The sequence below is a fragment of the Arachis hypogaea genome, chromosome 19, assembly GCF_003086295.3.
Source record: "Arachis hypogaea cultivar Tifrunner chromosome 19, arahy.Tifrunner.gnm2.J5K5, whole genome shotgun sequence".
NCBI classification, from domain to species: domain Eukaryota; kingdom Viridiplantae; phylum Streptophyta; class Magnoliopsida; order Fabales; family Fabaceae; genus Arachis; species Arachis hypogaea.
Window position 1 is genome coordinate 153,843,299 of NC_092054.1, and position 72,089 is coordinate 153,915,387.

Below are 72,089 nucleotides of genomic sequence, written 5' to 3' on the forward strand. Positions count from 1 at the left end.
TAATAAAAATAATAAAATAATGCGGAAAATGCAGTTTTCTGTAAAAGCTTTAGAAAGACAACTTTAAGCGCAGAATCTCATAATTACCTTCATAAAACACTTAGGGAGTGGTAAAAACATATTAGTGAGGCAAAGATAAATAAAAGATAAAAAGTTGAAGAAAAGATAAAAATCGAAGAAAAGTCTGTAAAGTTTTAATGACAGAAAAACAGATAGAGACTAGTGAACGAACTAGGGCAACATAGTTAGTCCTGGAATTGCGAATAGGGTTAGGTATTTTATGAAAAGTTAAATACATACGTTAAACAGAGAAATCAGAGTAGAGTAGAAAAACACAGAAAACAGAGTAACCATAGTAAAGTAAAGAGATAAAGAGAAAAAGAGTAATATAGATACAAATGAAAAGAGTAATCAGAGAAGAGAAAAGAGATACAGAGAACAGAATAATTAAAACAGAGTAAAGAGATACAGAGAAAAGAGAAACCAGAACAGAGTAAAGAGATATAAAGAGAAGAGTAATATAATAAAGAGATATTTATATATATAAGTTGCTTGATGCAACCCAGAGCTATATATATATATATATATTAGTTGCTTGATGCAACCCAGAGTTATATTTAATATATATTAGTTGCTTAATGTAACCCAGAGCTTCTGTAGGGAAACTAAGTCACCTACAGCTATTTTTCGCTTCCCCAGAGCAGAGCAGAGTATATATATATTTTCCTGCAGTAAGCAGAGGCTGTCTCAAATGAGCGGCTATTATTATATGCGCATTTATTTAGGAACGGAAAATCGTATTCGGGAAATCGGGATTACTCGTGACCGGATAAATGTCGGGACTGCGGGCAGCCAACCGACACATGAGCTCATGGCCTGTACTAGGGCTAGACATGCATCATTCTTGTCTGCGCATCATTCTCTGTTGCATTCTTTCTTGTGTGTGATCTATTTCTTTATGTTTGTTTGTTCGAGTGCTATGTCTATGCTTTATCTTCTTGTATTCTTCTGCTTGTGTTCTGTTCGTTGTTTTTCTATCTATTTTTAACCTCTGTTTACTACATTACTGTATTCTATTATCCATCTGCTAATCGAAAACGAATAAATGAACGTAACTAACAACCCCGACCCTACTAAGAACTCCCCAGTTCTTACCCCTTCTCTCCCTTCCTCCCCCTCAGATGGAGACGGGCGTGATCTTCTATGAGTTCGAGGACCCTTACGTCTATGAGGATCCGGTACATCACAGTTACTTCATCATGGGATTAGAGCCTCGTATTAGACGATATGCGTTACCTAATCGAGCTTTTCAACATCCTCTGTCTAGCCCGCATTTTGACCCTGATGCTCCTTACGACTTTCCCTTATCCTGGTTACATCCTGACGCACCTGGACATCCTTTTCCTGATGATCCTGAGCACCCTATACCAGCTCAACCTTTGAATGAGGCGGTACCTGAGCCTATCATTCCTGATGAGCCTGAGTTAACTGGTGACTACGTACCTGTGATACCACCAGAGTGGGATTTTCCCCTTGAGCCGATCCCCGACTTGCCACAGCCTGATGAGCCGGCACTACCGGACGGTGGAGTGGCTCCTATAAACACGAATGGACCTGTGCTCGCGAATGGTTTTGTACATAGTGACAACAGTGTTTCTGGTGGATCTGAGGGTATAGCTGTAGTTGCGGACGATGAGGAGGAGGAGGATCCTGAGATAGAGATAGAGCAGGATGAGGAGATGGACGAGCCTCACGGCGATTCTCCGAACGGCGACGTGTAGATATAGTTTGACTGCGGAAGGGGCATTCTTTTGATGACACTCTAGTCTGACATTATCTGATAGTTAGTCTCTCACTTGTGTTAGTACACCCGAGAGCTAGGAGCTATATAGTGGTTAGGCTAGCCTGGGCGCCAGCTTAGTGGCTTTTTGTATGGGCCAGGCCCTGGGAGTGTCGTGTAAATATTAGCTACGTAGGATGACGAGGATGTAAACTGACTTGATCTTGTGTAAACGCTACATGTTTTGTTATAGTGTACATGATGTATATTATCAGCTGTATTTCTATGTTTCTTTATACCGCTTTTCTATTACTCTCAATGTATGCTTGTTTATTTTACCTGACCATCCGCAAACAAAAAAAAAGTTACTCGTAAAATTGGCATCGCTCTAGCAAGGAACAGGCTCATATATTAAATAATAAATAATAATTAGGAAGGATAAGTTAGTAACACTTAGCTTCTTGTATGACCATGGTATACTGGGAGTTGGGTCGTTACAAGTTGGTATCAGAGCAGTTCGTTCCCAATAGAGCCTGGGGAGTGGACTGACTATGCTTCATTGCATACTCTGTTGTGTGTCTCATGCTTATAAGATATCTATGTGATATGTGTTGCATGATTGTCTCTGTGTTTTCATTCTGGGAGTGTTCACACTTGACTTGAAGTGTTAAGACTGATCACCTTAATAATGATTGTTTGGTGTGAACAGGACCACGATGGGTTCACAGAGACGAGGCGTACGGGAAGGAATTCCTAATGTTAACTACGAGAGGGAATAGGAGATGTTTTATGACTACCATGAACGCTATGGCTGAGGTAGTGCGTGAGGCTGCAGTAGCAGCGGCTAGGGCTGTTGATCATCTTGGAGTGAGAAACGAGAATGAGAATGAGCATGGGGAAGATAGTGGAAATGATGAGAATAACTTGGGGCATCTCAAAAGACCTATGACCCTTGCGACTTTTCTGAATGTTAAACCGCCTAAGTTTAAAGGTACACTCGTTGTGACTGATGCTGACAACTGGTTTCGAGCTATCGAACGATCACTGCGAACGCAGCATGTTCCGGAAGGCCAACACGTGAAGTTTGCTACTTATATGCTGGAAGGAGAAGCTGAGCATTGGTGGCAGGGGATACAGCGACTGTTGCAACAAGATGAAGGCGATATTCCTTGGAATACTTTTAAGGATGAATTTTATAAGAAGTATTTTCCGAGGGCAGCTCGTGACGCTAACGAGATGGAACTTATGCAGCTGAAATAGGGTAACACAACTGTTGCAGAATATGCCTGTAAGTTTGATGACTTGTGCCGTTTCTCCAAGATCTGCCAAGGGAATCCTGCTGACTTTGAAGAATGGAAGTGTTTGAAGTTCGAAGGGGGCCTTCGTGAGGATCTGATGAGTTCAGTAGTTCCATTGGAGATACAAAATTTTGCTGAGCTGGTTAATAAGTGTAAGTTAGTGGAAGAATGTGCTAAGAAGGTAAGTGCCTCTAAAGCAAGTCGTCAAGGATTTCCACCAAGGAACTACAATAGCTATAATTGGCAACCACGAAGAACAAACTTCAAGACACCTAGTGTGCCACAGCGAAGAAACCCACAGGCTGATAACATCCCTGCTCGCCCTATGGGTGGAAACGGAGGTAGACCAAGGTAGGATAATGGTAAACGACCTCAACAGGCGCAGGTGAACACTACATGCAAGCGATGTGGTAAGGATCATGGTATTAAGCCGTGTTTGTTTGGAACATTCAATTGTTATAGATGTGGAGGAACTGGACATATTGCTAAGGAATGCCCAAAGATATTCGCTCGGAATCCAGTACGAACCCAGCAACAAGGTCGAGTGTTTGTCATGACTGCTGATGATGCTATGCAATCAGACACCCTGATCCAAGGTCAGTGTATTGTCAAAGATCGATTTCTAACTGTACTGTATGACTCGGGTGCATCGCATTCCTTTGTTTCTTTAACTGTTGCTCGTGAGTTGGGACTAGATTTCTCTGAGTTGAACTTTGATCTGATTGTCCATACACCTGCATCCCAAAATGCTTTGACTAGTTTAGTGTGCCTGCGAGTACCATTCACTATTAGGAACAGAACTTTTATACATGATCTAATCTGTTTGCCTCTATGTGATTTAGAAGTTATTCTAGGGTTAGATTGGTTATCTAAGTATCATGTTTTCCTTGATTGCTATGAAAGAACTGCTGTTATTCCGTCTGATAGTTTAGATATTAAACCATTTCTGTCTCATACTTTATATCTGAATTCTGTAAGAGTTACATTAGACGGGAGTGATTGTGAGGGGTATGTTCTGTTAGCGGCTAGCTCGAGTGACAGTGAACTAAGCTTAGAACAAATCCGAGTGGTGAAGGAATTTTCTGATGTTTTCCCGGACGACATACCTGAGTTTCCTCCTCAGCGAGAGATAGAATTCAGCATTGAACTTGTACCTGGAACCAGACCGATTTCCATAGCACCGTACCGGATGTCACCATTGGAACTTGCAGAGTTGAAGAATCAGTTGGATGAGCTACTTGGAAAAAAATTTATTCATCCCAGTGCATCACCTTGGGGAGCTCCGGTATTGCTAGTAAAGAAGAAGGATGGTGGAATGAGACTTTGTGTAGATTACCGACAGTTAAATAAAGTCACTATCAAGAACAAGTACCCACTTCCACGAATAGATGATTTGATGGATCAGTTAAAAGGTGCAACTGTATTTTAGAAGATTGATTTACGATCGGGCTATCACCAGATTCGAGTGAAAGAGTCAGATATACCGAAGACTGCATTTAGAACTCGATATGGTCACTATGAGTATACGGTTATGTCGTTTGGACTAACTAATGCTCCTGCGATTTTCATGGATTACATGAATCGTATTTTCCGTCCGTACCTTGATCAGTTCGTAGTAGTTTTCATAGACGATATTCTCATCTATTCGAAGACAGAAAGAGAGCATGAAGAGCATCTAAGGACTGTATTGCAGATACTAAAGACTCGGAAGTTATATGCTAAACTATCAAAGTGCGAGTTCTGGACAGAGAAGGTGGCATTTTTGGGACATGTTATATCACAGGGAGGAATTGCAGTGCTTCAAAAATTGAAGCAGTAGTGCAATGGGAACCACCTACGACCGTTACAGAAGTTCGGAGTTTTCTCGGACATGATGGATATTACCGGAGGTTCATCAAAGAATTTTCACAGATAGCCTTACCTTTGACTTACCTTACACGAAAGGAAGTTCCGTTCGTTTGGACGGCTGAGTGTAATAGAAGTTTCAAGATGCTTAAGGAGAAGTTAACAACTGCACCTGTATTAGTACTACCCGGCCCGCAGAAACCTTTTGAAGTATACTGTGACGCTTCTCATAAAGGACTTGGATGTGTGCTAATACAAGACAAAAATGTGGTGGCTTATGCTTCCCGGCAGCTGAGACCACATGAACGAAATTATCCGACGCATGACTTGGAGTTGGCTGCAGTAGTGTTTGCTCTGAAGATCTGGAGACACTATTTGTATGGCGCTCAACTAGAAGTTTTCTCTGACCACAAAAGTTTAAAGTATATTTTTTACCAGAAGGATCTTAATATGCGACAGCGAAGGTGGATGGAGTTCCTGAAGGACTATGATTTTAAGTTAAGTTATCACCCAGGAAAAGTGAACGTGGTGGCAGACGCTTTGAGCAGGAAGAATTTGAATATCTCTTGGATGATGATAAAGGAAGAAAAGTTACTTGCGGAATTTGAGGACCTTAAGTTGGCTATGACTGAGACGTCAAGTGTAGTCCGTTTGGCTCAATTGCATATAACACCAGATTTTAAGATTAGGATTCAGCAAGCACAAGTACAGGATTCAGAAATGATGACGATGCTGAGACGGATGAAAGTAGAGGAACCAGAAGCTGTAAGACTAGATCGTAGCAGCCTCTGGAGATAGAAGAACAGAATTTGTGTGCCTAGCTCTGGAGATTTGCGGCAAAGTATTATTGCAGAAGCTCATCAAAGTAGATTTTCTATGCATCCTGGAGTAACAAAGATGTATTAGGATTTGAAACAAATGTTCTGGTGGCCGGCCTTGAAGAAAGAGGTAGCTGATTATGTCTCAAAATGTTTAACCTGCCAGAAGGTGAAGGTGGAACACCAGAAACTGTCAGGAACCCTGCAACCCTTAGAAATACCACAATGGAAATGGGAGCAGATCACTATGGATTTTGTCACGGGATTGCCAAGGACCTCAACAGGACACGATGCCATTTGGGTAATTGTGGACAGGTTGACAAAATTAGCGCACTTCCTTCCGATTCGAGTTGACTATACATTAGAAAGGCTGGCACGGATATATATTCAAGAAATCGTACGATTGCACGGAATACCTTCGTCAATTGTTTCAGATCGAGATCCGAGGTTTACTTCCAGATTCTGGGGAGCTTTCCAGAAAGCATTGGGAACAGAATTGCATATGAGTACAGCATACCATCCTCAGACAGACGGACAATCAGAGCGGACAATACAGACATTGGAAGACATGCTAAGATCTTGTGTGATGGATAACCAAGGCAGTTGGGATAGGTATTTGCCATTGGTCGAGTTCGTCTACAACAACAGTTACCAACAAAGTATCGGGATGGCACCATATGAAGCTCTCTACGGAAGGAGATGTCAGACACCATTGTGTTGGAATGACGACGGAGAAGCTAGTGTCTTAGGTCCAGACTTAGAGCAAGAAACTACTGAGGAGATAAAGGGGATCCGCCAGAAGATCCAGACAGCACAGAGCCGTCAAAAGAGCTATGCCGATAATAGATGTAGACCCTTAGAGTTTAGTGAGGGAGACCATATTTTTCTTAAAGTAACCCCGACTACTGGAATAGGTAGAGCCATTAAGACTAAAAAGCTTAACCCTCAATACATAGGACCTTTCCAAATACTTAAAAGAGTCGGTCTAGTAGCTTATCAAGTAGCCCTTCCTCCATATCTGTCAAACCTTCATGATGTTTTTCATGTCTCGCAACTTAAGAAATATATTCCTGACGCGAGTCACATTTTACAACCAGAGACAGTACAGTTACGAAACGATTTGACATATCAAGCATCACCAGTTCAGATCGTAGAAAGAAGTGATAAGTAGCTGAGAGGCAAGACTGTTCGCTTAGTCAAAGTAGCTTGGGGACAAAGAGGAGAAGAAGAGCACACTTTGGAACTGGAAGATAAGATGAAATCTGATTACCCGCATCTATTCTCAGGTAACTGAAATTTTGAGGGCAAAATTTTCTGTTAGGAGGGTAGAATGTAACAACCCCGATTTTCGAGTACGCGAGATCTTTTTTGAAAGTATGAATTTCTCCGGAAGATCAGTAAGGGGAAAACCTTTGATATATCATCGAGTATCTCAATCCTCATTGTCATTATGTCATCTTTAAGTTAGAACCTTTTCCGAGACAAGCTCGATAACGTGGTCGCGAAGAACCTAGTTTTTGAACCGTATCGGTTAGGAGTTTTGATTCGATTTTTCGTAAATAGTCTTAGTTTGACAAACCGGACCCGTTTTATGAGAGAAGAGAGATAATAGGATGATATTATCATTATATTAGTATTAGAAGCTTCTCGAATGATATTATAAGGTTACCTGATCAGTTTTAGTTAAAAACAGAAAACCGGTTTAACCGGGTTCACAATTTACTGGTGCAGCTTAGCACCAGCACTCTCTGATGACTTTAGCAATGCTAAGGCCTCATTATTCATGTTTTATTCTCATAATAAATATGTTACTAGTGTCATTTATGCTAGTAGCTCAGAAAATAATTTTTAGAGATGTTTTTGCAAGTGTTCCGATACATCTAGTTTTAGTAGTTATACACCTGAGATATTTTAATATTATTTTAATCCACCTCCAAGCCAACCAATCACAACTCACCCTACACCCCCAAAACCCCCCAAGGCTGGCTCATTTTCACTTTGTGGCCGAAAATAGGTAGAGAGAAAAAGAGAGAAAAGTTCTTAGTTCCAAATCTTCAAAGCTTGATTTCTGCTGAACTAAAACTCAAATCAAAATTCCAATCCGACCAAAATGATCCTCTCTTCTTTCTCTACATGATCATATGACTTATCAAGGCTGGAATCAAGGTGAGTTGGCTGCACCATCTCTCTTTTGATTCGGTTTCAAGGAAATATGGTTAAATATGTGTTTTCTTGATGTGATTTAGGAGGAAAAAGTGCTTAAGGACCACCTGAAAGTTTGATTGAATTAGGAGCAGCAAAACCAGGTAGGGTGTCACGAAATTAATCTTGATTATTTGTGTTTGAGTTGTGTGAATGTTGTATAAATTGGCTGTGCTGAAAATTGGTTGCATATATGATTGATTATTGGTGAAAATTTGGTGAAATTTTGATGAAATTTGATGAAATTCAAGCTTTAAAGTTCATGTTCTTGGGCAGCTGAAAAAACGAAACCCTAAGCTTAAATTGAGGTTCAATTTGTGTTAAAATCATGTAGAAAAGATGGGGTATTAGTGGCTGCTAATTTATTATGAATTATAGTAAAAATCGGTTGCCGAAAAGACTGAAAAACGGGTAAAAACAGAGAAAGAATTTGAAGAATTTATGAAGAACATGAAGAACACTTTGAGTGTGATGAAGAACAATGAAGAACAGGCCTTAGATCTTAAAAAGAGCAAGGAAGTAAAATTTTTGGTGTTTAAGGGGTTGTTTGGTAATTTCTGAAAGTTAGGGTGGTAAAAGTAGAAATATTAAAAGTTACGGGTGGTAAAAAGTGAATTTTAAAGGTTAAAAGTCAAAGTAAGTTAATTTTCGAAAATTTAATGATAAAATAATAAAAAATAATAAAATATTAAATAATAATATTTAATTAAAAATAATATTTTAATAAAAATAATAAAATAATACGGAAAATGCAGTTTTCTGTAAAAGCTTTAGAAAGACAACTTTAAGCGCAGAATCTCATAATTACCTTCATAAAACACTTAGGGAGTGGTAAAAACATATTAGTGAGGCAAAGATAAATAAAAGATAAAAAGTTGAAGAAAAGATAAAAATCGAAGAAAAGTCTGTAAAGTTTTAATGACAGAAAAACAGACAGAGACTAGTGAACGAACTAGGGCAACATAGTTAGTCCTGGAATTGCGAATAGGGTTAGGTATTATATGAAAAGTTAAACTGTTTCAGTATAGACTTAATGAACCTATACTTGGGATAGGCTAACTGCTCATACCGAAATTTACATAAGCTTTAAATACATACGTTAAACAGAGAAATCAGAGCAGAGTAGAGAAACACAGAAAACAGAGTAACCAGAGTAAAGTAAAGAGATAAAGAGAAAAAGAGTAATATAGATACAGATGAAAAGAGTAATCAGAGAAGAGAAAAGAGATACAGAGAACAGAGTAATTAAAACAGAGTAAAGAGATACAGAGAAAAGAGAAACCAGAACAGAGTAAAGAGATATAAAGAGAAGAGTAATATAATAAAGAGATATTTATATATATAAGTTGCTTGATGCAACCCAGAGCTATATATATATATATATATATATATATATATATATATATATATATATATATATATATATATATATATATATATATATTAGTTGCTTGATGCAACCCAGAGTTATATTTAATATATATTAGTTGCTTAATGCAACCCAGAGCTTCTATAGGGAAACTAAGTCACCTACAGCTATTTTCTGCCTCCCCAGAGCAGAGCAGAGTATATATATATATATATATATATATATATATATATATTTTCCTGCAGTATGCAGAGGCTGTCTCAAATGAGCGGCTATTATTATATGCGCATTTATTTAAGAACGAAAAATCGTATTCGGGAAATCGGGATTACTCGTGACCGGATAAATGTCGGGACTGCGGGCAGCCAACCGACACATGAATTCATGGCCTGTACTAGGGCTAGACATGCATCATTCTTGTCTGCGCATCATTCTCTGTTGCATTCTTTCTTGTGTGTGATCTATTTCTTTATGTTTGTTTGTTCGAGTGCTATGTCTATGCTTTATCTTCTTGTATTCTTCTTTTTGTGTTCTGTTCGTTGTTTTTCTATCTATTTTTAACCTATGTTTACTACATTACTGTATTCTATTATCCATCTGCTAATCGAAAACGAATAAATGAACGTAACTAACAACCCCGACCCTACTAAGAACTCCCCAGTTCTTACCCCTTCTCTCCTTTCCTCCCCCTCAGATGGAGACGGGCGTGATCTTCTATGAGTTTGAGGACCCTTACATCTACGAGGATCCGGTACATCACAGTTACTTCATCATGGGATTGGAGCCTCGTATTAGACGATATGCGTTACCTAATCGAGCTTTTCAACATCCTCTGTCTAGCCCGCATTTTGACCCTGATGCTCCTTACGACTTTCCCTTATCCTGGTTACATCCTGACGCACCTGGACATCCTTTTCCTGATGATCCTGAGCACCCTATACCAGCTCAACCTTTGAATGAGGCGGTACTTGAGCCTATCATTCCTGATGAGCCTGAGTTAACTGGTGACTACGTACCTGTGATACCACCAGAGTGGGATTTTCCCCCTGAGCCGATCCCCGACTTGCCACAGCCTGATGAGCCGGCACTACCGGACGGTGGAGTGGCTCCTATAAACGCAAACGGACCTGTGCTCGCGAATGGTTTTGTACATAGTGACAGCAGTGTTTCTGGTGGATCTGAGGGTATAGCTGTAGTTGCGGACGATGAGGAGGAGGAGGATCCTGAGATAGAGATAGAGCAGGATGAGGAGATGGACGAGCCTCACGGCGATTCTCCGAACGGCCACGTGTAGATATAGTTTGACTGTGGAAGGGGCATTCTTTTGATGACACTCTAGTCTGACATTATCTGATAGTTAGTCTCTCACTTGTGTTAGTACACTCGAGAGCTAGGAGCTATATAGTGGTTAGGCTAGCCTGGGCTCCAGCTTAGTGGATTTTTGTATGGGCCAGGCCCTGGGAGTGTCGTGTAAATATTAGCTACGTAGGATGACGAGGATGTAAACTGACTTGATCTTGTGTAAACGCTACATGTTTTGTTATAGTGTACATGATGTATATTATCAGCTGTATTTCTATGTTTCTTTATACCGCTTTTCTATTACTCTCAATGTATGCTTGTTTATTTTACCTGACCATCCGCAAACAAAAAAAAAAGTTACTCGTAAAATTGGCATCGCTCTAATAAGGAACAGGCTCATATATTAAATAATAAGTAATAATTAGGAAGGATACGTTAGTAACACTTAGCTTCTTGTATGACCATGGCATACTGGGAGTTGGATCGTTACATGTTACATCGTGCACATGTTATATTTATTGAGATTTATGTCTACGGGGGTTGACAAATCCATCTCCCATAAATTGGTTGGGTGAGAACAAATTCGAGCTACTTTAATGCAACAGTTAAGAGAAACTCATAGGTGTCGTGACATCCTACGCATGGGCCCTGATGCATTCTTCAATTGTGTGAGAAATTAAGAGCAACACGTCAAGTGAGGGATACAAAACATGTTACAGTAGAGGAGCAAGTTGCTAGGTTCTTGTATATAATAGCTCATAATGTGAAAACTAGAACCGTTTTTTTTTTACCACCGGTCTAGAGAAACTGTTAACCGCCACTTTCATGCTGTGTTATGGGCAATTATTTTACTAGAAGATGAATTTCTTCGACAACCATCTGCATCCATTATTTCTCCGACGATCCTTCACAATCATAGATTTTATCCTTATTTCAAGGTATGGACATGTACAATTACATGAATAAATAATTTTGATTGATATATACAATTTCATGTTACTTTATTAAATAATTGACTATTATTTAGGACTGTATTGGAGCTATAGATGGAACACATTTTCGTGTCAAAGTACCCATAGCGGATCAACCTAAATTTCGAGGGAGAAAAGACTGGCCGACACAGAATGTATTAGCTGCATGTGATTTTGATATGAAGTTCACTTATGTATTAACAGGTTGGGAAGGAACAACATCTGACTCAAAAGTTCTTAAGAATGCATTATCGAGGGATGATAATCTTAAACTTCCACGATGTTAGCATGTACATAAAACTATATTGTCTTATTAGTAGGTAAAGATTAGTAGTTTGTGTGTTTATACTAAATTAATCATTTTTAATTATGGATTCTGTAGGAAAATTTTACCTTGGGGATGCTGGATTTATGCTGAAGCATGGATTAATTACCCCATATCGAAGTGTAAGGTATCACTTAAAAGAGTATGCAAGATAGTTTACAAATAGTTTGATTTAAGATTATGGATGTTATTTCTATCCACTTGTTTTGTAGATTGAGAAGTGTTAATGGCAAAGAGAGCATCATGCCAAGGTGAGGCCACTAGTCGGGATACCCTAAGATGGACCGACGAAATGGATACAACCTTCATTGATGCTTTGATTGAAGAATGTCGCAAAGGTAATAGAGTGGATGACACATTTACTACAATGGCATATGACAACATACTTTTACTTTTGAGATCTATCTATGGTAACCACATCCGCAAAGAGAATCTTAAGAATAGACTCAAGACTTTAAAGGATCATTTTGGAGTTTGTTATGATAATTTTCATGGGCTTAGTGGATTTTCCTGGAATCTAATTACAAAGATGTTTGAAGCTGAAGCTGAAGTTTGGGAAGAATTGATTAAGGTATACTTTATGCATTTACTCTCTTTTTTGGTATTAAATGTCACTAGTAATTATTGAAGAAGTATCTCAATAATATATATTTACATATAGGCACAGTCATAATAAATATTCTTCTATTTGATCTAGGCAAAACCAAAAGTGAAAAAATGGATGCGTACTCCAATCAAACACTATGATAAACTATTTGAGATATATGGTACACACAGGGCAACAGGAAAATATGCTGAAAGTGCCAAAGAAAAAGTGAAAAGGTGGGAGAAGAATAAAGAAATAATTAACATGAATGATGATGATAGTTTCTTAAATATGGAAGAGGAGTGGAATGAGGATCCAATTACTCCTCATGCTACTAGTTTTACAATGGGTCATAGTCCTGAAATTGGTTTATCTAACCAATCAACTGGCTCTCAAGGAACATTATCAAGAGGTACTAAACGCAAAACAACCATGAGTGATAAATTAGAATCAGAAATGGAAACAATGAGTAAAGGCATTCAAGCATTGACTGACATGATGAAAGATGGGAATCATTTTTATGAGAGATCAATTAATATTACTGAAAAGCAAGTGTTAACAGCTGAAGAACAAGTGCAGGTAGTTAAGGAGCAAGTTCAAATTGCTAAACAACAAGTGCGAATAGCTGAAATTCTTGAGCAAAGTAGGCCTCGCATTTACTCTGAAAATAACGTGTGGACTGAGTTAGAGAATTTAGGGGTGATGCTAGAATTGCGCATGAGGTGTTACCGCTTTTTATGCAGAGAAGATAGAGCTAAGAGGAAATTTTTTGGTGTTTCAGTTGACGTACGTCTTGCCACATTATATGAATTGATGAAAGAAGCAGGTGCACTCTAGGAACAATAGTCCTAGTAATGTGGCTAATATTTTGAGACTGGCACAAATATAACTTTAAGATCAAGATAGGTACAAGTATCTTCATATTTTGTGGGTAACATATCTATGACTTAATTAAGGCTTATAATGATAATACCTCATGTCTTTGTATTTTGTGACTTTCATAACTATAACTATTGTTAACTATGCTATTAATAATGAGTTAGTCAAAAAAGTCTATGCTATTAGTAATGACTTGATCAAAGAGGTCCCTGTATTAAGTTTGTTAGTTTCATATGTAATGACTTGATCATGTAAGACTTTTTTTATGAGTTTATGTATTGAGAGAGTAGTAAACAAAAATAAAATTTATATTTTATCTAATTAGATCACGCTAACTTATTATTATTATTATTATTATTATTATTATTATTATTATTATTATTATTATTATTATTATTATTATATAAAATTTATATTCCTAACTTGTTATATTATAAATATAATTAAATTTTGTTGTTATTATTTAATCACATTTATGAATATTTATATAATTGTATACATAATAACGTGATTATATAATATGGAGGATAATATTGTCATTATATAACTTAATTCATTTTTCTCTCCATTTTCCTTTCCAAACAAACAACATAAATTATTTATCTTTCAATATCTTTCTATTATATTTTTCTTCCATCCAAACACACCCATAGAAATTAAATTTCACTTCAATTTCTTTCCTTTCTATTTCTTTTCACTCAATTTCTCTCCTTCCTATTTCTTTCCACCCCCAAACAAAGTGTTAGTCTCTTCTCTCTTCCTTTTTCTTTTTACCATGGTTCTTCTTATTTAAATGGATCATCTCAAAATTTTTTCAATTATTTAATAAAGTATGATCTTTTATTATTTAATAACTTCTCTCACATATTTTTTTTAGTCTCACTTAAAAAATATAAAATGAAATATCACACTTTACCAAAACAATTGAAAAAAAAAAAAAAGGATCCATTCTCCTCTTCTCTCCATCATTGCTCCCTCTTTCATCGCCACTACCACCACCGTCGTTGCGCCATCTTCCTTTCGTCCTTAACCACTCGTCCAGATTTGTCACCTCTACTCCACCGTCGTTTAATATGCCACAATGTCGCCTCTGCTCTTCCATCTAGATTCATCATGTCTACTTTTTTTTATCTCTCATAAGGTATAGCTTTTTCTACCTTATACCACTGTCGGCTTTAGACTTTGACGGCATTGCCCTTCGTCTTCTCTCTAGTGGCGTCGTTCGACGTCTCCAAGGAGAATGTCCCATTTTGATTTGTCTTATCCTTCCTCTTGTGCATCTGTTGTTCTCTCTCTACAACGATTCTCTATGACAACGAGAAAGCAAATCTCTACGCATTGCGTCATTAGCGTCTCCTCCTTTTCCTTAACCTATTGTAGGCAGTTTCTTTCCATCTTTGTTATTCGATGTCATCTCTTTTAAAAATCTCTAATTATAGATTCAATTTGCATGTGTTTAAATTTTTATTAAATAATTGAATATGTGGATATTATTTTACTCGTGATACATGGAATTGAACAAATTTTGATATTTTATACGTATTAAATTTAATTTGAATTTGGGTATTATTATTTTTGTGTTTGGTTGAAGATGGTGGTGCTATTGATGGCTGAAGATATGTGACTGTAAAAGAGGGAGAAGGACAAAAATGATGGTGGTGGGAGATTGGTAAGTGTGAAATTGACAATTTAGTGAAATTTTGAGTTTTGTATTCTATTGTGTCTGAGTTATCAAACAAGATGAGAAATTGAGTGTTTTGTATTTATATACTTTTGTGTATTTATATATATATCTTTATTATTTTGAGACATCAACTAAACAAAACTTAATCTAATTTTTTATCCATTTATATGAAAGATAAGCGATCCTTAAAGAAGAACAACATTATCCCGTTCTTATTATTTCGAGACAATGCAAACTTTCTATTGAAAAGTCCATTAAATATTAATTTAAATTGATTTTGTGGCAACTTTTATTTGTAATGTGTGAAAGTTTTAAACTTTCACATACTATAAATCCTAATACTTTTTAGAAAATTTATTCACCAATGGTAAGTTCATTTGGTAGAGAATTGTCATTACTGAAAATGGCGCTGCAAAAAGTAAAAACACAATATAAAAACCTTTAAAAAAGAAAAAAAATAGTAACATAAGACGAAAAATGTAACATCCTAACTTTTAGCACCTTATTATCGCACTAAAAGTTTAAGCACTACTTACCTCTATTCCTTTAATTATATACTGTGTTTATTTAATATTGAGTCTTCACGAATACAAACCGAAAATTTAATTAAAAAACAGAAAGTTTTTACTTTTAATCACTTAATCACAAAGATATATATATTTACATAGCATTATATACATAGACTTATTTCAATATTCTAAAATACAAGTCCTATCCCCTCTAAAAACCAAAAGAATAAATGACGAGGGAAAAGTAAATTCTAACAACTCAACTCGTGAGCATAGTCTTCTATGCTCCTGTAGCTCCGCATAAAATCTTCGCACCTATAGTTGAAAGGGGTGGAAATAGGGGGTAAGAATTGGGAAGTTCTTAGTAGGGTCTGGGTAGTTAGTTAAGTCGGGATTATCACAGCTCAATTTAATTCACAACCCAACACAAGGACCCAGAACAATCACTAGTCATAGAAGTTCAAATTAACAAGCAATGAAAATCACAAACACACTCAAGCAATCACAAACAATTCACAACACCGAACCAAATGCAAAATATGCAAACAAGGATGATGCATGCCTACTTCTATCGCAGGTAATGAGCTCATTTGTCGGTTTCGACCCGCACCGACGCAATCCGACTCGCAAGTCAGATAAGGCATTCCAGTGACGTAACCTTTGCAAGGTTCCAACCTCTTGCAAGGCGCTGATTCTCCAGCTGAAGTATGCCGAACATTATCTCTGCAAGTATTTGCAGACGCTGATTCTCCAGCTGAAGCATGTGACCCATGTTCCTGGAAGCCATTCCACATTTACGGGAATCCCCGCACAGTCATACAGATACAAAATCCACGGCTTATTAACATTTATTCTTCGGTACCTTAACCATACTATCGTCACCCTCTTGTGACCATCCCATAAACACACATGCCGATTTATCTTCTCTTTTTCTTTTAAAACCAAAACCACCTCTTTATGACATTCTCCAAAACCTTTAAAACAATTTCACTTAAACCAATTCTTCTTTCAAAAGACAAAAGGAAACCATTTATTAGTTAAACCCCTCAGCAAAGTCTCTAGACTTTAAGGGAGCAACAACCAATCTCATTCTCTTAATTTCATTAGAAATCTTTAATAATCATTGTTTTCTTAAATTGAAATAATCAAATAAAGTTTCTAAATCAAATTGAAACCAAATCATACAAATCAGAAGTTTCGAACTCATGCCAAAACCAAAACCAATCCTAGTTTTATCCTTAAAATTAATTCTTGTAAAAATAAATCGAACTCAAAACATATACTTTTCTTAAATGAATTAAACTCGAAATATAACTATTTTCTTAATAAATCAAAATTAAATAATACAACTTCTCAAATCCAATCTTTTTCTAAATAACATTTCAAACAAAGTATTAAATTTTATAACAAAATTTCTGCAGCAGCCGCCTAAAACTCGGACTTTGCCACCCTTCTCGAGTCCTATCCAAACCATTTCTCAAACTCTTTCAAATCATTTTCAATAAATCAAAACCATTTCTAATATCAAAATATTTATAAAATCAATCCAATTAGAAATCCAACCGCTTTCAAAATAAAACAATTTTCATATTTCAAATCATGTCATTAATTCATCAATTCATTTCTTATTAAATCTCAATGTCTTCATCAAATCTCACCAATTCCACTTGATCACCAACAACATTCCAGCCTCAAATTCATCAAAATAATTCGGTTCTTGGCTATACTTAAACCGACCAAACCCCAAACCAATCACAAATATCAATATATCACAAAAATTTAACATAAATTCAGTTAAATTCAATCAATAATCAATCAAACATACAATTCACTTATCAAATTCACATTCAATTATTATAAAATTACTAAACTCTACCTCCGTATGAAATCAAAACAACGGAAGCTCCGGAGAAGCCTTTTGATCGAGCTGCTGAAGAAGAAAATGTTAGAAATCGTTAGTGCCTCATAGAACTCCAATTGGCCGAACTCAAGGGGAAGGAGAGCTACGTCACCGTCAATTTCTACCGAACAAAAATAATACCAATGTGTAGAGGAGGAGGATACGAACACTTTTACCGGATTATATTTTTTATTAGAGTTACGGATCAAAAGAAATCAAGCTCGAAAGCTCGAAGGTGTCATGGTTTCTCTCATTCTCTCTCACGGCCTTCTTCCTTTTTTTTTCATAATGAATACAGTGAGGATGATGATGGTTAATGGAGAATTAGAGTGATTAAGTGGTTAGATTACACGTCGGGGGGTACGTGTCACGGTTTGGAGCTACTGAGTCAGCGATTCAAGTTATAAATATCTTAAATGGATAATTATGAAAACTGTATATATTAAAACACAAGTAATAATATATATAAGTTACTAATATAAATGACATTAGCAACATAGCGATAAAAGATATACGGTGAAGTATTAGCAAAGCTACGTTCATCGAGAAGTACCGATATTTACTCATATCGGTGGATTTCGAACTCGATAATAATATTATTAACTAAACTTTATTTTTAAAGTAAAAATATCAATTACTCAAATTAAAACATATGATTTTTATTATTACTAAAATTATAATTTTAATTATGTATAATATTTCATATATATATATATATATAAGAATCTGAATTTGATTGAGCTCAAATAGTTATAAAATTAATCTAATGACTTTCAATAAACTAATTTCTAAAAATAAGGAACTCCAATTTATAAAATAAATTATAATTTATTTATATTTAAATTTTCAAAAATGTGGGTGGTTACAAAAAATAGAACAAGATCATGGTAATGTCGATGTTGTTAGTGGTTGTTGTAACATCTTTACTACCAGAATGTCACGCTTTTGACTAAACCACCCTGATAGCAAGGATATTACGACAGCTTCTATATATAATTATAATAAATAGAAGCCTTTACCTGCAATCTTTTTTTACCTTTCTTTGGAAAACCTGAAATATTTGTTTCTTTTATACGTATATACATACATACAAATCATCACAACACTTTTACATTTACAAGAATAATATATACAAGTAATATACAAACATATAATATAAAATCACAACTCCTATCCCTCTTTAAAAATATGTAAATAACGATAACAAATGCGAGAAAAAATATCTAAAATAATACAACAAAGCACGACCAAAAGCTCATTAAACTCTTCATAGGCTTTCTCATTCATTTCCTAAAAAATATAGGGTCGTAGGAGGTGAGAACCTAACCCAAAAATCTCACTAGAGGGGTTTCATAATTGTCATATATATAAAAGAAAGTTTGTTTTACAGTAGTGATCATTGCTTGCCTAATAAATCTTATTCTCTAACCATTTCCTTTTTCATAAATAACCAACTTAAATTTACTATCATTTATTTTTCTTAATTTCTATCATAGGGCACATTACTCGCTTCCTACTTTCTTCAATATTTATCATTTAGTCAATCACATAGTCAATCTCTTACAAGTCACAACAATTCACAATAAATCTGAACCAATAAATCACAATCACAAATAACCAAACAGTTAAGCAAGCAATCACACATACAAAACAATTATGATAAGTAGTATAATTAGCAATTAACAGAATATCAATTAAGCAAACTAAGTAATTATGCACAGATAAGTAATCGCAAACAAATACACATAATGCATGCATGTCTTACTGACCGTGAGCTCACGTGTCGGTTATACTGTCAGACTCGTCACATCTGTTAGCTAACCCAGATACATTATCGGTCATGTGTCTCCAGGAGGAACATGTCATACATATATATGGTCATGAAATCCTCAACCTAACTCGTTCATACCACAATCAAAAATTGAATCGAAGGGAATCATCAACCTTTTATCCAATCTCCCGACGTAACAAGAGAGGGAATCCCAAACCCCACTTGTCTATCCGTGAGCAGGACAAAGCCACTGTCTTCACCGTGTGCGGGACAAAATCGTCATCCCCACATCCACACCGCAGCACTGAGCAAGCGGGATAAAGCCACCATCCTTGTCAGGTGCAGATACCTCATCAATACCGCAATCGGGATAAAACTCACGTCCTTGCCAAACAATAACCACCATCAACCAAAACCATCGTTATTAACATCAAATTCATCATTAACATAATTATAATTATCACTAATCATATCATAACCTCTTGCACATATCTCAATTTAATCATTTCAATCCGCGAGCGGAACTATGCCACCTTCCTTGCTGTGGGAGGGACGAACCATCATCCCCACAATATCAATCATAATCTCATTTCAATCAATATCAAATCCGTCCAATTCAAGTCTAAGTCATACTCATTTGTTCACCATTATCTCCATCTAATTCTTCACTTAATAACTTACCCAATTCCAATCTTCTCTTATGTTTATGCAATATTTTCAACCTTTGAGTTGATAATTAATTAGCCTATTAAATCTTTAATTCATTAAATCTCTTTTCAAATTAACTCTAATTATCTTATTTACTATTTTCAGTGTTAATCAAGCCAAACAAGTTAACTTATCCATCAACTTAATAAATTAACATAACCATACAACTCTTTGACCAACTAAACTCTCAAATTAACTTCAACTCTATTTTAAGTTTAAGATTCTTCCAAGACATAATTCTTTAATTAGAAAATTAAATTAATCCCCAAGACAATGTCTCTAGTCTTTATAAAAACACATCAATCCTCATTATCTTTACTATTCAATTGCATTCAGAGTCTTATAAAATTTTGGTAGAACCTCCCCTAAAACTCGGATATTTACACCCTTCAAGTGTTCCCTCTAAACTAAACAACTCTGAAACTCTTATCAATCATTTCCAATACCAAATAGTTTCTCAACATATACCAATCAAATATAACCAATATCATAATCCTTTATAATAACATTTATCATAAAAAGCAATCCAATTAATTCATAAGACTCACATAATCACTGAAAATATATTTTTTCACATCGATATTGATTTATAACAATTCCTTGAAATAAAAATAAGTTTTAAGAAAAGCACTTACTTCAATCATGACTCAACTTCGCGACTGAACCAACAGCAATACTAGCAGTTCTGATAACTCTCCGCAACAGCGAGCCACAAACGAAGCATGCAATTACTGTAACTTAACCCTAAGACATCAATACCTCAAAATCTTTAATGAACTAATAACAGAACACTAACTGCGAGGATACCGAACCAAGAATACTTACTGCAATCTAAGAGGAACAAAGGAATGGAGCAATGGTAGCTCCGATGACCCTCACCAGCAAGAACAGAACCTAAAAGAAATAAAACAGAAGCTAGGACGAGAAAGAACAGCGGCAGTGGCTACTTCAGTCAGCACCTACGGTGGTGCAACGGCTCGGAGATGGTGCTGTAACTCAGCGGCGATCTCCAATGGTGACGACAGTGATGCTTCCCTATCTCTTTTTCTCATTTCATTCATACATTCATATATAACTTACTCAATGAGGGATATCCATTCCCGAGAATTTATACGTGCCCGGTCACCCTTACGATGTAGGGTCAACAAAGTATCGAGTCTCAACCTGGAACTCGTGGTGGCAAGCCACAGCTCTGTGCCCAGGAAAACTCGTATCTCAGATAACATTAACTTCATAAGCTGCATCATATTCATAACCATTCATATTCATTACATAATCATTCATCATAGCCATGGCATCATATAGCCGTCATACATACACATCTTCCTCATACAACTCATCACTTTTAACCTTTACTTCATCCCCAAGTTACCTCTATTTCCTAGCTTCAACTAACTACTAGACTTATTATTATATTTTATAACTAAAAGAATGAAAATAGAGGTTTAGAAGTTTGAAATTTCGTTTAAAAACAAAAAATCCACTTTTGTAGAAAACAGAGGCCACGCGCACGCGTCGGCCACGCGTACACGAGGGCGTGCAAGTTTGGCCCATGACGCGTACGCATTGGCTCATTCGCGTATGCATGCATGGGAGGCAGTAGCCACCACATGTGAATGAAGGTTCCGCGTACACAAAAGTCTCATGTCACGCGTAGAATCCTGCAGATTTACCATTTTTTTTTATGATACAAATTTACCATTTTAAATCCCAAACTTCTGATGCGCATAACTTTTTCGTCTTAAAATATTTTTTATCTGTTCTTCGAACGACATAAACTTCACAGACCCAATTTTCATATAAAATAAGTTTAAAATCATTTGGAGGTTCGGAAACCAAGTTATGGCTCGCCGAAGTTTGGCCAAAAACTAATTTTCACAAAAACTTCAAAACCTCATTTTCATTAAAACCAAACTCAAACCTAATATACCATACACCAAATCAACACAACATAACCTTGCCATCACCACAATGTTCCTTCCAAGCCTATCATATCACAATTTTTATCAAACCAAACTCAAGTCATACTTTCATTACATATAATTAACACAACCACATATCATTTATTTTGCAAGATCATCCACAACCTACTTCAAACAGTTTTACATCAATTTATACATGATCACATACCTAAATCTTTCGACTTTAATCACAACATTCACCAACATACCACCACAAGCTCATGTTCATTCTTTTTCTCACTTTGCAAGCGTCAATAATTCATCATTCAACAGTCCAACATTTAAACTCCAATGCCAACAATTAAGCCAAATCTCAACACTTATCATTAAGCACTACTCAATTTATATATATTCATTCTTATCTTAAAGTCAACTAGTCTAAGTCTTCACAGAACGTTATATATTATATACGTGAAACCTAAATCATACATTGGCCGATTTCTACATATTTTCCCAAAGGCAACCCACAAGGCAAAATTGTAAGCCTCAAACACCAAAATCCAACAACTAGATCTCACTCCAAGCTTCCAACTGAGCTCCCAACATATCCAATTGCCTCATATCACATATTTACATGCACCTAATATAATTATCACAAACATATTCCCAAAATTCAATACCCAAAACACAAAATCAATTAATTAGCTAGAGTTCTAGGATTCTCACCTTACACAAGCACCAAGAAGCAAGATTGAACGTTCTCCTCAAGCTAATTTGAGCCTAAACACCGAAATTGAACAATTTTTAACATCATGGCTCATGAATTTCGAAACTGAGAATGAGAAAATTGAGGAAGAAAACGTGGCTTCCTTACCTCACAAGATTTCGGGCTTTGTAGAGCTCGACGACGCGAACGCGTGACCGCAAACAGTGCGACAATCGGAACTCCAGATCAAAAGTTACATGAATTTGAATGAAATCAAGGGTTTTTGTGAATTTGATTACCTTCTTCTCCCTTGTGTTGAGCTTCAGCGTTCTTTGCATGCAGAGGAGGGATAAGTGAGCTTCAGCTCACTTAAATGAGTGGATTGGTTGGGTCCATTGGTCCGGTTCGGTCTGTTCGGTCTAATATTGGGCCAAATTCTTTAAAATTAGTGTCAAAATTCTCGTTTTAATGAGTTCTATTCTATTTTAGTATAAGATTTACAATTCTAATTTTTCTTATTAAAACTTAATTTATTGACTAATTATTTACTAATTTAGTGGAGTTTACATAGGTAAATAGGGATAAGAGTAGTTTAGTAATTTTTAATAAAATTAGGTGATAGAAAAGTAATTAAAAATTAAATATAATTATTTTTGAGACTACTATTTATTTATTAACTTATAAGTTATTTTTAAATAGGTACTCTGATTTAAAATTAAAGATAAATTAATTAATTTTCTGTTAGTTTTTAAAATTGAACTAAATTCTAAGTATTCAAATTAAATTATAAAAAATTCTCATAAAAAATTAATTTAAATACTTTTAATAAAATAATTTTTATAATAAAAGTTTAATTTAATAGAAATTAAATTTTTTGAAAATATGAGGTGCTATAATTGTAGGTGAAATAATAATACCGGTAAAATATGATTACACATTAAAAATATTAAATGTAAAAGTTATAATAAAAAAGATGCTAGAGGAAGTGACAATAGTGTGGTAGTTGGTCTTTTCACTCCATAGAACTTTGGACAGATTTAAAATTTCATATATTAATTTAAAACCGTCACAAAATTAATCGATTAATATTTGATCAGATTTTCAACAAAGGATTCACCATGTCTAAAAAAAATATGGACTTTGTTAAGTAGACAATAATTTTTGTGAATAATTAACTTTAAAATTGGCCTAATAAAGTAAAAATACACTACATCCTTAAATTATCTATCTAAATTTTAATATTAGATAATTATCCACACACCTAATGAATTGAACATCCGATATATTCATTGTTTATATTATTTAGTATTTTCATTATCTACTTGTACTTTTCCAAAAAATATTAAGAGATTGTATTGTCCAACTTTTCTTGTTAAGAGTCACACTATCTTTCGTATAAATGAACAATTCAATTGGACATTCACTATTGATTTTTTGCAAAATTTGCTCAAGAATTAATAACTAATAAATAGTTTAATTTAATTAGAGAATTATTTTTTTTAATATAAGCCAAAATTTTAATTTACTCTTTTATTTTAAATATTAAATTTTAATTTTTAAATTCTAAAATATAAATTCTAAATTTTAATCCTAAATTATTCGTAGAGTTAAAAACATAATTTCATAATAAAAGTATCAATATTAGTTAATTAAAGATTATTCTCTTTACTATTCATTAACAAACACTACTTAAAAATAATGAAAAATATATCTTTTCTTATTTTTAATGTATTTATTATATTATAAATAAATTAAAATATAAAAAGTTGACTTTTTAATAAAAATCTATACTAAAATCTATCTTAGTTCTTGTATACAGAAAATGCAAAAAAGACTAATTTTTTGATAATATTTTAAATTCGTTCTCGATCTATTTAACTCAATAAATTTAATTATGAAATTAATTTTTAACTTTTTATGTTGTTAGAAGTATCAATCCTCACTTAAAATTTTGGTAAAAAATTTCAAAATTTTGTGATCAATCATTCTGTATAAATGAATATTTTTATGTGAAGTCTAATTTATTTAGCAAAATAAAAATTTAAAGACCAACTTAATCAAAATTTAAAGATACATTTTGGACACAATACTTATCGATATTCGTCCGACAAGCGTGTCTGTTTTGTCCAACTGTATCATAATAAAAAAATAAAAATTCTTTGCCGGATACACTTGGACACGTTTGGACACACCTAAATACCATCATGTGTCAACGTGACTTTTGTTATTATTAACATATATTTTTAAAATAAATTTAGAAATAATATATATTATTATTTATTAAAATAAAAAAATTTTAAATATTTTATATAATTAAAATAAGACATTAAAAATAATTAAAAAATTAATTTATATTTTAATATCAATAAAATATTAAAAAATTATTATAATTTATCTAAAAATACTTTATATTTTAGGGATAAATACTTTTTTCGTCCCCAAGGTCTGGGGTCAAAATCAAAATCGTCCCCGACTTTTTTTTTATTAAAATCATCCTCAACATTACAAAACATTATAAAATCGTCATTTTCTATTTTTTTGGACCAAATTACCCTTAACTATTAATAAAAATTAAAAATAATATTAAAAAAATAAAACCCCACCCCACCCACACCCATCATCATCTCTTCCCCCCCCCCCCATTTCCCTTCCTCCTACACCCACCCCCAAGTCCCATCCCATCCCATCCCATTATTATCATCATTATCAGTTCTCACTCCCTCACCTCCTCACCGTAACCCCCTCACTCCATCACTCCATCACCCCCTCACCACCGCCGCCCCTGCGTCCAATCCACCGCTGCCTCTGCTTTTCTACTTTTGCTTTCTGCCTTCTGTTTCTACTTCTGATTCTATTTTTGTTTTTGTTGTTACTTTACCATTGTTGATTCACCCTTCAGAATTGTTGTTGTTAATTTATTATTGGTAATTCTGATTATTATTGTTAATTTATTATCAATGGCACTGACTCTGTTAGTTAATTTGGTTGATTGGTTTTTGAAGAAGGGGGTAAGAGGTTTGATGATGAAGAAGGGAATTGGGGGTTACTGGGTTAGTGGTGATGAAGAAGGGGGTGAGGGGGTGAGGGGTGGGAGGTTTACAGTGAGGGGGTGAGGGGTGGGGGTTAGCGGGTTACGGTGAGGGAGTTGGGGGGGAGCGAGGGGTTACGGTGAGGGAGTTGGGGGGAGGGGGTAGGTTAGGTTTTGTTTTAATTTTTTAATTATTTTTATTATTTAATAAGGGTAATTTGGTAAAAAAAATAAAATTGAAGTAGAAAATGACGATTTTATAATGTTTTGTAACGTTGAGGATGATTTTAATAAAAAAAAAGGTCGGAGACGATTTTGATTTTGACCCCAGACCTTGGGGACGAAAAATGTACTTATTCCTATATTTTATATATATACGTATCTCTGTATTTTATATGTATTTTATAAAATTTTAAAATTTATATATCGATATATCTCATATCGTGTCATATCTTATATTTATATTAGTATCCGTACATCATAGCCTTCTAGCATTTTTCATAAAAAAACCTAATTTAGTTTTACTATTTCACTTTTTCCTACACGAATGGTTGTGCCATGTGCGTGTAAACCTTTAAATAGTTATGAGAAATTCTTTTGTTGTTTCATATTCCTAAATAATAGTATATTGCCATATTCTACTCATATTTTTTTTTTATGGTATTCTCCAGTAGTATAGATTAAGAAATAATCCGACATAAATCAAAATTTTATTTAAAAATTTATTATTAGCTAATAAGTTGATGTATAATTGTATATATAAGACAAAATTTAAATCCTAACATTTATTTAAGTAAATTAATAAACTAATTATTAGACCAACCCAAATTAGTTTATTCTACTCAAGCCCAAAAAAAATAATTTATCATAAAGGAATTGAAATTTCGACGAAATCTAAGGTTTAGAATATTCATGTTTGAATCTTACTAGGTTTTCTAACAGACAAAATTTACTATCATTTTATACAGTTATTTTACTCGATTTTTTTTTCAATTATCAATAACAAATAATTTTATAATTTTAAATTTGTTTACAATTTTATTTAGGAAGTGAAAATAATGCTTTTGTAATTATTTTGGTGTCTCGATGTTTATATAAGTTTTAGATTTAAATTTGGAGAAAAAAACTATTTTTTTATAAAAAACATTTCTTTTTTCTTAAATTAACAAAATGCATAATTAAAATGCGTAAACAAATAAATTTAAGAACTAAAACTAGAAGATTAAAAAGAGTAAATACAAAGTGTCAAAAGTAAAGTAAAGTGTAAAAGTTAAAATAGAACGAAAGAAAATAAAAAAGAATAAAAAGGTAAAAAATTTTAACCAAAAATTGAAAAAATAAAGTGTAAGTGTTTGAGTTAAAAAAATTACTTAACATTTTCAGTTTTATTTTATAGTACCAGAAAACAGAGGATATGGTTAAGTCTCTAAGTGCTTTTAAAAAATAATATCTTTCAATTTCTATAAGAAATTATATTTCCATTCACTTTCTGGAGGCCTTTTTGCTAATTGGCAGTTATGCTCCTATGTCCTAACCAAGCATATTACAATATTCTAGAACTAACTTTATGTTGTTTGTTTCATATAATTGCATTTTTTAATTTCTTTGTTTGTCCTATAGTCCATTTTTTTTTTCGTCATATACACAAAGATATATTATTTTCGGCCTAAAAATAATTACTCTAAAAGGGTAAATAAAATTTTCCCAAAGATATTTTTGACCGATTAAGGATTAATCCGTTGCAAATCTAAACTCTAAAATCAACTCAAAGTTGACCGACAAATTTGAGTTTTATTTAAAGGCCTTCCACTGCCCAATTGGTTACTGCATACACAAGGCAATATTTGAAGTCACGACACTTACTTAACGACACTTACTTAAACAAACGAGTAAACTAATTACTGCGATCAACCTAAATTAGTTAATTCCCAACCTATGAATGGTTAATACAAAAGACAAACTTAATAAAAACAATGTTTCAGAAAATCGGAGTTATATAAAGTAATCAACATGAAATACAAACCAAGCTTTCAAAGATAAGGTTTTAGAAGTTCTTCCAGCTCCAACCTGAGACGGACTCTTTCTTCATTGATTGAGCTGAATACCAGAATTTCCTCACGTTCTTCGATCTGTAATTTCTCGTATTTTCTTTTAAGTTCAGCTCGAGTACTTTCCATTTCGCACAATTCTCGATTAAGGTCTTTCTTTCTCTTGTCAGCTTTGAGGAAACGATTCCGCAGTGAAGCTATGTCCGCCCGGACTCCAGCAAGTTCTTTTTCGAGTTCTTCTTCCCGACAGACCAGTTGATCAAGGGCTTTAGCAGCATGAGCAACATTAGTTTCATATTTTTTATAATTCTTTTGGGAAGATGCATACGATACATCAAGGTGTACAGATTCTGTTTCAATTTGAGACAATTCCTTTTTCAAGTCGGCAAGCTTGTTGTGAGAGACGAGCGAGTTGTTGATAAAGTTCTTGAATTTCTGCACTTGCTTGGAGAAGCTGATGGGCACATGATATTCAAGAGTGGAGCTCAAGATTTCGGAAAGCAGGTTGTTGAGGTCATCTTGATTTAGCCACTCGTCAACGGTGTGCTTCGAGAAATCGACAAGTCTCTTTAGACTTTCAAGAGCACGAGGACATAACTCTTTTGGAAGACGAGATTCTGGTGATGTCTCGATGGTTGAAGATTGAGATGTCATGTCAATCTTATGAGACAGATTGGAAACAGCTGAGATGAGCTCTTTTAATTCCATTTCTTGTGGGCTAAATGCTTGATCCGATACAGGTGTATGGAAATCTTGATGTGTATCAGGATGAATGGGACGGGTATCATCGATACTCTTTTCAATTGAAAGCCCTGCATTGCACATCCCACAACCAATATAGATATGCTAATTTGGTGCATGCAGGAAAAATAATATGGTACAATTACAAACTCATGTTAATACACAAAACTAAGATGCAAATTCATTAATTTTAGGGAACTGTTAACCTATACATCAGTGACCTCAGTTGAAATTATGAAACAAACGATACCTTACCTTGTCTTTTAGCTTGGAACTCTTTCTCAGCTGTTTGTTTTTGCACATCAATGCCTTTTAGCAAATCAACTCGTTTATGGTTGCTGGTATTTTCCCTCTTCCTTAAACTGTAACTACGCTGATTGTCACTTTTTTCCAAGGAATCTAAGGTTGTCTCAGCATCAATTTGAGCATTGGAATGAGACCCCAACTCCTCCTTTTGCTCACCATCCATGTTCTTTCTTTTCCTTCCAGGAAACTTCTCCGGAACGCCATCATTTGCAGAATCACCGGGGTTTCGATCTTCTAACTTCATTTTCCCACCACGTTTTCTACTCCCAACTCTATCTTGCTTCCTCTTCTGAACATCACCATCTGCATCTTCCCCTTCATTATCTATATCAGGTTTTGACTCATTTTCTACATTTGGAACATCATTGTCATTAATAGGGTGTTCTTCCGTCTTCTGGTTCTTCGGTTTTCTGCCACGTCTCTTCTTCTCACCAAGACCCTCATCATCACCGTATTCTTCTTTGAGATTCTCAGCACAAGTTGGAACGCTTGTTCTTACACGCGTTTTCACAGTCATATCAGCAGAATCATCATCACCTTTCTTCTTCCTCGCGATGTTCAAGGCCTCCAGCATGTCCTTTTTAGACTTTCTTCCGCGCTTCTTTTTAACACTAACTTGTTGAACGCAAGAGGAATCTTCAAGCCCATTATCACCACTGTTCAAAAGCTGCTCCTTTTCATCCACATTCACAACTTCCACGCCTTCATCGACCTGGTCCTCGGTAACCGCGCTTGCCGGGAGGTGGTGAGCAGAGTCACCTTCTTGTTTGTGGACATCAAAGTTCGGAACTTTATCGGAAAGGGGCTTCTTCGGTAGGAGTGGAGGCTCCATGGAAGGTTCAAATGTGAAAGCTTGCTTGTGTGGAAGAAAAACTGCACAAAAATTGAACAAGAAGAGAAGAGAAGAGAGTAAAGTGTGAATGAAGCTTTCTTCCTGTGGGTTTGGTTTGTTTTTTCTGTGTGTCAATTTTTTAAAATAACTTTTAAATATATATAATATTTAGGGTAAAATATTAAATTAGTCCTTAAGTTTGGCACTTTTTAATTTAGATATGGAAGGAAGAATGGTGTAGGACATTGTTATGGAGTGTATGGGTGCTTTACGTAGTTATGGTGTCAAGAGCAAATCGGACCCTCCGATTTGTGTTTAAAAAATTAAAAAAAATTGCATTACACAAATCGGACCGTCCGATTTGTATTTTAAACAATTAAAAAAATTTAATAATGAAATCGGACCATCCGATTTTTGTTTTCAAAATAAAAAAAATTAAAAGTACAAATCGGACCCTCCGATTTTCATTCCCACACAAATCGGACCATCCGATCTGTGTTCATAATTTTTTTAACAAAGAAATCGGACAGTCCGATTTCTTCACTTTATGATTCAAAAAAAATTATCCCACATTCATGTCTAGCACCATCCCACCTCCATACCCATGCACAACACACACATTTTGCATATCCAAAAAAATGAGCCTAAGTTTGGACGTAGTCTCATTTTTGTTTTTAAAATTTAAAAGGTCCTTTGAATAAAAAAAAATTCATTTAGATTTAGACTCTGTTTGATAAATAATAGAAGCTAATTTTTTTTTTTTACTTTTGAATTATCAAAAGTTACAATATTTTTTGATAAGTCATTCTACTACTTTCTTCAAAAAAATTTACTTTTCTTGACTTTGTAAAAAATATTTCAACCACCATTTTCACGCTTCAAAAAGCATTGGCCTTTCACCGTCATTTTCAGACAATGTTCCATACTTTCATCTGCTGGAAGTACGGATCCTCGATCACCATTTTCAGGTAATGATTCATCTGCTGGAGGTATTGATCCTCCACTGCCATTTTCGGACAATGTTTCATCTGAACAACCTACTGCAGATATTTTTTCTATGTATTTTTTTATCATTTTATCACTCTATTTTTATTATTAAATTTGTATTTAACTGTGTGGTATGAAATTTAAGTTTTAATTTTAATTTTTTTCACATGTGATTTTATTTTTATATAACTTGCTATTATTTTCATAGTTAATTATAGCAAGTTCTTGACCTCAATAAAGGAGAAGGAAGTTCTAATAGGAGTAAAAAAAAAAATAAAAAACAGCAACAAACTATGCATTGACACACATTTTATATTTATTTTTTATTTTCACCTACCATATCATACACAGTATTAGTCATTAAGTTATGTAAAATCAACATTCAATATTGGAAAGTATTTGTTATCATCGTTATTTTAATATTCATTCTCTTGTGTAAAAAAAATTGTATTTTTCGAGTTATTTATCCAAACGCTACAACTTTAAAATAAGTACTTTTATAACTAAAAATCCAAATACAAAATAACTTATTTATAAACTGCTATTAATAAAAATCCTTATGCTTTAGACTCTTTTTCCAAAAGAACTTATTTAAGTTATTTACCCAAATTGGACCTTAATGTAGTCCCATCGTGAGTCAAAGTGAAATAATTAATGGAATGTCATATATGACAGCAGTATAAGAACAAAATCGATAATTTAAAAAACAAGTACAACCTCCCGAGATACAAAATCAATCGTGGATGTATCAATATATTTATTTATCATTCTTCTTACAATTTAAATGAAATATTTTCTATAGAACTAAAGAGAATGATAAATAAATATATTGATACATCCATGGTTGATTTTGTGCATTTGAAGCTTGTACTTATTTTCCAAATTATTGACTTTGTTCTTGTACTATTGTCGTGTAAAAAATTCTGTTAATTATTTAATTTTAAACTCATGGTAGAACTAAATTAAAACTAAATAAATTTTTTTTTGAATTCAAATAAGATATTTTAAACTTTAAGAACCAAACTAGAATTATACCCAAATATTTATGGTGCTATTCAAAATATATCCTTCTTTATTAAAAACTTAGGTTTTTTGTCGGGCATAGATATTAAACTATCAATATAATGAACATTTTTTTCACTAATCCTGTAGACTGATGGACACATCTATAAGCTTCGTTTATAAATGAGTCTATTTTTTCTACATAAAAAATAAATACAAACATTTGATTATATATTTTGATATTATTTTAAGAGTTAATAGTTAAAATCGTCTATGAAAAATATTCTGATCTATATTTTCGTTTTGGAAAAACAAATTTAATCAAAATTGTCCTCGAAAGATTTAAAATTAATCGCGTTAATCCATCTGTCCATTCTGTCACTAACGGCGTTAAATTAGAGCCCCAACCCAACGACCCGACCTGGCGGTCACAGACTCTCATTCTCCTCTATGCATCTCATCTTCCATGCCAGTTTCAACAACTCCTGCTTCTTCGTCAATGTCGTTCTTCCAGTAGTAGTCTTTATTCCAACTTGGCAGTGTCCATGGAAGAACACGAAGAAGACCGACACAAGCAGAACAGATCAGTACAAGTTACAGTGGAAGAAGAGACCATGTTCCCCCAGAAGCCAGCGGTGATGATTGAGGAAGAGAACATAGAGGAATTGGAGGGTGTAACGACAGCGATCTCTCTGCATCATTGGGTGAAGGGTGTTCAGCAAAGCAGCAACTACCTATTCCCAAAATGCCAACCTCTCAATCGAAATCAAATGCTTAACATAAAACTGACAAATCTTTTGATTACCAGCAACACCAGTCCCTGCAGCATTCTCAGCACCACGTTCCTGCTTGTTAATGTCCTCCTTTGTGTGAGGTGCAGGTACCAAATCATAAGGCACGGTAGTCTTGTAGTTTTTATGATTTTCTTTGGTTTCATCTGTGGTGGCAACCATCCTGTTACCATTCTTGGCAAACTTGGAACAAAGATCCTCCATATATTATATCAAAGTTTCAATCTTTGAACAACTGGGACATTCAATAGCATAGTTAAAATTTCGAAAAACAAAAAATGGGTATAGAATAGCAAGTGTGTATGTTCATTCAAATCAAGAATCAATAAAGAAGAAGGTTTTCAATGTTGGTGGCAAAAAGAATAATAAAAGGGGAGGGAAGAGGAGGAGAAAAGAGATTTTGGGATTGGAACAAAGAAAAGAACTGTGGATAAAGATTGGCGGCGGCATGGTAGAGGAACATACAGGGACTGACGGCGACGTGGAACATCTTACAGGACGGCGGCGTGGTGGAGCTTCAGGTAGAATACAAAGAAGTTGTTGAATGTGGGAAGAAGGGAATCCTGTTCTTTGCTGGGTTTGGGTTTAGATTGGATTGAATGCGGGTAGAATCCGAGTCTGGTTTGGGTTGGGTTGTCAAGCTAACGTGCCATGTCAACAAAATTTAACGTCGTTAGTGACAGAATGAACGAAGGGACTAACGTAATTAATTTTAAATCTTTCAATGACGATTTTGATTAAATTTATCTTTCGAAAACGAAAATAGAAATCAAAATATCTTTCAAAAACAATTTTAACTATTAACTCATTATTTTAACAATTCTTGTAATACTGTGAAACAATCATAAAGTAACTTTTTTAAAATTTTAAAAGACTCTGTCAGAGAAAATACTGTACTTTTTCTAAATGCATAGACTAAATTCTAAAATTGTTATCTTTTTAATTTCTTTTATCATATCATATTAAAGTACCATAATCTTAACAAATTAAAATTGAATTACCCAAATTAAAATAAACGTCATTATATGACTAAATATTTTTTTTAGAATATACAAATTTTCTTTTCCCTAAATTTTTCATATTCCTTTTCATCAATTTGAAAGTCATTAGTTCTTTTTTGTCGCTTTTTTTATATGCCTTTTTACACTCATATTGGGTAGAATTCATTTTTTCTTCTACTAATAACTACAAAAAAGTTAAAATAAGATAAATTAATAAGCTCTAATACCAAATACTAAAAAAAAATATAATAATTCATAACACAAAGTAGATATAAATAGTTACTGTTGATTAAAAAAGATCAAATATAATTCAATCATTTTTTAAGAAAGATTGGGAATTTACAATGTTTCTTCACTTTTTATTGTGACCATGGAAGTGGAGAATGATGATGAGGATAATTTGAAAAGAAATAGAGTCTTGAAATAAGGAGTGAGATTTCTATGATAATGGAAGTCGAGAATGATGGTGAGGATTGCTTGGAGAGAACCAGAATTCTAAAATGGTTTCACTAGGAAACTAATTAGGTTTAATTATTCTGTAGGTCTCTATAGTTTTATCGAATTTTTAATTACGTTTTTATACTTTTTTTCTTTTCAATTGGATCCTTATATATTATTTTTTGTTTCAATTTAGTCTCTGTTAACGTTAAACGTCAAAAAAATGTTAGTAAATTGTAAAATTACTTTTATACCTTTAGGGACTCAATTGAAAAGAAAAAAAAATATAGAGACCTAATTGAAAATTCGGTAAAACTATAAATAATCAATGAAAGATATTCATATAATTCTTTTTATTTTGTCAATATTATTCTTTTTACTCATTTATATACAAATTGTACCAAAAATCCCTTTTATCTGTTTGCAGCTTCTTTTTATATCATACTACAGTAGCAGCCAAAATCTTGATCTCAATATAGAACATAGCGGCATGACCTTATTAGCCATATTAGGAATTTATAGGATCACTTCTCAAATCTCAACACAGTTCAATAACTACAATATTTAATTAATGGATCGATTTTCACCCAGAATAACTCAATTTTTTGTTAAACAAATAGATATAACATACTCTGTCAACTAAAAAAGAAGAAATTATCACTATATATTTGAATAATGAGTAGAATCTACTACACTATAATAAATTTAGACAACAATGATTCAAAAAGGCAGACATATGATTTACTTATACAATTCGAACAATTTCAAAACAGAAAACTTATACTGATGATCTAGGTAGAATATTTGAAATTGATACTTCATTGACCAAAGGATTCTTATCAAAAGCATTTGATGTTGGCTTTTCTTTGATCTTTCTTCCAACTGAAAATGCAGGATGATTAGGAATAGGAAGTGTCATTGTCTCACAACCATTGTGGACATTGTTGGCCGATCTACTGCATCTTCTTGTACACACAATAAACCAATATGTAACCTTAGATTTTCAAAGCCAACTAAGCTCTCAATCCACATCTATAATCTAATTATATTACAAACTCTACAAGAACATAAAATTTTCCTTCTTTTCCTCTAGATTTAGCAGCAAAGGGTGTTGTGATGCATCTTCTAGTGGCTGTGAATGCTTGGGGACCAGCCAAACTGAAGTTGTTACAACAGTGGACCTCTATGTAACATTTTTCTCTTCCTTTTCTCTTCTAGGTAGTTCTATACTCCTTCCTCCTTTCTTACTATATACGGCAGCAAGATGCTAGTAATAACGATGATGATGCCATATCACGTTTTCAAAAAATGTATATGTGTTAGTGAGATTAAAAGGCCTAAATATGTACCAAAGCAACAACACTAAGTACCTTGATTTTCTTAAGTAGCTCATAGCCTGTCATCCCTGACATGCAATAGTATGTGATAAGCAAATTAACTTTGGACCTCTACAAAGCAAAAATTAATCCAACTATTAGCCCTTCTAAGCAGCTATGTTATATGCAATTAGAGTTACAAAGTTTTGATTCATAATCAGGAAAAAGAGAGAAGAAAACTTACCCCATTTATGGCATTCTGCTCACTATCGGTCAAACCCAAAAACTCCAATTTCTTTGGCTCAAATACTCTTTGAAAGATACGAGTGCAATACAATACATCCTTAATTTTGAAGAATCCATGGATCATAGCCATCAACAAAATTTAGAATATAATTTGAGAAACAAATAGAAGTTACAAATAATTAAGCAAAACTGAAACTGAACTACAAATTCACACAACTTAAGAATTCACAGCTTGAGAGACAAGAACTGAAAACAACTAAAAAAATTGAAAAAAAAAAAACACAATACGAATAAAACACCGCTAAAATATTCACCTTCTCCTTATTCCCAATCTCAGTCAATCAATTCTTCCTCAAAAACCAAGAGATTAAAATGGGACACCAAGATGAAGAAGAAATGTTAAAATATCATCATATCTAGAATATCATTAACTATGTTGATCAACTAACTGTCTACACAAAAGATAAGAAAATATAACAAACACCACAAGTAAAGAGCAATCACAGGTAATTCTTAAATACTTGATATTAGTCATTTGAAGATCTCACCTGTTCTCTAACCCATCAGCCAAATAAGCTCCATAACTCCCCACTGAACCTGAGATTAGAATAGGGTGTTTCTTGAAGATTCTACCATCAGCATCGACACCCGAAGAGCAAAGCAGCAAGGTGAGGTGCGGTCAGACGAGGCGTGGTTTGGCAACGCGATGTGCGGCGCGGCGATCCACGGCGAGAGAACGCGACGGAAGCGACACACCACCAACGCGAAGCAGAGCAGAGCAGACGCTAGGATTCTTTATTTTTGGGACAAAATGCTAAGGGTTAGTTTTGGTATTTTAAAAAGATGGGGTGGATTTAATTAATAATTATAATTTAATTAGGAGAATATTCTATTTTTGAACAGAATATTCCGTTATCTCAAACGATTTTGTCACGGCAAGAACTAAATTAAAAAAAATTAAGGTATAGGAACCCAATTAAAAGGAAAAAAAGGTATAAGGACCTAACTGAAAATTTTGTGAAACTATAAGGAGCACCAGAGTAATTAAACCAACTAATCAAAGATATAGTCAATTAGAGCCAACTAATTTTAAAATAAGAGGTCCCTTATAAAAGAAAAGGAAAAACAATCTTTACTATTTTTAATTTTTCGAATTTTAAAATTAAAAATATAAAAAATTGACTTAAGTTGGCTCCTAATATAGTTGATTTTTTAATTTTTTTCGTTCTAAAATAGCAAATGAGATTTTTTGCGTGACTGCATGAGATTGAATGTAATGAAGTAGAGGGAGATGAAGCAGATAAAATTGAAAGAAAGATTATATTATGAAACCTATAATTTGTAATCGAAAAAAATAGACGGAAAATATTTTTTATTTAAATGTAAGTAAAAGATGCCGCCTAGTAATTTTTTTTGTTGTAAAATTAGAGTAAGATAATAAATTTAATTCAATAAATTTATCATTGGATTAGACGAGATAGAATTTCTAATTCTTTCATAATTTGAGAAAAAAATCATTATTATAATAAATAAATAAATAAATAAATTCCGATTAGTCAAGTGAAATGGGGAAACGGAGGTAGCATTTTGATGCGGCGCCAACATCATGTTCATACCAATTGTGTGTCAAAACCAAATAAATTTTGTAGTGAACATTAAAGGGATTTTTTTTATTTTATAATTAGAGAGGAGAGTGTGTTTTTCTTTTAAATAGAAGAAAATAAAATTTAACAAGAAACTGGGAGTGTCATTTTGACGGATTTGTATTCTACCAATCTACCCCGTTCGTAATATATTATAATCCGTCTTCCTTGTATTGTTTGCATGCGTAATACGTGTCTATACTCTATAATCTTTCTATAGTCTCTCTTCAATACTCACATTCTTTCTCTTCTTCTCATTTTCAATTGCAGCCCCATTTTCAAAGATCGTTCTCTTTCTCCTAAATACCACACTCCAATTTTTTATTTCCTCTTATGTAACTCAAAACAGTTCCTTCTTTTATATTAGAATCTCAGACTCATCATTTTTAATTATATCTTCATCAACATCTTTAAGTAAGTACATTTTTTCGCAATAATGTTTTTAGTTAGTTAAATTATTTTAATTACTGTAAATAAAAATAAATTAAATTAGTTATCAGAAATTAATTTGTGTTAATTAATTCATTGTTAGTAATAATAGTGTTGAATTTAATATTAATTAGAGTCATAATTTTAGTTAAATTAAGACGATACTAAAATATATTTTTAGTTTGTAAACAAAAACAGTATTTAATATATTATTAAGATACATTAAACATACTTTATATATAGTACATGTTATTGTAAAAGAATTTAAATACTTAAAGTTAAATATATATGACAATACATAAAAACATATATTAAAATTTTCAATATATATAATTGTATGTTAAATTTGAACATACGTAAAGATTTTTTATTTAAATTGAAATACGATATATTATATAATGTATGTTGACGAAATATATTAAATTTATTTTATTTATATATATTTTTATATATTATTTAAATATATATTTTATATATTTAAAAATAAGTTAAACACGTTTAATATAATATGTTAATATATATTGTTTACATATATTATTTACATGAGTATAAAATATATAAGATTTGATGCCATATATTATTTAATGTGTGGAATTTATTTTATTTAATGAATTATTAAATTTATGTTGAATAAATGTTAAAGTGGAGTATGTTGTTTATTTCAAATAGAAAAAAAAATATTATATGTAATATTATTTAAATATATTTTTATTTATTTATTTAATGTTAGATAAATATTGGATATATGTTAGATATAGTTTATATAATATAATAGTCTTTTTTGTTTTAGAAAAAATATAAATAGAAGATGGTTCGTGACATTATGCATCCTGAAGATCACATTGTTGAATACCTTGAACGTTCACCATATGTAATTATTTTTATGTCTGTTTCACTACAAAAAAAGAAAGCTATTTTAACATGATTTTTTTTAACAGTCATAGTTAAGTGTAAAAATTAATATATATTTTTGACAAATATCACAAATGTCAAATTATCTATTTTTTTTATTTATAATTTGATTGTAGAAAATTATTCCTCAATTTTGACACTAATTTATTTTTAACATACTCCATTATTCCTTTTTTTCGTTGAGCTCCGTTAATTTTGGCATCACATTGCTCTCAGTTTGGGATCATACTACTCATTCTTCATCTTCAAAATCTCAGTTTATTCTTCAGTTTCAAGATCTCATCTCATTTTTTGTTAAAAACTTTTTGTTGAGAATTTTTTACGGTCAATAAGTATCAAAATAAATAGTATTTTTGACGGTTAATAAGTATCACAAAAAAATATATTCTCAAATTTTTTTAACAAATTATTTTTTATGGCCAATATTTATCAAAATAAGATTTAAACTTTTTTTACAATTACTTATATGTTAAAAATACTATTTTTGACAAAACTTTTATTAACATATTTTCATAGTTAAAATAGTGTCAAAATTTATTTTTTGATGAATTTTAATTTTTTTGACATATAATAATCCTTAAAAATAGTCCATATTATTGTTGTATTTCTCTATAACAATATATAATGATAATACATGGATTTAGTGTCCAAAATTCTTTTCCAATTTTTTTCCTTCCTAATAATCTATCCCATTATACGTCAGTTATTCCATGTTAAAAAACTTTCACTACCTCATCTTCTCTCTTATTATATACATTCACATTCTCTCTTGTCTCGTTAATTCACATCCATAAAACTTCTATAATTATCTCTTTTCCCTCTTACTACTATTTATCATCTCATATTACAGTTACTGCATAATAGAAAAACTTTTTTCTTTTCTTATTCATCTTTTCTTGCGTCATTCTTACTTCACTTAAATATAATGTAAAACCTAATATAATTTACTTTTCGTCGTTAAATAAAAGTGTCACTACAAGAAAAAGCAATATTTGTAACAAAACAAATTGTTACATAAAAACGAAATTTTGAAACAAATAGTTTTTGTAACAAAAAAAGCGGCCATTACAGTAAGTCCCGTTACAAAAAGTTTTTGTAACAAAAAATGGAACTGTTACAATTTAAAGTGGTATTTTGTAACAAATTTTTCTGATACAAAAAACCGGAAGTCGTTACAAAAGTGGTAACAAATTTTGATTTTCAAGGTATTTTTGGTGACAATCTATTTTTTCGTATCATAAAATTTTGTTACGAAATGTTACTTGATTTTGTAACATTTTTTTTCTTTAGTTACAAAAGCAAATTAATTATTTTGTAACAATTTTTTTTAATACAAATTGCATGCATAATTTACTAAATTATTTTTTAAATTAACTAATATATTAACTATTCTAATAAACAAGTCTACATTCATATAATATGCAAAAACATACATTATTCAAAGATGCCTCATTTACCTAAAGTTGTTTTAAAACAAAATAACATTAGTGAGTACATTGATTAGTTCTACAAGTTATATGTCTTGCATAAGTTCAACCAAAAGTTAAAAGTTCTAACATAGATTAGTCTTTCTATGAATCAAAATATTCTTGAACCCTCAAGATAGCATGTGGTCACCATTTCAACACTCCTGTAGATAAGAAAAATCGAAACAAAAGATTAGAAACAAGATATAACACTAACTATAATTTTATCCATTAAGTTTTATCCAAAATATTTTAAAAAATTTTAACAGCTATGCTTTGATATTCTATGATATATTTAAGATAAAATATGATACCTTCTTTATTTATAACAAACACCTTAAAGTGTTTATCATTACCTGGAAAGTAGGTTACATGAACTTTTCACAAACTTCAATCTGTAGATTCTGCTGTATGAGATTGTTGCTCCTCGAATAAAGTCTGAATTTTCTGCAGTGACCATAAATCACCAGTGCTTAACCAAAATAATATAACCAAAACATACAACTAAATATCTTTTCTTCTTTCTTTCTTCTTGTTTTTTTCCGTCTTTTATTCCCTATTTTCCTTTTAAGTTTTTATTTCATTTTCAGTCTCAATCCATACTTAACCTTTGTGTTTCTCCTCATCCTGAAGTTCATGCAGTTGACTACTGCACATATAATAATATATTGTCTTTACTTTTCTACCTTGACAGAGTTTCCAACTTCCTCTAGTTTCTGCAACAGCAGCAGCTCTCCAGAAGTGGAATCTTGTCTCAATGACTTTGAAGGAGACATCTACAGATGAAAGAAACGAATGACAGAGTGAAGGAAAAAAAGAGGATGGATATAATAAGCAAACAACAAGAACAATGGGAGCTATAATCAACACCCTTTAGCAGGTGTGGTTTGTGGAATGTTTTCACATTCCTGGAAATCTTACTTAAAAAATCTTCCCAAGAAAGCAAAACCCTTTTCCCTTACCAAAATATGTGGAGAGTAAAAAAGTGATTATAATTATAACTAAATCTGTCAATTCTGTTGAGACAGTCAAATCCGTTAGTCACAGGCTTTTCAATTCTGTTACTTAGATTCTGTTATCTGTAATAGATGTGTAACTATCAGCTCCAACACAACGATATTTGTACTATGTATTTTCCAACTCAATCATGAAAATAGTATTCAGATAATGTTTGATAATTGGTAATAAACGAGGCAAAATTAGTTGGCACAAAACCGGGAGCAATACAGTTTACACGAGTGTTTGGGGCCATCTCAGCAGCCAAGGCCTATGCAGTATATTACGAATAATTATCAGACTTAAAACAAGAAGATATATGCAGTTTTGTTAGATGTTCAACGAATACTTTGCAGGGCAAGTGAAGCTTGTCAAGAATAGAGTCTTTGGTTTGCAAAATAGGGTCAACAGAAGGATTTGCAGTTGCGTTTGACACAATCACATCTATATTTCCACACTTATGTAATGTTCAACAGCATATTCAACAGCATTCAAATAAATTTTAATAAAGGATAATGCATTCGATAAAAATGAATAGAAAAGGGTGACCTGTGCGGTTTTTTGAATCAAATCCTTTCTCTGTTGATCGTTGGAGACATGGCAAACAAGGGCCAAAATTTTAATTCCTTTAGCCCTAAGTTTCTCTGCAGCCTCTTCAACATTTTGCTGTAGAAACAAGAAAATTGAGTAATGAATATAATTAATTGGAGGCAAAGAGGAAGAGAAAGGGAAAAGGACCTGCTTGCAAGAAGAGATGACGACGGAAGCACCTTCCAAGCCCAGCCTTTTAGCTATGGCGAAGCCGGTTCCAGACGACAGAGGCGATATGGAGCACTGGGGGGTTCAGCCAGCAGCGGCGGTGGCTCCCCGTCTTCCCTTCTGTTCGCGTTCCCTCACCCTCAGACAAGATCGGCGGTGACTGGGCTCATCAACGACGGCGGCAACGAAGGGAATCGGCGACGACGAAGACGGCCCGGACAGTGGCAGCGACGCGACGCTTCTCCTCGTGACGGCTTCCTCCTCGCGCGGTTCTGACAGCAGCTCGTGGACAGACCGAATGGCGGCGGCATAGGGACGGCGGCAACAGCGCGGCCTTCTTGTCCTTCTCCTTCCTCGGCTCGAACCTCTCTCTTCTCTGTGCGACACGACGGCGCGGTGGCAGTGACGCCTGCCGGCGCCGTCCTCACTCTCCCCTCCCCTTCTTCCTGTGAATCCCTCTCCTCTCTACCCTTTCTGTTTCTTGAGTTCGGTGCTGCTGTGTGTGTTTCAAGCTTGATGAGTTTGCTGAGCACGTTTAGGTTTGGGGAAGGGCTGCGGCTGGGAGATGAGTGAGGGTGGATTAGGGTTTTGAGTAAAAATAGGTCTAGGGGTAGTTTTGTAATTTCAAATAAAAGTGGGGATAATATAGTAATTAAGAATAAATTTTACTCCAATAATAATAATGTATAAAAATACTATTTGTTCATCAATTTTACAAATTACTTTCAATAAAATTTTCAAATCCAAAAATTAGAAATAATATAATTAATTTTTCTATTTTTCAAAGTAGTAGTATTAATATTTTAAATATTAATTATTTGGTCTAAATCATATAAAATTCTTATTATTTCATAATTACCAACTTTATAATTTAAATATAGAAAATAATCCAATAATTGTAAAATTGGATAATAATCCTAATTTATTTCAAATTCAATTAATCAAAACTTGTTCTAATTATCTTTCATGAAATAATTTCTGAAATTAAGACTATAAATAACTATATGATTTGAGACTTGATCATAATAAGATTTTTCAAAATTTTCGGGTCTTACAGACATGGTGGTGGTGATGGCGGCGGCGATGGAGGCAGCGACAGCTGCGAGCTTTATGGTTGAAGCTAGCCTCTTGCACATTTCCACGAGATCTTCTCTCTCACTACGACGGGTTGAGAGCTTTAGGGTTTGTTTGGAGGGGGTTGAGAATTTTAATTATGTGTAATAGTGGGAGAATTTTTAAAATTATGCAGGGAAGTTTTATAATTTGCCACAAATAAAATATTTTGTGTAAGTTTTTAAAAATTTCCACTAAAAAATCTCCACTAATTATTAAAAATTTTGTAGTATAAAAATATGATTATTAATAAAAATTATATATTAATTATTTAGAAGAATATAAAATAATATTTATAATTTTTAAAAATTAATGAATACATACATTATATAAAAAATTTTAATTTTTAAAATAAAATAAAACTATTTTAAAAAAATATATACACAATTTTTTTTACTCTTAAAGTGTTTAACATTTTGAAAAAAAAATGTTATAAAATATGCTTATATTTTGTGACAAATAATTAACTTGTTACAAACAATATTGAATTTTGTGACAAATTAATTTTTTGTTACAAAACAACTGGAGTTTTTGAAACAAAAAGTTATTTTGTTACAAAACAATTGATTTTTTGAAACAAAAAAAATTGTTACAAAATATTTTGAATTTTTGCAACTTATTTTTTTGTTACAAAATATTGCAATATTTTGTAACAAAACACTATATCGTTACAAAAACTAACATAATTTGTAACAAAATAAAATAGGTTGTTACAAAATATTATCATATTTTGTAACAACTTGTAATGTTGTTACAAAACATTATTCTTTTGTAACAATAAAAAATTATTATTACAAAATATTATTTTTTGTAACAATTTTAAATTTGATACAAATTTTTTGTTACAAATGTTCTATTTTCTTGTAGTGTGTAAAACTATGCTTATATAGTTGTTGAATTAATTACAGTTATAACATATCAATGGAAGATTCACGTGGAAGTTGTCGACCGATTTGGCAAGACTATGCCAAGCGACGAAAACAAAACATGAACTAAGAACAGAGGCAGCAACACCTGGCCAGAAGGCGTGCCAGTTACTGAGAAAGAGTATTAGATGAGGAAAACAAATTGATACATCTTAATATTCCAACTAATATGACAATCCCATTAAAAGATATCACAAATATACCCATAATCGCCGCTAAATGGTGATAATATGGGTAAGAATCCTGTATATTTATTTAATTAGTAATATATATTTTTTAAGTTTTGATTCAATAAACCACATGTGTGCGCAAATGAGTAAGAAAGAAGTGTCATGCATCAGAAGTCTCACTTTTAACAATGGCAAATGCAAGAGGCACAATATCGCCATCGCCATCCTGAGAAACTGCAACTAAGAGAGCTCATTTATATTTGCCATACAGATGTGTGTCATCTATTTGAACTATTAGTTTGCAGTTTCTAAATGGTCTAATGCAAGGGTAAAAGCTCCAAAACACCCGTGTCAGTATCCTAATATTCTGGACCACCTCATCCCCTTAGTAAGCTGGTTCGATCTAGACTGCTGCTGATGAATTTTTTTGTACCATTGCTTCAAACCACGATGGCAAAGCTTCGTAAGAAGCTTCCCAACCACCAAAAATATTTGCAATTGCCTTTTGCTTGACTAGCCATGCTTTGCAGTAACTTGTCGTATAATTGAATTTCGATTGCACTTCAACAATCACAAATTTCACCTTTAAAGATGGATCAACTTCAACAAATGGCTTTATCACCTCTGCAATCATATCTGAGTTGAGCTTTGCATGATCTTGACAAATTATTGTCCTGGTGTATGTGTGACTACTATTGTATACCGCCTTATAACCCAACAAAACTTTCTCTTAATAAGACTTGCTCTGATAAGCCAATCGCAATTTGTTCCAAATTGTATAGTGACGGATCCAGAAAATTTTGACAGTGGAGGCAAAATATATATAATATAATAATAATTTTTATAATAAAACTATTATGTGTACATAAAATTAGTTATTAAATTATATATTAATTATTATATATTGTGTATACATACATGTATTGTTTAATTTACTTTTAATATGTATTTTATATTTCAATATATATTCTATACAGATAATTCTTTTTGTTATTGTAAAATATGATTAATCTTTAAAATAACTAATTTACAAATTAAAATACTAAAATAGTAAATAATAACATATAATTTGGAATTTTATTTTTAGGTTTTATATTTTAAAAAAATTGAGTAATCTTTTTCTTAACAATCCAATTGAAATATCTCTCTTTATATATATATATATATATATATATATATATATATATCACTAATTAATTATTTAAAAATTTACTTTTCATACAATTAGAAGTCAACTTTTATTTATATTCATAGTTGAAAAAGTTTTTTCAATTAATGCAATTGCACAACAAAAACTAAAGCTAATTTAAAAGATGATAAATGTTCTTTCAATTTGATTTCTAAGAAAGAACACCAATCTCATTTAAATTGAGAATTGATTATTATAATAGACATCTAATATAAAATTCTTAAATTAACTATTAAGTACTAAAAGTTGAATAAAAAATTATTGTGGGATCAAATTTAATGGGACAAATAAATATTATTATCATATACTACTTAAAAAAATTTCAAATTATAGTGAGAGCGCTTCTCCCCACAACCAAGAACGTAGATCCGTCCCTAATTGTATACACTTAGTATAAAATGTGGTTGGCTCATATTCACACACTCGATAATCCACACCCCGACAAATTGTATAATCTTTAATTGCTGCAATCACGGTTTCTCTAGAACTAAACTCCCTGCCGATGACAAATTCACCATCCGTAAGAACAACAGGGTCTACACCAATAATAACAAAAAAAATCTTACTATTACTAATAATAATAACAACAAATAATCACAATAACAAATAATAACAATAATATTAGTAATGTGTATTATAATAAAGGTTATTAATAATTTTTATAATATTAATAACAATACAAATAGAAGACTATTTACTTGCATTGACAAACTCAGGAAATTTTGGTCTTTCACAGCGGCTAGATCTAAAACGTGCATAAAAGAAGGCTCTCTAGATGGATGTTGTCTCGTTAGTGCATTTGTCATATCTACAACTTCAGGCTCAACTATGATATCACATTCGTCGACATCTTCAGCTGGACCAACAATATGATAAGTGCCCCCGAATTCCTCTTCACTTTCAGTGTTATAAACCGTCCAGTCGATGTTAGGTTCGGGTAAATCAACCTCAACTAATTTTTCGAACTCAACATATAACTCGATAACTGACACTTGTGCCCGTGTTTGCTGGTAAATCGAAAACATCCCTTACATATTTGAATCGTCAACCACATACATTATTTGAAATTGAACAAAACTACCAAATACTAACACAAGCTGTCTATAGAGAATATTTGTGACTCTCTTTAATATTTGATTATCAACTCATTGACAAAGTATACTCTTAAATTCCTCATATGTTGTTCCAAAAGGAATAATAATATCATATGAATTCTCACATACAAAACTCACACCTTCAGATGTTTGTGAAAAGATTTGGCCATTATAATATATTTTCAAACTAACGCTTCCCTCCATTTTTATTCTCTTATTCTCTCAACGAAATAAAACACACTCACACTCAACAAATTCGTTCTTCCTTCGAGGTATATTTTTTTAATCTGAAAAATACAGTACGTCCAATGTGTAATATCAATCCGCCCTCTGCGTCTTGGCAATATGCTATTCTTGTATTGTCAATACGCCCTCCTTGTATTGCGTAAAATAATGCACCAGAAGATATTGCTCCTGATCAATGGGCTTTATTCGTAGAATATCGTTTGAAGCCTAAAACTCAGGTAAGTACTCACTCTCCTAGTTAAATGTTGTCCTTTTTTACAGCCTTTAGAATATATATAATTATTAAGCATACCCACTAAAAAGCCTTATATGAAGCAGATATTGCTGCTGCCTGCTCTTGTATTTTATTTTATATAGAGTTGGTAATGAAATAGTGATAGCTTCTCATGCAGTAGTGCTGCACTCTTTTGCTCTCTTGAAACCATTATTATTGTTATTATTATTATTTTTTTGGCTCTCTTTTTATAGGCTTTGTTATATGTTGAATGCATGTCTGCCTTTATTTAATTGTGTCCAAATTTAACTTGCAGAATCTTTGTAAGAGGAATAAAGAAATTCGGCAAAAATAAATAATTTCTCATACTTCAAGTGCTAAATTAATTGCAAGAAGAATGGCTGAATTGGAAATCAATTAATGCATGCATATCTAATCTATCTCAAATATAATGCATGCATCATCTCTTAATTTTCTACATATCTAATCTATCTCAAATAATAATTAGATGAATGATATATACATGATTGAGGCAGCTATTTTTTTATCGAATCTTTCTATTTTTCTTGAATTTTAGACGGAAGAGACGGGAAAAGAAGTTAGTAGGATTCAAATGTGGGACATCACTCACAAAAAAATCGATGGAAGTTATGTTAATGAAAAGGCTAAAGAAATAGCGGTAAGACTAAAGTGCAATAAGTAACTTGTTTGTATTTCTTTTTCTTTCTTTCTTATAAGATAATACTATTTTTTATTCTTTCTCTTTCTTTTTATATATGTAGGAGAAGATTGAAGCACATAGCAGCTAACAAGCGATGGAATCAACTGTTAATTCTCCTCTTGATGCTCTTGGAGTAGTTCTTGGGAAAGAGCACCCTGGTCGTGTTCGAGGTTTAGGTATGGAAGTTGTTCCAACAGTTGCTTTCAAGAACAATACTACAAGGATTAGTCAGATGAATTTAGGTTCTTCAAATGATGCTGGCACATCATCTACTTGTGGTCCAAATGTGCAAGAAGAGTTGGATACTGTTAAAGCGCAATTGCAAGCGCTATTAGTCTCCTATATTGCTTCTAAAAAAGGAGGTAAAATTCCAATATAATTGACTAGAATGTTCCCTACTCAACAAGTTTCATAGGTACAAATACAATTATCTTTTTTTTTCCTTTGCTTTATCTCCTTCAGTTTTTTGAAATCCTTCCTCAATTCATTAATGGAATGTTGTTAGATTAGGAAGTTATAATCCTATAGCAACCAAGCTTTGTTTAAATAGTGAAATTCCCGTGTTCGGGCCTAGGGTTTAGCCCATAACCTGGTGAATAATAATCATAAAGTCAGACTGCTCCCATGCATGAATGTTTTGTGTGATGTTTATGCTCAAAGGAGAGCTCTAGTTCCAAGACCAAACAAAAGGAGAGCTCTAGTTTTGGATGTAACTAAAAGAGACAATAGAAAAAGAATACAATAAATTGTTATCCATATATGATATGAATTGATGATGAGTACAATTACCCCCATTTGCAAAAATGGGAATAGATGCAATAATAGCTATTGAACCTGGCCTAGATACACACAATAGCTAGTTGAGAGGATGATATCATGTGCTAAAGAAGGATAATTTGTTGAGACTTGAGAGTAATAATTAAGTAATTTAGCTAGTTGTTATAAAAATTAGTTATCTTAGCCATTGAGGCAGAAAGATGATTCACAGTTATGGATTTATGAATTTATGATTCAAGATTGGATCTAATAAATTAAATCAGACCTAATAATTCAACCGAGTCATGAAATATGAGAAGCGAATGCTTTTGTAAATAGATTGATATGACAAGGACATAAGTTTTAGTTAGAATATTATTTTCTTTTTTTATTCTTTCGTGTATTTTTTAAAGTTTTTATGCAGATTTCATTAGAACTGCTTTGTCTAAAGTAGTTTCTGTCTTTTTTTTTGGACTTTTATGCTATGGTGTTTACAAAAAAAATCAACCAAAAGAAATTTGTAGAAATTGGATTTCTTTGGACTTTTAGTATTAGTGATAGGTAGAAGGGTAGAGAACTTTGTAGGAAGAAATGAAATTCTATATTAAAATATATATCAATATATGCCTTTTTCTTTCATTTTTTGTGCTCATAATAATTATATTTTTGTTGTAGGATTTGGATCAAGAGAGTGAGATTCCATCACCAAAAGAGTTAAGAAGTAGATCTTCTGGAGCAAGCAACAAGGAAGCATGACCTTGCTTTATATGTTAAGACGTATATTAAGGATTATATGTTAAGACGTATTATTGAAAAATGTTACTTTGATACCTTGTTTTTGGATTATGACATTTCAATTATGACTTGGATTGTGACTTTTGGATCATGTATGAATTAAAAATCATCTTATGATGTTTGATTTATGGCTATGCCTTTTGGTTATTACAAGATTTTTAAGTGAGTTTCGAAAATATCACTTTAAATTGGTGATTTCAATCTTATTTTAAAAACTATAAAATTGTCATCATAATTAGGTACAAACGGCGATTGGAAACCCCATTTTAAATAAAAACGATGCCATCATACGCTGGTAGAAATGGCGGTTAAAAACTGGCATTTTAAACGAAAATGATGCCATTATATTTTGGTAAAAACGGCGGTTAGAAACTGTCATTTTAAACACAACAAATGTCATTATATCCTGATAAAAATGACAGTTATAATGGTAAAAACAGCAGTTACAGCCACTATTTTAAACAATTCAAAAACCGCCATTTTATGCGGAAATAATGGCGGTTACAAACCGCCACTTTAACCCTAAAAAACTGACATATTATCCATAGGTAATTACGGCAGTTTTCTGAAAACCGCCGTAATAACCTGAATGGCGCCTAAAATAATGGTGTTTTTTGGAGGCACCATTTTTTGTCATAATGGCGGTTCTAACCGTCGTAATTTTCAAAAATAACCGCCAATTTAATCCCTTTTTTGTAGTGACACCCCTTTATATTGTTTTTTAAAATTTTTAAAAATGTAATAACCCCCTTGTATTGTATTTTTTTATTTAAAAAAAAAATCGGCTAAAGCAATTCGCCCCATAAATATGCAAAATACTCCACATATAATAATAAAGCATTACACTAAACCCTAATCAATATCCAAAAAAATGAACCATATTAAAGCAGTGTTTGGTTACTATGATATACGTTTATTGCATATTTAATGAGACACCATTTTTATGAATACAATAACACACAAAATATATGTTTTTAAAATCTTTATTTAAAATTAATCCAGTGAGACATGATTTATACGATGTAAATTTTTATCTTTTCCTACTTAAATATTTTTAAAAATTATCAATTTTATTTTTATTTAATGTTTTTGTATCACTTCTTTTTCTTTGTCCTCTTTTTTCCTCCTTTTTCTTTTTATTACTGTTATTTTTCTGAAATCTTTTCAATTTTTTTTAATTATTTGATAAAGTATAACTTTTTAGTTTTTATTATTCAATATCTTTTTTCATGTATCTTTTTGTCACACTTAAAAAAGTATAAAGAAAAAAGATCACACTTTTATCGAACAATTGAAGAAAAAATTGAAAAAATTTATTCTTCTCCTCTCTCCATCACTGCTCTCTCCTCCATTGCCACTACCATCGCCGCCACTGCACCATCTTCTCTTTGTCCTCCCTTTCTCAATTTCTACTATTTGTCCAGATTTGTCACCTTTGTTCCACCATTGTCTGAATATGCCTACAGTGTCGCCTTTGCTCCTCCATCTAGATCCACCATGTTTGTTTTTTCTTTTTATCTGTCATAAGGTATAACTTTTTCTGCTTTATACCGCTGTTGTCTTTAGACTTTGACAACATTACCCTTCAACCTCTCTTGGGCAGTGTTGTTTGTCTTCTCTAAGGAGAACGTTCCATTTGAAATGTCTTACCCTTCCTCTTGTATGTTTGTTGTTCTCTTTTATTTTGAGAGTCTCTACAATGATTAATGATTATCTATGACGACGAAGAAGCAAGTCTCTATGTATTGTGTCATGAGCGTCTCCTCTTTTTCCTCAATCTATTGTAGGCGATTTCTTTCGATCCTTGTTTTTTAATGTCATTTCTTTTAAAAATCTCTATCTCTTAGATTCACTTTGCATTGGTTTAATTTTTTATTAGGAAAAAGCGACCATTTGTACCTATGAACTTTACGAACGCTGACAAAAGTACCCATTAAAGAAGAAAATTAATGTTGTATCCATCAAAGATGGATTCCGTACGACAAAAGTACCCAAATCCTAAATTTATGTTGACTTTTTAATAAAATTCCAGAATTACCCCCACCATTATCTTCAACCCCTCCTCTCTTATTTTCCAAATCTCAAACACCTCCATTGCCTAAAAACCCTAATCTCAATACCTAAAAACCCCAAATTACCATTTTCTTAACCCTAATCTCAATACCCCTTTCAACAAATTTCAATCTTCTCTTCAAAGTGGCCAACACATGCCGTAAACATTTCGTTAATTCCCATTCCAGGTCCATCCACATGGAGAAGAAGCAGAGTAGTGCAGCGGCCATGGGGGTTGATGACTCGTTGAGCCCACGAGTCGACGCCGTGAAGCCTTCAAGGACTGTGGCCATAAGTGACCAAGCAAACGCACTGGTTCAAGCTGGCGTCCCCGTTATTCGCCTGGCAGCCAGGGAGCCTAATTTTGGCACTCCCGCTCCCATTGCTGAGGTCACCAACTATACTAACACTCTTTCCCTCTTTCCAATTCAGTGCTGACTCCTCACTCTTATGGTTATGGTTATGGATAGGCTGGGATTAATGCAATTTGTGAAGGCCATACAAGGTACACTCCAACGCTGGAACATTACAATTACGCCAGGCCATTTCTCATAAGAATAAAGAGAAGATTAAAATTTGCTGAAAGGGGTATTGAGATTAGGTTAAGAAAATGGTAATTTGGGGTTTTTAGGTATTGAGATTAGGGTTTTTAGGCAATGGAGGTGTTTGAGATTTGGGAAAGAAGAGAGGAGGGGTTGAAGATAATGGTGGGGGTAATTCTGGAATTTTATTAAAAAGTCAACATAAATTTAGGATTTGGGTATTTTTGTCGTACGAAATCCATCTTTGATGGATACAACATTAGTTTCTTTCTTTAATGGGTATTTTTGTCAGCGTTCATAAAGTTTATAGGTACAAATGGTTGTTTTTCCTTTTTATTATTAAATAATTGAATATGTGAATATTATCATATTATTTTATTTATGATGCAAGAGATTGAAAAAAATTTGACGATTTGATTCATATTAAATTTAATTTGAATTTAGATATTATTGTTTTTGTGTTTGTACATTTGAACACAAAGTAACAACTAACTTCAAATAGTCATCAAACCACGAGCAACAATTTCAAACCTGAATTGCAAACAGATCACCACTCACAACAAAGAGCCAAACAAATTCTAACAAAAACACAATCAAAAAGCATAATTTGCATTACTTCAATGTAAAGCAACATGGTCAGAATTTGTAGCATATAATAAAATAAAAATAAAATAAAAATAAAAACGAAAAAAAAAATTATAGAGTGATTATGAAGTACACAAACTGCAGAGTATCCTTCCACAATAAAATCTTTTCTCTACACAAAGACCAGAGAGGGTGAAGGTTGAGATTAGAGAGTTCACAATGTGATATGTGTATGTGTATTTATATCATGGGTATAAATAAAAATAATATAATAATATAATTATAATTAAAATTATATATTAGCACATATATTATATTATGATGAAAATAATGCAAAGGACATATAAAAGTAATTGGACCAAGGAATTAAGAAAATTTGAACGTAAATATTTTTTCCTCGATCTAATTTTTTTTATAGAGATTAATTTATGCATTGTCTTTTACTATTAGAAAATGCTATTGTTTATAACAGTTTCTTTCTATGTCGTTGTTCACGTAAATCACGACTAACAATAACAATTTATGTTAATTTAGAATCTGCTGCTATCAATGGATTTTTTATTTTTATAAATTAAATAAATGAAATAATAACCGAAATAAATAAATTTACGAAAATTTATCGAAATAAATTCGCTTACTCTATCTCGTTTACAGTGTAAACGAGTTGAATGTCTACGTATCTCGTTTACACTGTAAACGAGATATGGTAAGTCAATTGGATACTTGGTTATATTTACACTGTAAACAAGATATATATGACAAATTTTCAATTTGTATAAAAGGATGTGTAACCCTTGGTATTCTTCACACACATTTTCCTTCTTCTGTTTCTTATTTCTCTTAAAAACATAACTGAATGGCTGGTAACAATCCATTCATAGTGGTGGAACTTTATCCCAATTGTCGCATGAGAAATGACGACAACGGGATGACGTTCGAGTGTGAGGATCCGATATAGTTTCGCACTCAACGTGTGGAGACCTTGTCGGAGGAGGGTGAGGAGGAGTCGTTAAACAGTATTCCAACATATTTGACAAATTTATTTAACTTAAATATGAAAAGTACATTTCTAACCTCGCAGCCAGGAGATACTGGTAGAGCCCTCTGTCTGGTGGACACCACTGTGGGAATCTATGGTAGATTGGTGCACGGAATTGTGAATCACACTTTTCATAACTCCGGTGCCACTAACCAGCAAGTGCACTAGGTCGTCCAAGTAATACCCTACGTGAGTAAGGGTCGATCCCACGGAGATTGCCGGCTTGAAACAAGTTATGGTTATCTTGTAACTCTTAGTCGGGATATCAATAATAATTCTTAGTTTTATTTGTAAAGAAGTAAAAGCGCATGAAATAAATAATACTTGTAATGTAGTAATGGAGAACTGGTTGAGGTTTCAGAGATGCTCTGCCTCTTGAATCTCTGCTTTCCTACCGCCTTCTTCTTCAAACACGCAAGGCTCCTTCCATGGCAAGTTGTATGTTGGTGGATCACCGTTGTCAATGGCTACCATCCGTCATCTCAATGAAAAAGGTCCATGTACATGGCTAATCATCTGTCGGTTCTCACTTGTGTCGGAATAAGATCCATTGGTCCTTTTGCACACTGTCACTGCGCTCAACAATTGTGAGTTTGAAGCTCATCACAGTCATCCCTTCCCAGATCCTACTCGGAATACCACAGACAAGGTTTAGACTTTCTGGATCTCAGGAATGCTGCCAATTGATTCTAGCCTCTACCACGAAGGTTCTGATCTCACGAGTTCAAAAGCTCTGTTGTCAGGAGAGACAATCAAACTCGTGAATCAGGAGCCCAAGAGATACACACTCAGGCTGTCGCTCAATGACTACGTTGAGCTCAGATAGAACGGAAGTGGGTGTCAGTCACGCGTTCATAGAATTGAGAATGATGATGAGTGTCACGGATCATCACATTCATCACATTGAGGTACGAGTGAATATCTTAGAATAGAAACAAGCGTGATTAAATAGAAAATAGTAGTAATTGCATTAATCCATGGAGACACAGCAGAGCTCCTCACCCCCCACCTATGGGGTTTAGAGGCTCATAATGTTGAAGATACAATAGGATTTGCAAAATATCATAAGTTACAAAATAAGTCTCTAAAAGTAGTTTTTATACTAAACTAGTAACCTAGGTTTACAGAGAATGAGTAACTAGATACAGAGAGTGCAGAAATCCACTTCCAGGGCCCACTTGGTGAGTGTTTAGGATGAGGTTCTAATGCTTTCACGTGCATGTGCCTTTCCTGGAGTTAAACTCCAGCTTGGATGCCAGTTTGGGCGTTTAACTCCAGCTTTGGTGCCAGTTCTGGCGTTTTACGCCAGAAAAGGGTCTCTGACCGGAGTTTAAATGCCAGTTTGGCCATCAAATCTCAGGCAAAGTATGGACTATTATACATTGCTGGAAAGCCCAAGATGTCTACTTTCCAACGCAATTAAGAGCGCGCCAATTGGGCTTATGTAGCTCCAAAAAATACACTTCGAGTGCAGGGAGGTCAGAATTCAAGAGCATCTGCAGTCCTTTCTCAGCCTCTGAATCAGATTTTTGCTCAGGTCCCTCAATTTCATCCAGAAAATACTTGAAATTACAGAAAAATACACAAACTCATAGTAAAGTCCAGAAATATGATTTTTTGCATGAAAATCAATAAAAATATCACAAAAAGTGACTGAAACCTGTTAAAAGTTACATGAAAACACTACCAAAAAGCATATAAAATATCCGCTCATCATAGATCCACGACATCAACAACGGGGTGCAGCCTGCAATATCTGTGACGCCCTGCTGAGAAGCCAAAGATAAGGACTGATACGTCCAGGCCAGCACAGCCGAATCCCAGAAAAACGATCTACACTCTGCAAAGTCCCATAGCAGCGGAAGCCAACAAAGGTGCACCAGATTGTTCGACTTGCCGGTCATCAGATACCCTCCGATCAGTAACATGATATAACACCTGGCATACTGTCGGATACGATTCCGTAGCCACACAAGCTTCAAGGTGAAGTACTCCTTCCTCTGCGCCGCCTGCTATGCTGCCACGGGAGGCCTTGCGCCGAGGAGCTGCTCCACCAACGCCCACGTCTCCATATGGTACCACCTCCCAAAGTCACGGAGGCACTCCCGGACAGGGTTACCGTGTCCCTATAAACCAAGGTGGTACGCCGCGTCCTGCAAGGTGATAGTGACCTCACCTCACGGGAGATGAAACGTGTGCGTCTTTGGACGCCATCGCTCCACCAGTGCCGAAATCAGGAAATTGTCAAAAGTAAAATTCCTGAGGGGCACAGTGTCGTCGAATCCGGCCTCAGCCAAATACGGGACGATGGCATCTGGTGGGGGTAAAGTGTGGCTCACTCGCCGGGGCAACAGGAGGCGAGGCCTATGAATAATGACAAACGAAAATCATATTTAAATTATACAAAACAAATTATACAAACTAAACTATAAATTATAAATTCTTTGTTTCACATTTTCAAAAAATTAATTGTACTTTTCGTAATATTTATCTATCAAACATCTCACAAATAATTATGTCTATTACTACTTTTATTACAAATTAACCAATACAATACAAAATAAAGGCTAAAGACCTAACTCCTAATCCATATATGCATGACTGCCCTAACAATGGCAACATCGTTTAATTTAACAACCTTAACAAAACTAATTTCGAAGTCGGCCACTCCGGCGTAGTAGGTCGTCTCATTCAGCCTATTAATGTCTTCGTCATTACCCGCTTGGTGCGCCATCTCCGCTCGGGTCAAATGTATAGTCAAAAAGGGTTGAAAGAGGGGAGAAAGAGGTTGACAGAGTCAAAATGGGTCCCGAAAATCGACTGTAAACGACTTCTATATATAGGTGCACACCTACCATATCTCATTTACACTGTAAACGAGATATACACGTGTTACACATACGTTTCATATCTCGTTTACAGTGTAAACGAGATACGTTCATTGTCATCTCGTTTATACTGTAAACGAGATATGAAAGGAAAATTTAAAACGGTAAATTTTCAAAAATTTATTTATTTCAGTAAATACTATATTTATTTTATTTATAAAAATATAAAAAATCCAATAGCGATTTACAAAAATATATAAAAGTTATAATTGTATTTTCAGTTAAAGAAAGTGATAATATGATAATATGTATTTATAATTATTTTATTTGCATAATTTATTCTATTTAAAATATTGATAAAAATTAGATAAATTTATTTTTGTAATTATTTATTAAAGACGTAATAATTCTTAACATCTTTTAAGAGATTTAGATCAATTATTTTATATAAATGAATATTTTTATGTGAAGACTAATTTATTTTTAAAAAATCTAACTTAATCAAAATTGGTTAAAAACTAAAGTATTGAGTTAAAAATTAAAAAAAAAAAAAAAGAAATGCTATTAGAAAGTTATCATTTAGCCATTAACTCAATCTCTTTAACATTCCTAGGAAAGAAAAACTAATATAGTTATTATTGTTTAACTTTTTCCTACATTCCATCATGAATAGTTGTGCCTTGCGTGTAAGTCTTTAAATAGTCGTCGTTACTGCGTTTGGTTATTAGAATAGGATAAAATAAAATACAAACAATAAAAACATAAAAATTAGTATTTTTATATTTTATTTGATAATAAATTATAAAAGTTTAATTTAATTTAATTTATTTTATTCAATAAATTTATAAAAAATAATTATAAAAAATATAATTATAAAAATTTAACAAGAATAATAAAAAAAATAAAAAATAAATTGTATTTTCTGTTAAAATAAATATAAAATATATTAATAAATTATTTGTTAAATACAATTTTGTGTTTCTGTATCTCTGTATTAATTATAATTTTTTTGTTGTTGTTTCATGTTAGTAAATAATAGCATATTCTATTCATTCTTTTTTTTAATGGTATTTTTTAGTCGGATAAGTTAAAGATTGATCGGCCACAAATTAAAATTTTATTTAATAGTTTGTCGTTAGTTAATAAATTATTATATATATAAAACAGAATTTAAATCCTAAATAAATTAATAAATTAATTATTCGACCAATTCAAATTGATTTATTCTACTTATACATAAAAAAGTTTAATTTATCATAAGGGAAATCAAATTTAATTTGGACGACGTATAAGGTTTAGAACCTTCATGTTTGAATCTTACCAGGTTTTCTAAAAGACAAATTTTACTATCATTTATACAGTTATTTTACTCGATTTTTTTTTTCAATTATCAATACCAAATAAATTTATAATTTCAAATTTGTTTTACAATTTTATTCCGGAAGTGAAAATAACTATTTTGTAATTATTTCAGTGTCTCGATGGTTATATAAGTTTTAAATTTAAATTCGGAGCAAAAAAACTCATTTTTTATAAAAACATTTCTTTTTTCTTAAATGAACAAAATGCATAATTGAAACGGATAGACAAATAAATTTAAGAACTAAAACTTGAAGATTAAAAAGAGTAAATACAAGAGGTCAAAAGTAAAGTAAAATGTAAAAGTTAAAATAAAAAGAAAGAAGATAAAAAGGAATAAAAAGATAAAAAATTTTAACCAAAAATTGAAAAAATAAAGTGTAAGTGTTTGAGTTAAAAAAATAACTTAATATTTTCAGTTTTATTTTATAGTACCAAAAAATAAAGAGTATGTTTAAGTTTTTAAGGTAATGTTTGTTTTGATGTATTGAGACAAAATTGGGAGATTGAGATTCAGTATCATGTTCGTTGGCTTAGAGATTAGTACTAAAATTTTAGTCTTTCTTCCTAAAATTCCATTATTTTAGTATCTTCAAAATGTGGGGACACAGGAGAATAAAATTACATTTCTAACCTCGCAGCCAGGGGATACTGGTAGAGCCCTCTGTCTGGTGGACACCACTGTGGGAATCTCTGGAAGATTGGTGCACGGAATTGTGAATCACACTTTTCACAACTCCGGTGCCACTAACCAGCAAGTACACTGGGTCGTCCAGTAATACCTTACGTGAGTAAGGGTCGATCCCACGGAGATTGCCGGCTTGAAGCAAGCTATGGTTATCTTGTAACTCTTAGTCGGGATATCAATAATAATTCTTAGTTTTATTTGTAAAAAAGTAAAAGCGCATGAAATAAATAATACTTGTAATGCAGTAATGGAGAACTGGTTAAGGTTTCAGAGATGCTCTACCTCTTGAATCTCTACTTTCCTACCACCTTCTTCTTCAAACACGCAAGGCTCCTTTAATGGCAAGCTGTATGTTGGTGGATCACCGTTGTCAATGGCTACCATCCATCCTCTCAGTGAAAAAGGTCCATGTACATGGCTAATCATTTGTCGGTTCTCACTTGTGTCGGATTAAGATCCATTGATCCTTTTGCACACTGTCACTGTGCCCAACAGTTGTGAGTTTGAAGCTCGTCACAGTCATCCCTTCCCAGATCCTACTCGGAATACCATAGACAAGGTTTAGACTTTCCGGATCTCAGGAATGCTGCCAATTGATTCTAGCCTCTACCACGAAGGTTCTGATCTCACGAGTTCAAAAGCTCTGTTGTCAGGAGAGACAATCAAACTCATGAATCAGGAGCCCAAGAGATACACACTCAAGCTGTCGCTCAATGACTACGTTGAGCTCAGATAGAACGGAAGTGGGTGTCAGTCACGCGTTCATAGAATTGAGAATGATGATGAGTGTCACGGATCATCACATTCATCACATTAAGGTACGAGTGAATATCTTAGAATAGAAACAAGTGTGATTGAATAGAAAACAGTAGTAATTGCATTAATCCATGGAGACACAGCATAGCTCCTCACCCCCACCTATGGGGTTTAGAGGCTCATACTGTTGAAGATACAATAGGATTTGTCAAATGTCATAAGTTACAAAATAAGTCTCTAAAAGTAGTTTTATACTAAACTAGTAACCTAGGTTTACAGAGAATGCGTAACTAGATGCAGAGAGTGCAGAAATCTACTTCTGGAGCCCACTTGGTGAGTGTTTGGGCTGAGGTTCTAATGCTTTCACGTGCATGTGCCTTTCGTGGAGTTAAACGCCAGCTTGGATGCCAGTTTGGGTATTTAACTCCAGCTTTGGTGCCAGTTCTGGCGTTTTACGCTAGAAAAGGGTCTCTGACCGGAGTTTAAATGCTAGTTTGGCCATCAAATCTCAGGCAAAGTATGAACTATTATACATTTCTGGAAAGCCCAAGATGTCTACTTTCCAACGCAATTAAGAGTGCGCCAATTGGGCTTTTGTAGCTCCAGAAAAATCCTCTTCGAGTGCAGGGAGGTCAGAATCCAACAGCATCTGCAGTTCTTTCTCAACTTCTGAATCAGATTTTTGCTCAGAGTTCTTAAGTCTCAAGCAGAGTTCTTAAGCACACTCTTTTTGCTTTGGATCACGACTTTAACCACTCAGTCTCAAGCTTTTCACTTGGACCTTCATGCCACAAGCACATGGTTAGGGACAGCTTGATTTAGCCGCTTAGCCCTGGATTTTATTCCTTTGGGCCCTCCTATCCATTAATGCTCAAAGTCTTGGATCCTTTTTACCCTTTCCTTTTGGTTTAAAGGGTTATTGGCTTTTATGCTTGCTTTTTCTTTTTCTTTTTTTTTTTTGCCTTTTTTTTTCGCAAGCCTTGTATTTCACTGCTTTTTCTTGCTTCAAGAATCAATTTTATGATTTTTCAGATTATCAATAACATTTCTCCTTTTTTTATTATTCTTTCAAGAGCCAACAATTTTAACATTCATAAATTTCACTATAAAAAAATGCACTGTTCAATCATTCATTCAGATAGCTAAAGTAATGCCACCACATATAAATAATTTGAATTTTTCTTATTTTATACTCGAAATATTTGCACCCTTGTTCTTATAAAAAAAAATCTACTATTTTATTCATGTTTAATGATGATAAGAGGAGTAAATTATAGCTATATTGGAAAATAAAAATAAAATACTACTCATGCAATTCGAAAATTAAAAAATTAAATGCTACTAATACTAATGTTCATGCAATGCTTAAAATAGGTTCCTAATACTAAAAGTTATCACAGAGTTAGGACTCAACAACCTTTATTTTGAGAGGTAGGTGCTGCTTCAATCTGTGGGATGTCTGGCTTTTCAAAGGATAGCCTCTGGCATTTTAACTCCTGTAGCTCACGCCCTTGCTCCCTTTGTTCCGTGATCAGTTTGCAGAGTATGCTGTTTTGATTCTGCTATTCTTCTTTGAGTTGATCCATAGCTTCTTGCAGTTTGGCAACAGATGCCTCTAAGCGAGCCCAATAGTCAAATTGAAGAATTTCTGGGAGAAGCTCATGCGCCCTCCTCTTGGTGGGGTTGTCTTGAGCTTGAGATACATCCATTATCTTTTTAGTGATTGAGTGCTCAGTTGGGATGAACTCATCCACTCCCATATGTACCCCTGCATCCTTACATAACAGATAGATCAAGCTTGGGTAAGCCAATTTGGCCTCAGTAGATTCCTTTTGTGCAATTGTGTATATTTCACAAGGAATTAGCTGATGAACCTCCACTTCTCTTCCCAGCATAATACAGTGAATCATCACTGCTCTTTTTATAGTAACTTTAGAGTGGTTACTTGTGGAAAGAATGGAACGCCCAATGAAATCCAGCCAGCCCCTAGCAACTGGCTTGAGATCTCCTCTCTTTAGTTGGTTTGGGACACCTTTTGTATTGGTTATCCACTTGGTTCTAGGGAGGCATATGTCCTCTAGAACTTGATCTAGCTTTTTATCTTTAGCCATTCTCCTGTTAAAGGATTCTGGATCATCTTGCAGTTGAGGAAGTTTAAGGTCTTCTCTTACTTTATCAATGTGGAAGTAAATAACCTTTCCCTTGACCATAGTCCAAAAGGTGTGGAAGGCAGTTCCTTCCATTCTTTGCTTATCTGTCAGCCACAGATTTGCATAGAATTCTAGGACCATGTTTCTTCCCACATTCTTTTCAGGATTAGCTAGGATTTCCCAGTCTCTGTTTCGAATATGCTTTTGGATCTCCGGATATTCATCTTCTTTCAGATCGAACTTAACTTCCGGGATCACTGATCTTTTGCATGTGATTTTAAAGTAATGATCTGCATGATCTTTAGTGCAAAACCTCTCTTGCATCCAAGTTTTTGGATTGTTCTCTTTCTTGCCTCTTGGAGTGGTTTGTTTTCCTTTAGGAGCCATGATCTTGGTGAGTCTTAGCCCAGTGATCACGGAAAAGCACACCAAACTTAGAGATTTGCTTGTCCTCAAGCAAAAGAAAGGAAAGAAGAGGGATAGAAGGAGAGAGAGATTCGAATGGTGGAAGAATGGGGATGGCCGAATGGGTATATAAAAGGGAGGGGGTGGGTTTCGAAATTTTGAAAAAGATATGATAGAAAGACATGATTGGTAAAAGATAAACATGATATGAAAAAGATAGGTTTTTAAAATTGAAAAAGGTGGAAAAGATATGAGGAAGTTAAGTTTGAATTTTGGTTTGGAGCATTAAAAGATAAAAAAAAAGATAACATTGGTGATTTAAAAAGATATGAAAGATATTTGATTGATGAATGAGTTTTGAAAAAGGGTTTGAAAAAGATTTTATAGAAATTAAATATTTTTATATATTTAATTTTTTTTTAATAGGATTTTGAAAAATGAATATTTGTAAAATTTTTATGCAAGAAATTATGAATTAGATCATGAAAAGTTAAAAAAAATTGAATTGGGAACGAAATTACCTCCCCCTTGTCAAGCAGGCGTTAAACGCCCAGAATGGTAGCCATTCTGGTGTTTAATGCCCATCTGGTGGCCAATTCGGGCGTTTAAACGCCTAGCCAAGTACCCTGGCTGGCGTTTAAACGCCAGAAGTCCTTTGTCACTGGGCATTTTTCTGAACGCCCAGGATGCTGTGTATTCTGGCGTTAAACGCCCAGAATGATACCATTACTGGCGTTTAAACGCCCATAATGGTAGCCATTCTGGAGTTTAAACACCCAAAATCCTTCTTTACTGGCGTTTTGATGCCAGTGAGCTCTTTTTCTCTGTGATTCCTCTGCTTTATGTTCTGGACCTTCATTTCTCTATATTTATTTAACTAACATGAATAAGCTTATAAAATTGTTGCAAACATCTAATTTGAAAATGGCTGGGTTGCCTCCCAGCAAGCGCTTCTTTACTGTCTTTAGCTGGACGTTACTGAGCTTTAATCTAGTCTTAGTCTTGAGCATTCTTGCTCAATATTACCTTCAAGGTAATGCTTGACTCTCTGTCCATTAACAATGAACTTTTTGTTAGAGTCAGTATCCTGAAACTCTACATATCCATATGGTGACACACTTGTAATCACATATGGTCTCCTCCACCGGGATTTTAATTTCCCGGGGAATAATCTAAGCCTATAGTTAAATAACAAAACTTTCTGTCCTGGCTCAAAGACTCTAGATGACAGCTTTTTGTCATGCCACCTTTTTGCTTTCTCTTTGTAAATTTTGGCATTTTCGAAAGCGGTGAGTCTGAACTCCTCTAGTTCATTTAACTGGAGTAATCTCTTCTCTCCAGCTAACTTAGCATCAAGGTGGAGGAACCTGGTTGCCCAGTAGGCCTTGTGTTCCAGTTCTACTGATAGATGACAGGTCTTGCCATACACAAGCTGGTATGGAGAGGTCCCTATAGGAGTCTTGAATGCGGTTCTGTATGCCCACAGAGCATCATCCAGACTTTTTGCCCAATCCTTTCTACGGGTACGTACAGTCCATTCCAGAATTCGTTTTAGTTCTCTATTCAAGACTTCAGCTTGCCCATTAGTCTGTGGATGATACGGAGTTGCTACCTTGTGGTTAATTCCATACCGGACCAGAACAAAGTCAAGCTATTTATTGCAAAAATGAGTGCCTCCATCACTGATCAATATTCTAGGGACACCAAACCTGCTGAAGATATGCTTTTGAAGGAACTTCAGCACTGTCTTAGTATCATTAGTGGGTGTTGCAATTGCCTCTACCCATTTAGATACATAGTCTACTGCCACCAGAATATAAGTGTTTGAATATGATGGTGGGAAAGGCCCCATGAAGTCAATACCCCATACATCAAACAACTCAATCTCTAAGATCCCTTGCTGAGGCATGGCATAACCGTGAGGCATGTTGCCAGCTCTCTGGCAGCTGTCATAGTTACACACAAACTCTCGGGAATCTTTATAGAGAGTAGGCCAATAGAAGCCAGATTAGAGAACCTTAGTGGCTGTTCGCTCACCTCCGAAATGTCCTCCATATTGTGATCCATGGCAATGCCATAAAATCTTCTGCGCCTCTTCTCTAGGCACACATTTACAAATTATTCCGTCTGCATATTTTTTAAAAAGATATGGTTCATCCCACAAGTAGTACTTTGCGTCAGAAATTAATTTTTTCATTTGCTATCTACTGTACTCTTTGGGTATAAATCTCACAGCCTTATAGTTTGCAATATCTGCAAACCATGGTACTTCCTGAATGGCAAAGAGATGCTCATCCGGAAAGGTTTCCGAGATCTCAGTAGAAGGAAGGGACGCTCCTGCTACTGGTTCTATCCGGGACAGGTGATCAGCTACTTGGTTCTCTATCCCTTTTCTGTCTCTTATTTCTATATCAAACTCTTGCAGAAGCAACACCCATCTTATGATTCTGGGTTTTGAATCCTGCTTCGTGAGTAGATATTTTAGAGTTGCATGGTCAGTATACACAATCACTTTTGACCCCACTAGATAGGATCTGAACTTGTCAATGCATAAACCACTGCAAGCAACTCCTTTTCTGTGATTGTGTACTTTTTTTGTGCGTCATTTAAAACACGGCTAGCATAATAAATGACATGCAGAAGCTTATCATGCCTCTGTCCCAATACTGCGCCAATGACATGGTCACTGGCATCACACGTTAGTTCAAATGGTAATGTCCAGTTTGGTGCATAAATAATTGGTGCTGTGACCAACTTAGCTTTCAGAGTCTCAAATGCCTGCAAACACTCTGTGTCAAAGATAAATGGCGTGTCAGCAGCTAGCAGATTACTCAGGGGTTTTGCAATTTTTGAAAAATCCTTTATAAACCTCCTATAGAATCCTGCATGCCCCAAAAAGCTTCTGATTGCTTTAACATTGGTAGGTGATGGTAATTTTTCAATTACCTCTACCTTAGCTTGATCCACCTCTATCCCCTTGTTCAAAATTTTGTGCCCAAAGACAATTCCTTCAGTCACCATAAAGTGACATTTTTCCCAATTTAAAACCAAATTAGTCTTTTGGCATCTTTTCAGAACAAGTGCTAGATGGTCAAGACAAGAGCTAAATGAGTCTCCAAATATTGAGAAGTCATCCATGAAGACTTCCAGAAATTTTTCTACCATATCAGAGAAGATAGAAAGCATGCATCTCTGAAAGGTTGCAGGTACATTGCACAGACCAAATGGCATTCTTCTGTAGGCAAATACTCCAGATGGACATGTGAATGCCGTTTTATCTTGGTCTTGAGGATCTACTGCAATTTGGTTGTAACCTGAATAGCCATCCAAAAAGCAGTAGTATTCATGACCTGCTAGTCTTTCTAGCATCTGGTCTATAAATGGTAAAGGAAAGTGATCCTTCCTGGTGGCTGTATTGAGTCTTCTGTAGTCAATACACATACGCCACCCTGTAACTGTTCTTGTAGGAACCAGTTTGTTCTTTTGATTATGAATCACTGTCATGCCTCCCTTCTTTGGGAGGACTTAGACAGGGCTCACCCAGGGGGCTATCAGAAATAGGATAAATAATCCCAGCCTTTAGTAATTTAGTGACCTCTTTCTACACCACTTCCTTCATGGCTGGATTCAGCCGCCTTTGTGGTTGAACCATTGGCTTAGCATCATCCTCCAACAGGATCTTGTGCATGCATCTAGCTTAGCTAATGCCCTTAAGATCACTTATGGACCACCCAAGAGCTGTCTTGTGCGTCCTTAGCACTTGAATTAGTGCTTTCTCTTCCTGTGGCTCTAAAGCAGAGCTTATGATTACCGGAAAAGTGTCATCTTCTCCCAGAAATGCATATTTCAGGGATGGTGGTAGTGGTTTGAGCTCGGATTTAGGAGGTTTCTCCTCTTCCTGAGGAGTTTTTAAAGGTTTTTCTGTTTTCTTTGGTTCCTCTAGATCAGACTGAGCATCATTAAAAATGTCCTCTAGCTCTGATTCGAGACTCTCAGTCATCTTGACCTCTTCCACCAGGGAGTCAATAATATCCATGCTCATGCAGTCTTTTGATGTGTCTGGATGCTGCATAGCTTTAATAGCATTTAACTTAAACTCATCCTCATTGACTCTCAAGGTTACTTCCCCTTTTTGGACGTCAATGAGAGTTCGTCCAGTTGCTAGAAAAGGTCTTCCTAGAATGAGAGTTGCACTCTTGTGCTCCTCCATTTCCAGCACTACAAAGTCAGTGGGAAAGACAAATGGCCTAACCGTGACAATCATGTCCTCAATTACGCCTGATGGGAATTTAATGGAACCATCAACAAGTTGGAGACATATTCGGGTTGGTTTGACTTCTTCAGTCAAACCAAGCTTTCTGATAGTGGATGCAGGGATCAGGTTGATACTTGCCCCAAGATCGCATAAAGCTGTCTTAGTACAAGCATCCTTTAATGTGCATGGTATCATAAAGCTTTCGAGATCTTTAAGCTTCTCTGGTAAGCTTTTTAGAATGACTGCACTGCATTCTTCAGTGAGAAAAATTGTTTCAGTTTCCCTCTAATCCTTCTTATGACTTAAGATTTCTTTCATAAACTTAGCATAAGAGGGTATTTGCTCAAGTGCCTCTGCAAACGAAATCTTTATTTCAAGAGTCCTGATATAGTCTGCAAAGCGGGCAAATTGTTTATCCTGTTCCTCTTGGCGGAGTTTCTGAGGATAAGGCATCTTGGCTTTGTATTCTTCAACCTTAGTTGCTGCAGCCTGCTTAAGGGGGTTGTTATCAGCACTTGAAAGTGTCTGACCCCTCTTTGGCGTCTGAACGCCAGGAATAGTGGGTGCCTGGGCATTTAACGCCAGATTGCTACCCTTTTCTGGCGTTTGAACACCAGAATTGGCAGCTGAGTGGGCATTTAACGCCAGGTTACTGCTCTTTTCTGGCGTTTGAATGCCAGAATCATTCCTCTCTGGGCTCTTACGGTCCTCAGAGGGATTTTAGGCAGTAAATTGGTCATCCTCTGTCAGATGTTCTTTTCTCGTCTTCCTGTTGCTTTGATTTGAGACGTTCAGTGTCTTTCCATTCCTTAAATGAACAGCTTGGCATTCTTCTGTTATCTGCTTGGATAATTGCTGTTTTATCTGATTTAATTGTTTTTCCATATTCTGGTTAGCATCTTTGGTTTCTTGTAGCATATCCTTAAATTCTGCTAGCTATTTTGTTATAGAAAATAGTTGTTGATTGAGTTCAGCAACTTGTTCTGGAGGACTAAATTCAGTGGATACTGTCTTGGCCTCTTCTTTCATGGAGGACTCACTTCTTAAGTACATATGCTGATTTCTAGAAACCGTATCTAGGAGCTCTTGAGCCTCTTCAATTATTTTTCTCACGTGTATAGATCCACCAGCTGAGTGGTCTAGAGATATCTGGGCTTTTTTTGTAAGCCCATAATAGAAGATGTCTAACTGCACCCATTCTGAAAATATTTCAGAGGGGCACTTCCTTAGCATCTCTCTGTACCTCTCCCAAGCATCATAAAGGGATTCATCATCCTCTTGTTTAAAGCCTTGGATGTCCAGCCTTAACTGTGTCATCCTTTTTGGAGGAAAATATTGATTCTGCCTACTCGAACAATCCTTGGCAACGGTGCCAAAAACTTGGTGCACGGAATTGTGAATCACACTTTTCACAACTCCGGTGCCACTAACCAGCAAGTGCACTGGGTCGTCCAAGTAATACCTTACGTGAGTAAGGGTCGATCCCACAGTCAACAGTTGTGAGTTTGAAGCTCAACAGTTGTGAGTTTGAAGCTCGTCACAGTCATCCCTTCCCAGATCCTACTCGGAATACCACAGAGAAGGTTTAGACTTTCTGGATCTCAGGAATGCTGCCAATTGATTTTAGCCTCTACCGCGAAGGTTCTGATCTCACGAGTTCAAAATCTCTGTTATCAGGAGAGACAATCAAACTCGTGAATCAGGAGCCCAAGAGATACACACTCAAGCTGTCACTCAATGACTACGTTGAGCTCAGATAGAATAGAAGTGGGTGACAGTCACGCGTTCATAGAATTGAGAATGATGATGAGTGTCACGGATCATCACATTCATCACATTGAGGTACGAGTGAATATCTTAGAATAGAAACAAGCGTGATTGAATAGAAAACAGTAGTAATTGCATTAATCCATGGAGACACAGCAGAGCTCCTCACCCCCACCTATGGGGTTTAGAGGCTCATAATGTTGAAGATACAATAGGATTTGTAAAATATCATAAGTTACAAATTAAGTCTCTAAAAGTAGTTTTTATACTAAACTAGTAACCTAGGTTTATAGAGAATGAGTAACTAGATACAGAGAGTGCAGAAATCCACTTCCAAGGCCCACTTGGTGAGTGTTTAGGCTGAGGTTCTAATGCTTTCACGTGCACGTGCCTTTCTTGGAGTTAAACGCCAGCTTGGATGCCAGTTTGGGCGTTTAACTCCAGCTTTGGTACCAGTTCTGGCGTTTTACGCCAGAAAAGGGTCTCTGACCGGAGTTTAAACGCCAGTTTGGCCATCAAATCTCAGGCAAAGTATGGACTATTATACATTGCTGGAAAGCCCAAGATGTCTACTTTCCAACGCAATTAAGAGCGCACCAATTAGGCTTCTGTAGCTCCATAAAAACCACTTCGAGTGCAGGGAGGTCAGAATCCAAGAGCATCTGCAGTCCTTTCTCAGCCTCTGAATCAGATTTTTGCTCAGGTCCCTCAATTTCATCCAGAAAATATCTGAAATTACAGAAAAACACACAAACTCATAATAAAGTCCAAAAATATTATTTTTTGCATGAAAATCAATAAAAATATCACAAAAAGTGACTGAAACCTGTTAAAAGTTACATGAAAACACTACCAAAAAGCGTATAAAATATCCGCTCATCATAGATCCACGACATCAACAACGGGGTGCAACCCACAATATCTGTGACGCCCTGCTGAGCAGCCAAAGATAAGGACTGATACGTCCAGGCCAGCACAGCCGAATCCCAGGAAAACGATCTACACTCTGCAAAGTCCCATAGCAGCGGAAGCCAACAAAGGTGCACCAGATTGTTCGACTTGTCGGTCATTAGATACTCTCCGATCAGTAACATGATATAACACCTGGTGTACTGTCGGATACGATCCCATAGCCACACAAGCTTCAAGGTGAAGGACTCCTTCCTCTGCGCCGCCTACTATGCTGCCACGGGAGGCCTTGCGCCGATGAGCTGCTCCACCAACGCCCACATCTCCGTATGGTACCACCTCCCAAAGTCACGGAGGCACCTCCGACAGGGTTACCGTGTGCTCGTAAACCAAGGTGGTATGCCACGTCCTGCAAGGTGATAGTGACCTCACCTCACGGGAGATGAAACGTGTGCATCTTTGGACGCCATCGTTCCACCAGTGCCGAAATCAGGGAATTGTCAAAAGTAAAATTCTTGAGGGGCACGGTGTCGTCGAATCCGGCCTCAGCCAAATTCGGGACGATGACATCTAGTGGGGGTAAAGTGTGGCTCACTCGCCGGGGCAACAGGAGGCGAGGCCTATGAATAATGACAAACGAAAATCATATTTAAATTATACAAAACAAATTATACAAACTAAACTATAAATTATAAATTCTTTGTTTCACATTTTCAAAAAATTAATTGTACTTTTCGTAATATTTATCTATCAAACATCTCACGAATAATTATGTCTATTACTACTTTTATTACAAATTAACCAATACAATACAAAATAAAGGCTAAAGACCTAACTCCTAATCCATCTATGCATGACTGCCCTAACAATGGCAACATCAATTTAACAACCTTAACAAAATTAACTTCGAAGTTGGCCGCTCCGGCGTAGTAGGTCGTCTCGTTCAGCCTGTTAATGTCTTCGTCATTACCCGCTTGGCGCGCCATCTCCGCTCGGGTCAAATGTATAGTCAGAAAGGGTTGAAAGAGGGGAGAAAGAGGTTGACAGAGTCAAAATGGGTCCCGAAAATCGGCCATAAACGACTTCTATATATAGGTGCACACCCACCATATCTCATTTACACTGTAAACGAGATATGAAAGGAAAATTTAAAACGGTAAATTTTCAAAAATTTATTTATTTCAGTAAATACTATATTTATTTTATTTATAAAAATATAAAAAACCCAATAGCGATTTACAAAAATATATAAAAGTTATAATTGTATTTTCAGTTAAAGAAAGTGATAATATGATAATATGTATTTATAATTATTTTATTTGCATAATTTATTCTATTTAAAATATTGATAAAAATTAGATAAATTTATTTTTGTAATTATTTATTAAAGACGTAATAATTCTTAACATCTTTTAAGAGATTTAGATCAATTATTTTATATAAATGAATATTTTTATGTGAAGACTAATTTATTTTTAAAAAATCTAACTTAATCAAAATTGGTTAAAAACTAAAGTATTGAGTTAAAAATTAAAAAAAAAAAAAAAGAAATGCTATTAGAAAGTTATCATTTAGCCATTAACTTAATCTCTTTAACATTCCTAGGAAAGAAAAACTAATATAGTTATTATTGTTTAACTTTTTCCTACATTCCATCATGAATAGTTGTGCCTTGCGTGTAAGTCTTTAAATAGTCGTCGTTACTGCGTTTGGTTATTAGGTTATTAGAATAGGATAAAATAAAATACAAATAATAAAAATATAAAAATTAGTATTTTTATATTTTATTTGATAATAAATTAAAATAAATTATGAAAATTTAATTTAATTTAATTTTTTTTCATTCAATAAATTTATAAAAAAAAATAATAAAAAATATAATTATAAAAATTTAACAAGAATAATAAAAAAATAAAAAATAAGTTGTATTTTTTGTTAATCTTTTTGTATTTTTTTGTTAAAATAAATATAAAATACATTAATAAATTATTTATTAAATACAATTTTGTATTTCTGTATCTCTGTATCAGTTATAAAAAAATTCTTTTGTTGTTTTATGTTAGTAAATAATAGCATATTCTATTCATCCTTTTTTTAATGGTATTTTTTAGTCGGATAGATTAAAGATTGATCTGCCACAAATTAAAATTTTATTTAATAGTTTATCGTTAGTTAATAAATTATTATATATATAAGACAGAATTTAAATCCTAAACGAATTAATAAATTAATTATTAGACCAATCCAAATTGATTTATTCTACTTATACATAAAAAAAATTTATTTATCATAAGGGAAATCAAATTTAATTTGGACGACGTATAAGGTTTAGAACCTTCATGTTTGAATCTTACCAGGTTTTCTGAAAGACAAATTTTACTATCATTTATACAGTTATTTTACTCGATTTTTTTTTTCAATTATCAATACCAAATAAATTTACAATTTCAAATTTGTTTTACAATTTTATTCCGGAAGTGAAAATAACTATTTTGTAATTATTTCAGTGTCTCGATGGTTATATAAGTTTTAAATTCAAATTCGAAGCAAAAAAACTCATTTTTTATAAAAACATTTCTTTTTTCTTAAATGAACAAAATGCATAATTGAAATGGATAGACAAATAAATTTAAGAACTAAAACTTGAAGATTAAAAAGAGTAAATACAAGAGGTCAAAAGTAAAGTAAAATGTAAAAGTTAAAATAAAAAGAAAGAAGATAAAAAGGAATAAAAAGATAAAAAACTTTAACCAAAAATTGAAAAAATAAAGTGTAAGTGTTTGAGTTAAAAAAATTACTTAATATTTTCAGTTTTATTTTATAGTACCAGAAAATAAAGAGTATGTTTAAGTTTTTAAGGTAACGTTTGTTTTGATGTATTGAGACAAAACTGAGAGATTGAGATTCAGTATTATGTTCGTTGTCTCAGAGATTAGTACTAAAATTTTAGTCTTTCTTCCTAAAATTTCAGTATTTTAGTATCTTCAAAATGTGAGGACATAAGAGACTAAAATTTTTTTGGACGAAAACTAAAATTTTAATAACATTTTATATTCTAAAATATTTTTATTTCAATTAATTAATTTTAACTTTATTTTTTGTGTAAATTAAATTAGGACTTTATTCTTATTTCAATTTCTATCTTTCACTTTATCCTAAACACAATACTAAAAATTAATTTTCTTCCAAACATTATCTAAGTGCTTTTGAAAAAAAAAAAAAAAACTTTCAATTTCTATAAGAAATTATATTCCCATTCACTTTTTGGAGGCCTTGTTGCTAATTGGCAGTTATGCTCCTAAGTCCTAACTAAGCATATTACAATATTCCAGAACTAATTTTATGTTGTTTGTTTCATGCATTTTTTAATTTCTTTGTTTGTCCTATAGTCCAAATTTTTGTCATATACATAAAGAGATATTATTTTTGGCCTAAAATTAATTTATTTTGAAAGAAACATAAAAAATTAATTCTAAATTTTATACCAACTCGAGTTGGTTGATGGATTTGACTTTTATTTAAGATATTTTTATTGGTCAATTGATTATTGTATGTACAAAATAAAATTTAAACTCTTAACACTTATTTAAACAAACAAATAAATTGATTATTCCATCAACCCAAGTTGGTTAAGGTGTAAACAAATTAATTAGTTGATTTTTTCCAATAAAAAATATAACTTAGTACAGTTAGTGCTTTTAAAGCCCAAAAGTATAAATCTTGATGGGCCTCGTCAGCTATTACAGGTCTTTTTGTTTAGCCCAATAACCCCCGGAAGCCCACACGCACTCCAAGACTTCATGCCATATTGCCATTGCAACATTATCACAGTTTTCGTTTCTTTCTCTGTTCATCATCAACATCAAGCTTTGGTTTTTATTTATGATGATTCCTTCTAGTAGTCATTTTTGTCATCGTCGTCGTCGCCATCATCATCATCATCATCATCATCATCACAATCGTCTTCTAACTAAACGCATCTAAGTGGGGAATAACATCAAGCAGGTGGTGGGTCTTTTTTGGATCAGATCAGAT

General features: G+C 33.7%; 4 protein-coding genes and 2 long non-coding RNA genes across 7 annotated transcripts in view; 2 read left to right on the forward strand and 4 right to left on the reverse strand.

The window, feature by feature from the left end:
- Positions 1 to 11,965: 11,965 nt before the first annotated feature.
- Positions 11,966 to 13,448, forward strand: LOC112779139 (uncharacterized). Its single transcript, XM_025823391.2, has 3 exons — positions 11,966 to 12,037; positions 12,123 to 12,481; positions 12,608 to 13,448. The coding sequence occupies exons 2-3, from the start codon at positions 12,137 to 12,139 to the stop codon at positions 13,331 to 13,333; spliced, it is 1,071 nt and encodes a 356-aa protein (XP_025679176.1). The 5' UTR covers positions 11,966 to 12,037; positions 12,123 to 12,136; the 3' UTR covers positions 13,334 to 13,448.
- Positions 13,449 to 15,697: 2,249 nt separating this feature from the next.
- On the reverse strand, positions 15,698 to 19,345 carry LOC140181818 (uncharacterized). Its single transcript, XR_011877291.1, has 2 exons — positions 19,238 to 19,345; positions 15,698 to 15,883 (listed from the first exon to the last, which is right to left on the reverse strand). It is a non-coding gene; the product is annotated as an uncharacterized lncRNA (long non-coding RNA).
- Positions 19,346 to 19,356: 11 nt separating this feature from the next.
- LOC140181819 (uncharacterized) lies at positions 19,357 to 22,896 on the reverse strand. 2 transcript variants are annotated; one of them, XR_011877293.1, is made up of 4 exons: positions 22,723 to 22,880; positions 22,575 to 22,628; positions 20,583 to 22,488; positions 19,357 to 19,623 (listed from the first exon to the last, which is right to left on the reverse strand). It is a non-coding gene; the product is annotated as an uncharacterized lncRNA (long non-coding RNA). The 2 variants fall into 2 exon arrangements; XR_011877292.1 differs by having other exon boundaries at positions 20,583 to 22,628; positions 22,723 to 22,896.
- Positions 22,897 to 27,353: 4,457 nt separating this feature from the next.
- LOC112777633 (uncharacterized) lies at positions 27,354 to 30,682 on the reverse strand. Its single transcript, XM_025822009.3, has 2 exons — positions 28,627 to 30,682; positions 27,354 to 28,442 (listed from the first exon to the last, which is right to left on the reverse strand). The coding sequence occupies exons 1-2, from the start codon at positions 29,507 to 29,509 to the stop codon at positions 27,613 to 27,615; spliced, it is 1,713 nt and encodes a 570-aa protein (XP_025677794.1). The 5' UTR covers positions 29,510 to 30,682; the 3' UTR covers positions 27,354 to 27,612.
- A 10,199-nt stretch (positions 30,683 to 40,881) lies between these two features.
- On the reverse strand, positions 40,882 to 42,631 carry LOC112779140 (tropinone reductase-like 3). Its single transcript, XM_025823392.1, is given in 4 exon segments — positions 40,882 to 41,193; positions 41,286 to 41,402; positions 41,475 to 41,570; positions 42,551 to 42,631. Coding segments are annotated over 4 exon segments (606 nt in total).
- A 29,206-nt stretch (positions 42,632 to 71,837) lies between these two features.
- The window catches only part of LOC112775046 (F-box/LRR-repeat protein 10), a 3,372-nt gene continuing 3,120 nt past the window's right edge, over positions 71,838 to 72,089 (forward strand). Inside the window, exon 1 of the mRNA XM_025818518.3 lies at positions 71,838 to 72,089. This exon is cut by the window's right edge and continues 176 nt beyond it. The gene's annotated coding sequence lies outside the window, so the exon portion shown is untranslated.

What these genes read in the sequence shown, in the direction of transcription:
- LOC112779139 (XM_025823391.2), top strand. Translation starts at nt 12,137, where the DNA reads ATGGCAAAGAGAGCATCATGCCAAGGTGAGGCCACTAGTCGGGATACC. An exon ending in TTTGGGAAGAATTGATTAAG is followed by an intron (nt 12,482 to 12,607) that starts GTATACTTTATG and finishes TATTTGATCTAG; the next exon opens with GCAAAACCAAAAGTGAAAAA.
- LOC112777633 (XM_025822009.3), bottom strand. Translation starts at nt 29,509, where the DNA reads ATGGAGCCTCCACTCCTACCGAAGAAGCCCCTTTCCGATAAAGTTCCG. An exon ending in GTTCCAAGCTAAAAGACAAG is followed by an intron (nt 28,443 to 28,626) that starts GTAAGGTATCGT and finishes TGTGCAATGCAG; the next exon opens with GGCTTTCAATTGAAAAGAGT.